At 38.1% G+C, this 72,089-nt stretch overlaps 3 protein-coding genes across 3 annotated transcripts; 2 read left to right on the top strand and 1 right to left on the bottom strand.

The window, feature by feature from the left end:
* Window positions 1–504: 504 nt before the first annotated feature.
* On the top strand, window positions 505–6,108 carry LOC114253399 (allantoicase). The gene is made up of 8 exons (XM_028188268.2): window positions 505–558; window positions 913–1,111; window positions 2,230–2,310; window positions 2,782–2,942; window positions 3,113–3,269; window positions 3,957–4,103; window positions 4,713–4,894; window positions 5,957–6,108. Exons 1-8 carry the CDS (start codon window positions 505–507, stop codon window positions 6,080–6,082), a joined length of 1,107 nt encoding a protein of 368 aa, XP_028044069.2. The 3' UTR covers window positions 6,083–6,108.
* Window positions 6,109–20,254: 14,146 nt separating this feature from the next.
* LOC114253304 (acid sphingomyelinase-like phosphodiesterase 3b) lies at window positions 20,255–61,854 on the bottom strand. Its single transcript, XM_028188134.2, has 10 exons — window positions 61,792–61,854; window positions 55,511–55,605; window positions 40,789–40,857; window positions 40,016–40,175; window positions 39,422–39,624; window positions 39,174–39,331; window positions 23,697–23,868; window positions 23,132–23,244; window positions 22,388–22,575; window positions 20,255–22,026 (listed from the first exon to the last, which is right to left on the bottom strand). Exons 2-10 carry the CDS (start codon window positions 55,578–55,580, stop codon window positions 21,798–21,800), a joined length of 1,362 nt encoding a protein of 453 aa, XP_028043935.2. The 5' UTR covers window positions 55,581–55,605; window positions 61,792–61,854; the 3' UTR covers window positions 20,255–21,797.
* A 6,287-nt stretch (window positions 61,855–68,141) lies between these two features.
* Window positions 68,142–70,384, top strand: LOC114253164 (centrosomal protein 20). Its single transcript, XM_028187925.2, has 2 exons — window positions 68,142–68,237; window positions 70,064–70,384. Exons 1-2 carry the CDS (start codon window positions 68,142–68,144, stop codon window positions 70,382–70,384), a joined length of 417 nt encoding a protein of 138 aa, XP_028043726.2.
* Window positions 70,385–72,089: the final 1,705 nt, after the last annotated feature.

Genomic DNA, 72,089 nt, shown 5'->3' with positions numbered 1-72,089 from the left:
CAGGAAGCTGTCAAGCGTCACATCTGCATTCGTAACTTGAATTATTAATTCGGATAAACTAGAGATAGAAAGGTTACTTCCACTTTAACGTTTATAAAATCCGCACGAGTAGAGACCGCCATCCTGCCAAATTTCAGCAGTGAAGCAGTAACGCGCTCCGAATTTATAGCTAGAGATTACTGACAGTTGAAACTTCGACTTCATCAAATCTCTAGGTGCGTGGTGGAATTCACGTTGTGGTATTTCTGGGCTCCGGTTGTCACTTAAGACCAGGTGGGCCGTGAGTTCGTCCAGCTACATTCCGCAAAAAAAATGTTGCACTCTGATGCGAACACACGGGACCTATCTGTTTATGGTATTGACATTTTTAACAGGCATTAATTGAAAGTTGGCCCAGAAGAGGAAAATTTTCATGCGCTGTGTTACATATAAATATCGTAACTACAAAATTGTTCATTTCAGTCGAATAGAGCGTCTTGAGTCGTGTGTTTATCTGTAGGTACGATGACTGAAAATTTACCGACGCTTATAAATTTAACTGAAGTCGCCACAAGTAACGTAAGTATTTAAATATGCAAAAACAATATCTGTGTGGTGGTTTTCAGGCGCTTTGATTATTTCTGAAAACTATGTACAATGGGTAGGCATAGCATGTAGTCTAGGAGAGTTTCAATCTTTTTCTAGTCTTTTTAGCTGTATATGGAAAGACGAGCGCATAGACTACTTGGTGTTAGGCGCTTGACGGAGACATCCAAACCTTTATATGTGATCGAAGTATCACTTGTATTGTGTAACGCTTGTTCCCACCTTCAAATCGAAACGCGTGTCTGCTACGTATATAGATTCTTGCTTACGGACAGGCTTAGAATATTCAAACCATTTGTAACTCCAACACAAACAATACGCTTATAGACTGGTGGACAAATACTGTTCGCTACAGATGATTTCTTCGCCGTTGCCGAGAATTTAATCTCCGACACGGATCCGATATACATAGCTGATAAATACACGGACTACGGTAAATGGATGGACGGGTGGGAGACCAGACGGAAGAGGATCCCGGGACACGACTGGTGCATCATCAAGCTTGCTGTGGCTTGTGTTATCAAAGGTATGTTTCAGTCCAAATTAACTTATGGAATTAATTTCCATTTCATACAGGATGAGGTATTCTTCATCATCATCAATAGTAGTGTGTTGTCCATTGCTATTAGGGCCTATAGAACAAGTTAATATGGAATCAAGATACGTCCAGAATTAGAACGGTGGCGATTACCTTGGACAGATATAAGGTTGAATTCTGAAGTGTATTAGAATCATTGTTCTACCTTTCAAATAAATCTTTTCACGATTGCGTGAGTGGTCAATAGCTGGTAAAATCCAGGGTCACGTCTCGATGTAATTTATCATCTGCTGGAGCCTTACAACTATATCGTGCATAAATGGAGTATGAAAAGAATAGTTCAGTTTTACCGCCTACTCCATAGCATACTGAATACGGAAATAAATTTAAAATATTATTGGATAAACTAATGGCCGGTACAGATATGATATTGTGATCCTATGGTGGGTATTTTTTGTTGGCAGACGAGCATACGGCCCACCTGATGGTGAGTGGTTACTATCGCTTATGCACGTCTCCAATGCCAGGAGTAGAGTCAAGCTGCTGCCTACTGTTAAGTACTCTCCACAAGGCTCGTTTGATGAAGGACATGTCATAGCGCTCGGGAAACGTCGTGGAGGGGAGCTCATTCCATAGCCGGATGGTATGTGGCAAAAAATATCTCTGAAAACGCACTGTGGTTCAACGCAGTGGCTCCAGGTAGTATGGATGAACTCTGCTCGGATGGCGGACGGTGCGATAGTAAAAACGAGATGATGGGATCATTTCAAACAATTCCTCAGCGCACTCCCCATGGAACATTCGGTACAAAATACAGAGAGAGCTTAAGTCCCTCCGCAGACCCAGTGTCTCAAAATGGTTACAAATGATGATGTCTTGGACTCAAATACCACTTAATACCGGCTGGATTGTGAGTTAGTTTAACCAAGTGGTCTCTCATACGACAATTTTATGTACGTCGTTCGAGAAATTGTCCCGGCATATATATGTAATATCAATACTTAAGCCATTCTAAATTAAATATACATACATATTACTATGGAAAATTTAACAATAAATGTTTTTGTGTACTGTAAAAACAATAACAAGCATTTTTTATTTAACAGGCTTATTGTTAGACACGGCTCACTTCACAGGCAACAATGTATTGAAGTTTTCCATTCAAGCGACTATATTGTCTACTGAAGGTGAATTATGTAAATAAATTACCATTTTAAAACAAAAGCGATAAGGTTGTTTTTAGGACGTCGACCTTAAAATGAAACTAAGGCTATGAATAAAAATATATAAAGAACAGATCGGTAGTAAATATTCAATGTAATATTTTTTTAAAAGACTGTTACAAATATCGCAACGAGAGTCAGCCACAAAAATGGTTTCAACTTTTCAAACAAAAATATATAATACGTAGCTAATATAGATTTTATTTTCAATCATTTTTGTGATATTTTTTTCCATGTAATTAATGAGAAACTGTGGTCTTGAAATCGAGACAGCAACGATTACGATTTTGATTTTGAAAATTGTGAAACAGAAAAGGTATGGTGGTTTGGTTGTCTTAAACGCCATTGGCCCAGAATATGTTATTGTGCATATACGTCAAGTTATTGACCCTATTGAGTTAATCGATTCTAACAAAAGAAAAACTTACCTTTCAGAAGAATTGCTAATCCCACCCAGAAACACGACAGTAGGATCTGGTGCTAGTGCAGAAGATTTAGATGGAGTTGAAGGGATTTTTTCTGAAAAATGGAAAGAGATTGTACCTGTCACTTCTCTTAGACCGGGGTTCGAAGTAACCCGGTATAATTACGTGAAGGTAATTAATTACCTGAATTATAATTCTTATATCTTGAGATTATTTACTCTCGAATAGGCATCTATTTATTAGATAAGACCTCTTCCAAGAAATTAAAAGCATTCTAGAAATTATTTGAAGTTGAAATCAAATCGTGAATTCAAATTACTGAAGTTACACTTTTTTCTCAGGTTTTTAGTGATAAGCCCTGGACACATATCCGCTTAAATATTTATCCTGATGGTGGAATCGCCAGATTGAGAGTGTACGGTGAAGCGAGTCCAGAAAAACCACCCGCAAATAAACTAACTGACTTGGTGTCAATGTTGAACGGTGGAGTTAATCAAGGTAATCAAAGTAACTAAGAAACTTAAACAAGAAAATTCAAGGACAGTTGGGAGGGATGCTCATCAGTTCTTTAAGATAACGCTACTGCAGTGAGTGGACTATTTGCATTTTGAAGTCGTCGTGGCCTAAAGGATAAGACGTCCGGTGCATTCGTGTTGAGCGATGCACCGGTGTTCGAATCTCGCAGGCGGGCACCAATTTTTCTAATGAAATATGTACTAAACAAATTTTCACGATTGACTTCCACGGTGAAGAAATAACATCGTGTAATAAAAATCAAACCCACAATTATAATTTGCGTAATTACTGGTGGTAGGACCTCTTTGTAAGTCCGCGCGGGTAGGTACCACCGCCCTGCTTATTTCTGCCGTGAAGCAGTAATGCGTTTCGGTTTGAAGGGTGGGGCAGCCGTTGTAACTATACTTGAGACCTTAGAACTTATATCTCAAGGTGGGTAGCGCATTTACGTTGTAGATGTCTATGGGCTCCAGTAACCACTTAACACCAGGTGGACTGTGGGCTCGTCCAGCCATCTATGCAATAAATAAAAAATTGAGGGTTTTCGTGTGCTCATAAATTTAATTAATTTCAATAGTGATGGTGTACTGCTTCACGTTAAGTGGCTAGAGGGCTCGTACCTATCTCTGTTAAAAAATGTATCATCTAACTATAAATTACATACCACAGGCTATTCCAATGCACACTATAGCCACCCTAGAAATATTTTGAAGCCATTCAAAGGTGTCTCAATGTCTGATGGATGGGAGACAGCCAGGAATCAAAACAGACCAGCAATTATTGAACTGAACGAAGACGGGACGTTAAATTGTAATGGTAAATTAATTGGTAATTTTCTTTATTTTAAGTGCTAACTTTAATTATGAACTAAATGGTCTGCTTCTGAAACGTTGCTCCCATATAATTATTGCGTTTTATGGGTGAGTTAGTTGCTGGTTCAATATAATTGTTATTGAATATTTTTCTTCTTCTTTTTTTTATTGCCCTTGTAGGGAACCATCAACCAACCAACCAATGTCGTCATTCGGCCCAACTGATGGTGAGTGGTTATCGTGGCTTATGGACGTCAGCAATGCCAGCAGTGTCACAAGCCTCGTTTGAAGAAAGATATTATGTCATAGCGTTCTGGAAACACCGTAGAGGGGAGTTTATTCCAAATTTTCTAATTCTTCCTAGCGTTTTTAGTCTAGTACCAGGGTTCGCTTTCCTACTTAAAATCCTCCGCTTTGCTACTGCTCTACTCTGATTGAATCTCAAGTGTATATTCTTATTTTTATCTTATATAAATTCTTATATTTTTTATTTAATTATTACAAATATTTTATTTTAACTAAACCAAGAAATGTAACGATGCATGAGCGTGAAGGATTTTAGATGTACGGTTTCAGAAGGGATAGAAATACTTCTTTACGTTTTAACTTTTAGTCAGTGAATGGGCAATATTCAAGCTTGGTTTTCCTGGATCATTAAGACGGATTTGCGTAGACACATCGCATTTCAAGGGAAACTATCCAGGTGATGTGAAAATCGAAGGAGCATATTTGGGAAAAGAAAATTGGTTTCCAGGAGACAAAGTGGGTTGGACTACCGTTTTAAAACAGAATCCGGTAAGATATTTGTCTTCTAAATGACAAATGAGTATATAACCAACAGGTGCAGCCTATCTATCCCCTATGATTATGGTGTTGTTTTCAAGCATTCTGGGCCTAGAAATAAAGACCTTTAACTTCATTCAACGGTTATGTTTTTAAATGTCATTGGAACAAAATTAACTTACGTTCTACGCTGAACCATAGTACGCAAATAAGCTGATAACCTTCTGAAAGCTCGTTCGAAGAATGCATCAATGTGCTTATGGCATCAAAATGGTAAAAAATAGCGAGAAGTTGAGCCTACTATAAAAGAATGCTGGCAACGTACAAAAAACACAGTTACTTGTGGACAATTTATCGTCGACGCTGTCTTAAAGTCGGAGGATCTTAATGAAAATAAATTACTACTGGTACTAATCCCTGAACCTGTCCGGAGTGTCACCTGCTGTCTGATTATCTCCCTTTTTTATTGCATTAAATGGACAGACCATGTCACGTTACACTCGGAGCTAAGTGGTTTCTCGGAGCCCATAAACGTCTTATAGGAAAAACTACTCAAAAATCATCTCTCTCTCTTCCTGAGCTATTCGAGAGAAAAAGCGCATATATGTGTATCATATACGAAAGAATTAAATTTGTGTATATTTGATAGACGTAATGGAAATAAACATAACTAAACTGCTCGTTCGAATTTAGAAGCTTACTCTCCCTTAAACAGAATCCTTTGAAACTACAATAATGTCCACGGTAGCGCAGTCTCCGTCAATGTTCATTCGGAGTTGTCCGATTGCGCTGAACTAATTTTAAGTGAAATAGATGTTTTTTCTAATTGTCTCACAACTTACAGGAAAAATCTGTTGCGTATCATTTCCCAATTAAATATAAATTAATCTTAAGCAATCAATCAAATGTAATCAAGTCTTAGTTATATTATTTTTATTTTTGTTGTTAATGCACTGTCGATTGTACCTATAATTGAGGTGACATCTGCCATGAACTTTTGTCAATTGTTCAATGTTTTGTATCGATGATCACTTTGTTAGTGCAACTTAATAAATAAATAAACTGCTATTTCAGCTCGAGGGAGACAAAGAGCATTGGTTTGATTGTGAATCTGATGTCATTACTCACATCAAAGTAACAATATATCCGGACGGCGGGATCAGCAGACTACGGACATTTGGTTACATTTCGCCATTCTAAACGTAATTAAATACAATTTATTAATGTATGATGTTTATTATTGTTGTCAAACATGCTTTTTTATTTCAGTAATAAGCTACGTGATAATATTCTGTCCAATCATTCAATTCTTTACATGATAATATGTTATTTTCCTGGTTAGTTAGGGTAGGAATTATTCCTAGGTAACTACCTAGTTCTATCGTACTAACGTATTGCCAATTTATGCTGTTAGACACAAAGATGGCATTTAATAAGCGCTTGACGTACCGTGCTTTTGTCTGTACTTGGAAGATGTTTTGAATTCTGCGCAAACCTGCCTATTTCTGCCGTGAAGCAGTAATGCGTTTCGGTTTGAAGGGTGCGGCAGCCGTTGTAACTATACTGAGACCTTAGAACTTATCTCAAGGTGGGTGGTGCATTTACGTTGTAGATGTCTATGGGTTCCAGTAACAACTTAACACCAGGTGGGCTGTGAGCGCGTCCGCCCATCGAAGCAATAAAAAAAACACTTTAAAGATATCTAAATCAGAAAAATGAATTGTTATTATACGGCTAATCATCGCTTTTTTGCCATCATATAATATTATATTGGATGTATTTATGGCGATGTCATAATATAAGGCTATAATAAGAGCATGTGCCTATAGCAATGTTCATTGAGGCCAACGGACAGCTTGTGTTGCACCCTCGTCAACCAGAACGTTATATTTTCACTAAATTATTCCTATTGACCTGGAATTTAAATGTTAAAGTTAGTTCCTAGAAATTGGATGCATGTGTACCATTTACAATTATTTGTTTAGAGTGTGTAAATAATTACATACCTCCTATAATAATATAGGAATTGATAAATTATGCTAAGTTTGAATGATTAACTAAAATATTTATCTGATTAAAACACACCTCATAATATTATTGTACCCTAATGGTTAGTTCGGGAGAATCTTTTTTTTTTATGATTGAAGTATTACTGGTGGCGTTGATGACTTTCCAGTTTCACCAGAATGGGTGGGCGAGCAAAGGATCAGCCAGGAGGGGTAGGATTTGCTAACAGCTACCCGAGCACCTCCAAGATCCAGCGAGTAACTCAGCGGGCTGATGCATGGGTTAGGTTGCACGACGAACCACTTACCGAGTTAGATGAGTATGGTTACCGGGGTCCCTAAGCCGGCCCCTAGTGCTAGAACTGAAGGCGTCTAATGCTAGGGTTATTAGATCTAATGGATCCCTAAGGACGTGCTTAGGGCGTTGACGGTGACTGGCTCGTGCGTGATCAGGATTCGGGGAGTAGTCAGCAGCTACAAGGGAGAAACTCTTTTATTGTAGTTTGTATGATGGATATGAAAGTAGGAAATTAGGCCATTAGAAAGTCCCAAATATTATTGGCATACTTGACAATAAAGATAGAGGGTATTTTTTGAACTAACTGTATTCTCTACCATAAGTATGTATTATTGCTCCATCTACAGAGGATCGTGATTTTTATGCTACAAAATCTTAATATTGAGGCAATAGTATTTGGTGTCTGCTCTAATCTTGATTCTCGCATGGTCCTACAAGTAAGATACCCGTATTCACACTAAGCGATTTGACTACGCCGGTGCTCCAATCTCGCAGACATGTGTCAAGTATCATAAGGAACCAAACCCGGAAGAACCAAACCAAACCAGTAGAAGCTTAGTGTCAGTATCGTCGTTGTCATGAAAAACTTCTATAATGAAAGAATAGCCCCATGTAATTATCGTATTAGATTTTTTTCACTCAAATATACTTACTTATTCATATATCAACACATGTTTGTAACATGTGTATTTAGATTTGTAAATAGCCACAATCGCGGCCCGACATCTATGACGTCACTACGAATAATTAGTACGAATACATTCTCGCCGTAATAATACGTGGCTTAAAATGTAGTATAAACACAGTGTGTATTGCAATCGCGGCAACGATGCCAAACAGAGTACCAGGGAGTCATAAAACGGTAGAGATTTCCGTGATTTCCGCATGGAGGCTATCTTGCAGAGCTTTGATATTGGGCTAACCGGCGCTCCATTGGGCGCCGTGCCAGACCGTGCCTGCATCGAAGGGGGCTTACTCACACCGTTATATTTGTTCATACTATTATTTTGTAAGCTTACTCTGATATTACGAAAATAGTTTCAACGAATTCCTCCCCATTTCACTTTTGTGGTTTCTTAGTATAGGTAGACACCGTATTTGATAGGCAGCGGCTTAGTTCTGCCCCTGGCATTGCTGAAGTCCATGGGCGACGGTAACCGCTCACTATCAGGTGGGCCGTATACTTGTCTGCCTACAACGGCAATAAAAAAAGGCAGACGTGTTAAGTATCCTTCTTGTTCGTTGACTCTTGACAGAGCGATCGTGATCATCATGTGGTATTGTTGACGGCAGACATAACGACCTCACGACTTCTAGTCGTATCGTAACATACCGTTGTCGTTATATAGATAGAAATAGTAACTATTCTAACCATGTTTTTTTTTTTCAATAGACACATAAGCGCGCTGTACTCTAAGTGACATTTGCCTATCATATAATCGCCACTGGATTGGACCCTGGAAATATCAGAAGCTCGACCCACGTAAAATACCCCAGGTTCTGATTTCCGAAACTAGGTTACACTACGGTCTGAAATTATCACGAAAATTTATCTTTTACTGCGTCAGTTAATGTAATTCAAACGTTTTGATGATAAAGAGACTTTCATTGAGGAATGTTAGTAAAGCTGTGAAACTATTGTATTGCTTTACCTTAGTAGACAATATTTAGAATGCAATTGTCATCGGTGCTATTTACATTGTCATCAATTGCGTCATTATATTAATAGTTATTACGAATTCCACCCCGTCCCACTAGGACACCGTCGAATCCATAGACATCCAGACTAACCACTTTTCCACCGCGATAGGCAATGCATTCCAACAAGTAAATGATTTTAATATTAAAAGAACATTAATAAACAATTAAAACAACTGGGGTTTTTTCACTGCATCAAATTATTCTCCGAGCTTAAGAATCTCTTAAGAGTTAGAGACGCGGCAATCCGAGCTTACGATCATTAACTCACCGAGTCAAAGTGCCCCGGCTCCGACGGAACTAGCAATCGTGTATTAAATTTTACCCACCCAACTGATATATATGTTTTATTTTAAGTTAACTATAACGAACTGCATCTTCCCCGCGATGCGGAAAGAAGCGGAGTTTATCCGCATGTGCAAGCCTAGGAAACCCAAAAGCGAATTACTAGGCACCGATCGATAAGCCATAGGCTCTTCCTAAGCATATGCAAATTTTATGAGCATTTCCTCCGACAGTAACTCTGGGAGATCCGTTACGTAAGTATCTGAAGACAGCGTCAGAATGCTTCTGCGAGAAAGCGGCGCGGGATAAAGACCCTCTTATGGGGTCCGCCTCGAACTATATTCCCGACCCAAGCGGTGGGGCGAGCAAAGCTGCCGTTACCCTAAGGCGCCCAACCGGATCCTCCCGATCCACTCCCAGTGCTTTTAGGCACTCCAAGTACCTAGTCATTGTTCTCGTCAAACTCGTCCTCGAGTTCGACGTACAATCTAGGCCATCGACACAACCCAGTAATTTACTCCTCGGATCTTTTCAGTGGATCGTGATTCTGATCCAGTGGTAGATTCCATGAAGGAAGCCCCGTGAGTTTACCTTCCAAACCGTGCGTAACTGGCATAACCCATTAAGTTACGAGCGTTTAGGTAGAAAAAAAAGATAACTACTCATCATCCGGTGGACCACATGATGTTATTTTATTGAAATCGATACCAGTTCGACGTTCATATAATTGGCAAAGTTTATTGAATCTTCTACGGTGACAAAATTTCGTCCAATTTGAATCTCTAATAACTACGAGACTTATATTGTGTAAGCAATGGTAAAGCCTATAAAGGATACTGATGATGTTTGTACAAACTTATTTGTAGCAGTCTTTGTTTTCTCTATGGCAGCTTTATACTCGTAGATTTAGTGTGATCATATATGCGTCATAATAATGGAATGAACTTTGTTTAAAGCCTTTGATTATTAGTGCAGTTTGGAAACGCGTTTTGTTCAGATATTGATTCAGATTTCACAGCAAAGTTTGATCAGTGTGCACTATTAGAATTTAAAGTAATATAAATAAAATTGAAGACGAATCTTCGTGACTCGTAAAATATTCTCGAACTTGAATAAAAGGCAATTGACGTGTTGGTCGTCATTAATTCAGTGAGCTTCAAAATAATCGAGCGAAAGTTACGATCATTCTTTGTTTTAGTTTCTAATTCGACCCTGATTTCTATCCCTGTGATCAATAAACAAATATTCATTAATGAGAGGGAAAAGGGTCTTGCCTTGAATAAATCAGTCGGCTTGAGTGCTAAAGTTAATTTTCGGAATAGGGAAATGAAGGTACACTATGAAGAGAGATGGTGTAATTTATATCTTTATATGAATTTATCTGATTTCAACCTTAAATATGGAAAGGTATATTTATATTGATTTAAATAGTTGCCGGGACTCGTTGATTTGTATAGTGATAGCATTAAATTGATACACTAACCGTGAACTTGCATTAAAAGACTAAGGATAAGACTACTAGTGTACTAGGCAAGACGAATATGCTGAGTGCAAATTACGCAGATCAGCAAGGATTACTGTAAGAAAATGCGTACGTAAGCGTAAATACGTTTTCGTAATCGTGTGACCAAAATAAAAATGGATAACTTTTTAAATAGTGTCGACAGTAGGACGTAAGTGGCAATGTAACAAACATCACCTCACGCAGTTCCTACTCCTGTGAACGACTATGTTCATCACGCATATTTTGAAGTCGTCGTGGCCTAAAGGATAAGACGTCCGGTGCATTCGTGTTGAAGCGATGCACCGGTGTTCGAATCCCGCAGGCGGGTACCAATTTTTCTAATGAAATATGTACTCAACAAATGTTCACGATTGACTTCCACGGTGAAGGAATAACATCGTGTAATAAAAATCAAACCCGCAAAATTATAATTTGCGTAATTACTGGTGGTAGGACCTCTTGTGAGTCCGCGCGGATAGGTACCACCGCCCTGCTTATTTCTGCCGTGAAGCAGTAATGCGTTTCGGTTTGAAGGGTGGGGTAGCCGTTGTAACTATACTGAGACTTTAGAACTTGTATCTCAAGGTGGGTGGCGCGTCTACGTTGTAGATGTCTATGGGCTCCAGTAACCACTTAACATCAGGTGGGCTGTGAGCTCGTCCACACATCTAAGCAATAAAAAAAAAAAAAAAAAAAAAAGCATAGCAAATGAAAAAATCTAAATAAGAAAATAAATACTGGAAATAGATTTTAACCTAATTTTACATTAATTGATTGGAAAGTGCGCAAGCATGTGATTAATTACCATTTATATTATGGTATCACAGAGCTTGTGTACGATGAAGTCACGAGTCAGTGAGTGACGTTGCAGAGCTAAGCATCCGAATAGATTAAGTTAGATCTCAATTCAACTTCGAAAGAACAAAATATGCGATAAAATCACGAGTCCTAAGTCGGAAGGTTTTTTATTTGTTTTATAGATCAGATACGTGGACGAGTTTGTGCCTCACCTGGTGTTAAGTGGTTACCGGAACTCCAAGACGAAAATGTCGATACCCACCTGGAGTCATGAGTTCTAAGCTCAATTTTACAGTACAAACGTTGCCCCAGTAATTACGCAAATTATATTTTTTCCGGGTTTTATTTTTATTAGATGATGTTATTGCTTAATTCGTAAACATTTGTTAAGTACGTCTTCACGTCACACGACGATTTACGTTAAATAAAAAAAGCAATCTGTTTATAGCAATGTGGGTCAATTTTATTAAATAGAGTATTTTCGTCTGAACATCTGTAGCCGTCTGATGTAATGATGAAAATGCAAGACTAATGGAATGCTATGCGATGCTCTGGAATAATCGCAAGTAAATTCATTTTTGTTTTACTCGGTTTTATCACAGAACTTTAACTCGTTAACCTAGAGATGTGCTTGTTGGGCCGGCACGTGATCGGAAACTGTCAGGACAAACTTCAAACGAGATCCAATTAGCGCAGAGTTATTTATGCTTCGAGAAGATACGAGATAATAGCTAGCAAAACCCTGGATTTTTTTTAATTGTAATTAACGTTAACAAGCTCAGGAAAGTTCATAGCAGACTAAACAATTGTTATATTGTTAATGACAGATTAATGAATGCCACCTCGATCACTAGATAGCTATCAGTTATAATTGGCACCCACTTCTGGATTGAATTTTGAGATAAACGAATGATTAGAAGTACATTGGACTTCTTACCTATTAGACCATGGTTGCTTCAAGAAGACGACATACGAAATACTAATACGTAATATCATTGATGTATTTATATATCAATGCGTAATACGTAAGCGTTTTTTTTCAAACTTAGAGCTGATGCTCCAAAGACATTACTACTGATGCTATCAATTAACATAAGTTAGGTTCTGAGGTCATTCTCACTAAAACTTATTTGTTGATTTATTGACTAGTATACCACGCGGCTCGGGTTTGATTCCTAGTCGAAGTCGGGGACTTATTGAATGACATTTGATAGTCGTGTTGCAGGTCTTTTGAATGTATTTACGGACACACAGATGAAAATTTTAGCTTGACTTGTTTCCGGAATCGATACTGGATTTTTCCTAAAAATATTTGTTTTCAAATTCGTTAAATGCTTGCGTACATGTCGCTGGGGACCACGCGCGCAATTACCGACGTACTGTGACGCCGGAATGGCTGAGCGCGGACCTTCCGACCCTTTTTTTTCATCCCGCTGTTTATATTTCGATTAGTGACAGGTGCATGAAAGGGTTGCGTTGATGATCAAATAAAATTTCAAACGATTTTATTACATTAAATGAAAAAAAAATATTTCATGAATTTTTCAATGTAAATGTTTTCATTATTGGCCCTTTCATTGCTAGTTTTAGCAGATGAGCACACGGCCTGCTAAGAGGTGCGTACTTACCCATTGCTCGTGAATATTGGTAATAACAATACCACAGATAAGATGTTCCCTTTCTGTAGTTGTTTATTTTTGGTTAGGTAGACATTGGAGAGTACGAAGACCTAGAAGACTGATGGTCATAACGCCAGAGTTCGTTAGCCCACTTGTTTTCTTCATATTCTCGAAGGGGCAGCAAAGTGCACTAGTGTTTTCAATGGGTTCAAGTCCTATTCCCCCTCTAAGCCATAACACGTGGAATGCTAAACCAGAAATATAACCACCCGACCCGAAAAAAACTATTTCAATTATATTAGTGTAACAAGCCCGATATATGATTGTTTCACGGCAGATGTAGAGAGATTATTGGCACTCAGAGACTCAGACACGCCCCTACAACCACAAAACTACTTAATATAATTTTGTCGAACGTGTTTTTTCGATTGATTTCTTTATTGTTAAGGAATGTGGACGAGCTCACGGACCACCTCGTGTTAAGTGGTTGCTGGAACACATATATGTCAATTACCACCACCCACCTCGAGTCGATTTGACTTGATTTGATTTGATTATGTGTCAGTTCTATAGTACATCAGTTTCCTCAATCTTCAAACCCAAACGAATTACTGCTTCACGGGAAACCGGCGGAGTGGTGGTATCTACCCATGCCGGCTCACAAAACCCGTGAGCCCCACCTACCTGCCAGCCCCTGCCATTCAACTAATATATTAATAACTACGCAAATTATTTAGAGGTAGGACCTCTTGTGAGTCCACGCGGGTAAGTACCACCACCCTGCCTATTTCTGCCGTGAAGCAGTAATGCGTTTGGGTTTGAAGGGTGCGGCAGCCGTTGTAACTATACTTGAGACCTTAGAACTTATATCTCTATGTGGGTGGCGCATTTACGTTGTAGATGTCCATGGGCTCCAGTAACCACTTAACACTAGGTGGGCTGTGAGCTCGTCCAACCATGTAAGCAATAAAAAAATAAAAATAAAAACATAGAATTGGTTTCAAATTAAATATGAAAATAAATTAATTTATTACGAAAAAGATGTATCAACAAAACCTTACTGCGCCGACCTTCAGTGGTTTTCACTGAATAATGAATGTCACAAATATACATATTATAGTAGGCTTCGTGATTTCATTCGTTCACGCGACAATCGGCTTTTGATATTATCGGATATTATTAAGTCACTAAACAACACACAAAAAGTATAACTCCAAATCGGTCCGGGCCACACGACCCTTTCTCAATAGCGTAGGACATTTCTACTCTCTGGTCCGACTCAATAGGTCTAAATATTACATTTATACTGTAACTTGTAAATTTTTATAATAAACAAAATGCAAGGTAGTTTAATAACCTAAAAGTACATATTATTATTCGCAACACGCTTCGTCAGATTATAGAAACAGAGTTATCAGCAACATGCTTCGTCAAAAAGGACAATACTTACTTTCAGCCACAAGCGTCGTCGTAGGTCTAAATTAAATGTCACAGTTGTCATTTTATGAAAATGGACTCGTATCATGTTTTAACATCTTACAGTTTTTTCACCTACTGTTAACGTTCATTAAATTTCATGGTCTAATTCATTAAAGGTGATCACTGGTGGTAGGACCTCTTGGGAGTCCGCACGGGTAGGTACCACCACCCCGCCTATTTCCGCCGTGAAGCAGTAATGCGTTTCGGTTCGAAAGGTGGTGTAGCCGTTGTAACTATACTGAGACCATAGAACTTATATCTCGAGGTGGGTGGCGCATTTACGTTGTAGATGTCTATGGGCTCCAGTAACCACTTAACACCAGGTGGGCTGTGAGCTCGCCCAACCATCTAAATTCTAAGCAATAAAAAAAAAAGGTACGAGAGTAAAAATGTTCGCATAAAAAAATTGATTACTGTATGAAATGTATGGTAAATTACCACAATACCAACATAAATGCGGTAGGCAGCGGCTTGCCGACGTCCATGAGCGACGGTTAGCACTCACCCTCAGGAGGGCCGTGTGTGCGTCTGCCTGAACGGGCAATAAAAAAAAAATGTATTAATCAATCGAAAAAAATAAAATGAATCTATATTTATAATACTATTGATGGATGAATGAGTTCTCTGGGTTGGGATGGGCTTCCTCACATTGAGTTATTGTCAGAGCTCAATGCCACGTGAATCCCTTGTGAATCCTATACTGGTGGTAGGACCTTTTGTGAGTCCGCACGGGTAGGTGCCACCACCTATTTTTGCCGTGAACTTAGAACTTATATCTCAAGTTGGGTGGCACATTTACGTTGTAGATGTCTATGGGCTCCAGCAATCACTTAACACCAGGTGGGCTGTGAGCTCTTCCACCCATCAAAGAAATAAAAAAAGATCCTGTCAGCACTTTGAGAGATGAGAAAGACTTGTAAAAGTAAAAGCAGTTAGTAGACTGATTCTCGCTGATTTTCAATGGGTTTATAAAGTACAACCTCCAGAGACTCCTTCCGAGAACCGCTTTAAGGAAGCACGACGACTCAACTGCTGCTGTAGTACTCACGTCGGCTCGTGACCAGCCTCCGCACAACTAAGATGGAATATATTTAAAAATAAAAAAACAGAGTTCGTCATGAAACGTAAATTGAATTATTTTGGGCTTGAATTTGATTTGAATTTCAAGTAATATTTTATTCCAAAGTAGACCAGTTGTCGGCGTTCGTGTCTCGCTTATCTACTTTAATAAAAATGTCAGGTGTATTCAATGTCAGGTATCATATTCACGAGTGCTCTCCGTGTTCACTAAAAGTGTAAGATCTAATATCGTGATAGCAGCCTGGAATGATCAAGCTCGAAGTAAATAAAGTCTGTTTGCATTGAATATCTATTCACGAAGTCTTACTACAATATGACAGAGGTTCAATAATAAAGTTGTTTGCGCGGTCGGTAAGCTCTTGTGTAATATACAATAACAACGGTTGTAAACAGCAAACAGCCATTTAACTGCCATTTTGTACCCGTATCATTTAATTAAGAACAGTACCCAACTCTCGGGGAACAAAGATTTAAACTTTCGCAACTTGTGCTGAGGTGTGAGATGGCGCTTAAATTTAGCCTCGAACAACGTGGGATTGCTGATTAGGTTTCGAATGAATTAGTAAATAAATAGGACGCTCGCAACCCGTCTGGACCGACACCGCCGTCTTAGCTATTTTTGCAGTAATTAATCCCAGTTTAGATCTAGCCGCGAAGTCGGTACACCTAGGCAGTTTCATTCATATGTCTTATTAAGTTAATAAATGTGTTATTTTATTGACGTCTAAAAAATAATATAGGAAATAAACAAGATTCAGTTAGTGTGAGTGGAATTTGTAGCAATTAGTTCAACTTATGGCAAGTATTTTACAATTTCAGAAAGTTAATTTATTAAATTTGGTTATGCTACAACAACTTCGAATGCTATTTCTTCCCGTGCATATCCTAAAATGGTAACTAATGTATTCATCGGAGATTGGACAGCAGTGTTCTCTAAAACGACAAAGAATAAAATTTGAACAATTTCCTTGTTAACACCACACAGGATATTTAATAAACCACTTACTTAATTTCAACTTAATTTTTAAACTACGTACATTTAAATCTAAATAGGTTCGGACTCATTTGAGAAATCGAACAGTGCAGTCGAGACTATAAGCTTAGAGTAATTAAATAGACTATTTAAACCGACGAAGACCGTAAAAACTACCCAACGTTTTTTATGACTGCGATCGTGCAACACTACGTGATTTTAGCATTGTAGCTAATGGCTTCGTATCGACTTTCCTGTTTTGCATAAATTTGCATGAAAAGCTCGAAGTTACTTTCAAAAGCAGACGAACACTCGCTCTGTATTTCAAACTTCCAAGATGCATTGTCGGATAAATGAAAAGGTGTTTAGATTAAAGCTAATCTGATGTTTTCTTGCTAATTGTTATGCACTAAAAAGCAATTTAATAATTGATATTCACCGGCTTGATTTAAAGGTAACAACTGTACCAACGAAAATTTCAAGAATTGTAAGTATTGCAACAAATTCCCGTCGGGACCACATAGAATAAAGATCTTCGACAATACTAGATAAGCATCTTATTTTGGTGGAATATGGAAACACATTTAGTCTAATCGTTAAGCTAATCACTGGCAATTTATTTATTTAATTGATAACAATAAACATAACAATAAAAGAAAATTAAATGCTTAACAACTAAAAAGCACTCTACATAGAGAACACTCGTTAAGAAAATTCCGAACAATAATAAGGCCCGGGGGCTTTAAAAGTATTCAGTGGACATTCAAGAGTCCCGATACAAAACTTCTAGCCTCATTAACAATTTCATATTTAATTTGATTGTGTACGGATGACAAAAACAGTTTATAAAATTGTTTGTTTGATCAACAGCAAGTAATTTTTTTTTCTGATCCTTTCTAAATGTGTATTGTAAAGAAAGGTTGTCCAGAACAGGGTCCTGGCTCATATTACAACAGATTGGAGAACGTTATATAGACGCTCGACATTTTTTTATTGCTTATATGGATGGACGAGCTCATAGCCCACCTGGTGTTAAGTAGTTACTGGAGCTCATAGACGTCTACAACGTAAATGCGCCACCCACCTTGAGATATAAGTTCTAAGGTCTCAGTATAGTTACAACGGCTGCCCCATCCTTCAAACTAAAACGCATTACTGCTTCGCGGCAGAAATAGGCGGGGTGGTGGTACCCACCCGCGCGGACTCACAAGAGGTCCTACCACCACACACACACACCTACTGGTATGTAGACTTTTGCTTCCAAGAATTGACGTTATTTCTTGTTTATTTCTGGATATAGTCAACGAGTCATGAGTCAGAGAAACAATGATAACATTTTAGATACCATATTTCTAATAACATAACAACTAAATAAAGTGATTAGAAACTTCGAGAATATATAACTTCATAACAGTTTCAACAGTTTCAATGCTCTAGCTGACTTCCCTGAACTGGACATTTTTAACACTTCTACTAAGAGTATTATAGGAGAACATTAGTCAGTCTATGGTTGAATGCAAATATTTAATTAATTATTTACTATTTACTACGTTTTTCTGGTTTTTTTCTCAAATTGTTTTATTTTTGTTTTTGTTTTACGTTTTACTTTAATTATTTAATTCTAGGCGATGCGACGCCCCGATCGTTTGTAGTTATTTTATTAAGTTATAAATGCAGAGACATTTAAATGGTGTTTAGTTGTATGGTAAGAGTTTATATAGTTTAAGTTCACTGATTGTCTTCCTAATAAAATAAATAAAATAATTTAATGCGAATCTTATTAAGAAAACTGATCAGTAAGTTCGTTTGTATGTACATATTTCCACAAATAAAAGGCCCTCGGAATTAGAGAGTCTGTTATTGTCATGATATTATTCTCATTGTCCATCATAACCGTATTTGTAAGGGCTCGGCCTATTATACCCTTTTCCCGTACAATTCAACATTAAAATTTCGTTTCAAAAGCTGCCTATTCAAGTATTTTTCTGGAAAAATATATCGTTTCAAAATTAGAATTGGGTTGAGTATTGTTGTTCAATGGAAATAGGGTTGTATGAATTTTTAGTTTTCCATAACAAAATTCAGAATTATTTATTGTCAACTTTATTTTTTATTTAATATATTTTGTACACACAGCTGTTAGAAGAAACACGACAATAAGGATACAGAGTACAAGGGCACTACTTATTTCATGTTGAAATCTCTTATTGAATACTCTTATCTTATTGAACTATTAGTATGCATATTGAAGGTTGGTAGCGACTTGGTTGTGCCCCTCACATTCCTGATATCTACGAGCGATGGTGTCTGCTTACCGTTAGGTAGTTTTCTAATGATAATAAAAAAAAATCTGTGGAGGACGGGCGAAACTAAATGATCGAGAAGGTTTTTTTTAAACAAATACTAATAATAATATCTGTTGAATCTCCAACGGTAACAATTTTTTTAGTATACTAATATATATAATATTTACAGTTCAAAACCTGAATGAGCATCTTATTCCCACGAAGTGCGCAGTTTGATTGTTATAACATTGTATTGATAATCTTTATGTATACAAAGGTACGTAAACAATTTAAGCGTCCGCGGACTAATTGATAAGACACCCGATTGAATTCAAATCGAGTGCTGTCACGGTTCCAGGATGAAGAAATAATATCGTGTGATTAAAATTGTAATTTTGTGTAATCACTGCTGGTACAACCAACCGCCTTGCACATAAAGCAGCCGTCCGCTCTGCAACCCTGCGCGACGCCTAATTTTATTGATACTGTATCATTTTATTTCTTAGAATAAATAATTATGTCATATTAATGGCCATGGAAGGGTTCCAGGAGCGTGGGGCGTCCTCCAACCAGGTGGACCGATGACTTAGTGGGCACGGCGGGAAATCGTTGTATTTGGAAGGCGGAGGACCGCATTCTGTGGAAGGCATTGGGGAAGGCCTATGTCCAACAGTGGGCAAATAAAGGCTGATGATGATGATGATTATTATTATTATTGTTGGAAGGAAATGTATAAATATATTTCGTGTTTCAGTATTCCTTTCATTTATCTCTCTATTTTTGGAGTACCAAAGAAAGGTACAAAGTCGACTAGAAGATACTATTTCATTCGAAGTTCGTTTGCGACAGTGATTCCCTTACATCCGCTAGATTTTAGAATTTGAACAGCCCAACATCTCCTAAGCTAAAAGTCTACAGTAAACTAAAAAAAAAAACAATTTACTGGCAGTAAAGCGTCGTGTAAGCCCGCTCGGGTTGGTACCTACCTACTACTCTATTTGCTAACAGTAGCTCGTTCCAGTTCGAGGGGTGTGACATTTTGTATTCTACTTGGTGATCTCTATGGGTTGCGGAAACCACTTAACAATAGATGAACCGCGGACTCGTACACCAGTCGATCGTAATAAAAATATTGTTAAGGCGTGTCGTAGATACAGGTTGTTTTTATTTCCTGTTACAAAATGTCTAATAGGTAAATGCAATTCAGGTATAAAAAGCCCTCAGTCACAGGAGGATATTTCGAAACAGTATAGTATTTACAGCCGCCGACATTTCCTTAATTTGAGAGGTGCAGCGAAGTCTTCGGCGCGTCTTCAAAAACAAGATTTTATAAATAAAACACGAAAGGTAAATTCAGTTTTTATTTTTAAACTTTTCGCACATTCAATCAACTCAATACGTTCTTTGTAAGCGTTAGACACATCGACGATTTCCAACTGATCATTACTGAAACCAATAGTTTCAGTTGTAAGCTGCGTGAACCCGAAGTGGCTTTTCAAATTTTACCAATCTAAGTAAAGATTACTGGGAAATTTTTTTAGCACTTTTAGGCTTAAATTCCAATTGGTTAATAGTTTAATAACAAACATGTTGTTGTACTGCTCAACCTGGAGCTCCAAGAAGACCATCGGCGTACAGGTATCACTCGTCTTGCTTATTTACAGACGATAAAATGCCACTGTAGAAGAAGTTGCAAGGGAGGAGAATAAGCCCGAAATCGCCTATATCTCCATCTCCATCTAATATCCAACAGCGAAGTAAGAGGTACCGTTAGCGCATCTTGTGAGCCCACACGGGTAGGTGACAGCATTCTGCCTATTTTTGCTGTGAAGCAGTAATGCGTTCCAGTTTAAACAGTGGGGCAGCCATTATATTACAGACCTGCGAGCTCATGACTCAAGGAGTGTTGCGGCATTTAGTTTGTTGATGTCTATGGGCTCCGGGAGTCATTTAACACAAGTTAGGCCGTGAGCTTCTTTACTCAGTTAAACAATAAAAAAATTGCGGTGTTGATTTGAAAATAGTTCGCTGACAAAGTGAATTAATTTGCCGATCATTTTATAACAATTTTACTGTACAATATTAAGGTTTTTTGCGCAATCTTAAGTAGCTCTGCCAAATATGAACTTTAATGAACATATTAGTGCATATTTCTAAATACGCACTGAAGTAAAGTGAATATACATTGGTCCCAGGGTTGAACCAGCGACCTTATAGTAGAAAGGTGTGTTCAAAATTATCTAATTACATCCAACGAGATTTTCCAAGAACTTTCCATCTTTGCAGCTATTTTGAAAACGGACACGACATAGAGATAACGAAATATTGCGGACAGAAGTTCATGTAGAGCTTTGATTGGGAAAATTACTTACAAAAACGCGGTAACTTCGACGTAAGTACTTTCAGAAAACACAAATGAGTTACTATCTGATGGTCCAACTATGTGCAATATTTTATTTATTTTGCACTACGCAAATAACAAACATTTTGTTTATTTTGCAATGTGTTCATAACAAACATTTTGAGCCGTTTGGTTTTGAAACCCTTTGAAGTAATGAGTTAAATGTGGCGGTCAATTAAAAAGCCATTACTCAAAAATTTAACTAAAAGCATTTTATATACAAAATTTTCTAAAACAAAAATTACATTAAAATGCTCAGTAATTTTAATTATACATTACATTAATATAATATTATGTACACGATCGTAAATTACATAACTATAAACATTAGATCATGAGCTACTAATCAGTCACCGTTTTGTTACACTATTTTTTCCAATATTAAAACTAACATTTACACGAAAATAAACTAATAACATTTAAATAATTTATTTTAGTTTTTTTTTTTATTTACATGATCGACGTCCGTACTTTGTGTGGATTACGATTTTAAAACGAGACTCCAGCGGCGAGAATGGTCAGTGCAATGGCGGCTTTGAGCGGGAAAGTTTCGATGGCGGCAGAATCTGCCGCAGTAGCCAGGGCACTGCTGGCAGAGTCTAGGCACTGCTGGTAGGCGGGCAGGTCGAGGCAGGTGATCGAGCAGTAATGCTGGTGAGCACACGCGCTGTCGCAGTTTTCTGACTCCTCAAATTTTACTTTGTACGCCCTCAGATACCTACGACCCAGAATTGTGGTTTTATAATTGTGTTTCAATAATTTTTACTAAATTTTTATATTAAAGTTTTATTTATTTTTTTACTGATTACTTTCGTATAACTTGTTTGATTACTTTCATTACAAGAAATGTGTTTTATTTTATAATTTTTATTTCAGAGAATAAGCCGAAAATAATTTTGTTAGTAAGTATTACTTGTAGTCTATGTTAGTAACTTACAAACCCAACACATAACTATTTGACTATTTATTGCAATTTTTTTTCCCAAGTGCCTGCTGCAAAGGCTATTATTAAATTAGCAGTCCTTTGATCTTATTGTTATGTATTATAATTATTGCATTTCTTTCAATATCTAACTCACCTCTTAAGAATAGAATTATCGTGAGTGGTTCCCGTTCGTATCCTATCGGCAAGGTTATGTAGAGAAGCGGCTGTGATATCGTGGAGTCCGTAATACAGAGTCACGTTGTACTCTACCGTCCACTGAGCAGACTCTATGTTGCGGTTCGCTGTTTTCAGATCTAAGTAGTACTGGGTGTAATCTAATACCTGTTTGGATGATTAATAAGTAACTTAAATTTTAATTATACAATTTCATATGTGTATATAATAACTACGAAATATTTTATTATGCATTTAAATTGTTTGTAAAATAATAAAGAGGGCTTATAGATGTTTTAAATTATATTTATGTTTGGTCAATTATTACAATGCGAGCCAAATCATGGTTAGTAACTATATTGTTGGTAGATGTATAATGAAATATTAAAAATAGATATGACTTCCAGTGGTGGTAGGACCTCTTGTGAGTCCGCGTGGGTAGGTACCACCACCCTGCCTATTTCTGCCATAAAGCAGTAATGCGTTTCGGTTTGAAGGGTAGGGCAGCCGTTGTAACTATACTTGAGCCCTTAGAACTTATATCTCAAGATGGGTAGCGCATTTACATTGTAGATGTCTATGGGCTCCAGTAACCACTTAATACCAGGTGGGCTGTGAGCTAGTCCACCCATCTAGGCAATAAAAAAAAATAGTGGCGATGTCTCAATTTGGATACAAACGTCCCCACCGATGGACCTGCTGTCTCCAATAAATTATTACAAACCTTTCCATTGTGGGTGTCAAATTTATACAGCCTCAGGCCAGGGTTTGAGGCATCATTAGGGTACCGATGAGGTGTTACTGACGGCGCCAGCAGTGCCCAAGATACTGGACGCTCTACACAGAAAATATTCAATTGTAACTTATGAACTATCAACACATGGGATACTTTGTCTGTCATCTTACGGTGGTTTTGCAATACTACGAGATTGTTCATATTATATTATAAACAGAGAAGTTCTGTTTCTAAATGTCCTGAAGAAGCATTCATTCATTCGTATTGGTATTGGACCCCGTACGGGTAGGTACTACCGTCCTGTGTGTTTGTGGAGTGAACATTTCATGGGTTTCACAATTTATTATTTAATATCTGTGTAATTTCTCATCAGAGATAAAACTACTTGATGATACTACTATTGAAAACGATGATTTTATTAAACTGAAATAAAAGAAAATATTTTTCAATAATTAGTTACTAGATCCGATGTAGATACCAGAGGAGTATGATCTTGTACGATAGTCTTCCAATATCTCGAGCTCTACTAAAAAATGACTATAACAGAGCCTACCATTGTCATAGAAGATCCTGAAGGTGTCAGTGTGGAGGTGCCCGAAGAACTGTCCGGCAATCCGGCGAGCGTGTTGACGGATCATCCTGATGTATTTCTCCACGGCGCCGACCGCCATTTCGTGCCCATGGCGATATTCTGTCCCGGGCGCGGTGTGGCCTATGATGTATATCTGAACGGACAAGGAAAAAACAAAATAGACAGCGGATTTGGATCCCGTATTGTCGACTTCTGCCCTGGAGTTTTATTGGTCAGGCGATAAGTCAACGTAATATGCTATGTTTTTGCTTCCAGTGACTTATTAAATGGGAAAAAAGACAAATGGTTAGTCTGTTTACATGTTATCGACTTTTGTATTAATTTTCTGCTGCATTACAAACGACGTAAGTATTTATATCTCGAACGACGTTGGAATATTATTAGAATCAGAACAGGATAACATTATTATGTACTTATGTATAAACATTAAAGTAAAACAGTTAACCTGAAGTGATTGATAACGGCCTCAAAGATAGTTTTGGAGGACATTTTTATATTTAAATTATGATTTTGTAATAACGTTCATAACGAAAATAGTGTGAAACATTTTATAACACATCATCATCATCAACAGCCCACAGTCGTCCACTCCTGGACATAGGCCTCTCCCAATCCACACCACATTTTTTTTTTATTGCTTAGATGGGTGGACGAGCTCACAGCCCACCTGGTGTTAAGTGGTTACTGGAGCCCATAGATATCCACAACGTAAATGCGCCACCCACCTTGAGATACAAGTTCTAAGGTCTCAAGTATAGTAACGACGGCTGCCCCACCCTTCAAACCGAAACGCATTACTGCTTCACGGCAGAAATAGGCAGGGTGGTGGTACCCACCCGCGCGGACTCATAAGAGGTCCTACCACCACCTTAATACCACAGCACAAGTGTATTTTTTCCGATATGTAATTGTTAAGTTATTGAAATAATATCTCAAACAATTTATTTACTATCGAGATGCAAATCGAAAATTTTGAAATTAACGTTTATTTTTCCATTGCGACTACACAACCTTAACATAAGTAAGAGTTCCTTGACCTTTGGATTGGAACCTTTGGAAGATTCTTTGACCATTCAAGTACGTATCCCTAAACAAGTGAATCCATTATTCATTTCTACAAAACGTATTGTATTTCCTCGATATACATTATGAAGCTCAAGAAATTCAATAAGATGTTGTAGTAAATAACTGAACATACAAATTGTTTTCAAATCCGACGGCTTTGGTTCCGTAACGAGTGGAAATAAATTGAATTTCTCGTGTTTGTATATTTTCGCTAAGGCAGACGCGTAGTTCCTCCACTAGACCGATGGAATTGTTGTTACGCCTTTTATGAATAATACACTCCTGTTACAGCTGCCACACGAGGATTACGCTCTCAGTCTTCATTCTGAATCTTATGATGTTGACACAGTTAACAGCGTTTTGTCGAATATAATAAAAGAAGGAGGTCAGTCCACAGCGAGTCGTGTTATTACTAATTGCATTGGCTCAGACTGTTGTTGAGAATAGCTGAGGACCATAGACAATCCAATTTTAATGACGTCACTCAGCATGACGCATTAACTCGTCTTCTTTCAAAATCAAACAACGGATCCCGTGTTCTCTTAAGACCAAATCATGACAATGCCATAATTCCGGACAAACTTATAACATCTTTTAACACTAAGATGTAGTTCAGTATAAAAATAGACCCAATAAATATTCTTAATAATATTCTTCTTAAATAAAAAAGAAGATCCTTTAATAAACAAAATAAACTTAAAACCAAGGACGACTGATTTAGCAGAAGACCGCGAAAACTGCATCGCGCACTCATCCGAACAATAGCCGGGTTTTTGATTGCTTCATTATTTGGTCAGAGACCCTAAGTACTGCACGAATCCGGGATCCATGTTCTATTTTCAGACACATACAGTATCTTTATTTAATATAACAGTCGCGGTATAGTGTATGTAGTGCAAGGTAGAGGGGGAAGGGATCGACCGAAGAAGACATGGATGGAGTGTATGAAGGACGATATGAGAGAGAGAGGAGTGAGTGTTGAGCTAACGACTGATAGAAGAGAATGGAAGAGAAAACTTAGCTGTGCCGAGCCCCCCTAGTGGGATTAGGTGAAGAAAAAGAAGAAGCAGTCAAGATGTAGCCGTATCTGATCCAGTCTCGTGTGTATGTGTGTGTGTTCACGATACACTTTACACAGTTGTTGTATTGTTCATTAAGCCGATGTATGTAATAAGCCGGCATTTTGCTATGGGGCAATGCGGCCGATGTAGAAACGATATTTATTCTGCAAAAAAGAGCTATACGCGCTATTTATAACATGCACTCAAGGGAATCCCTGAGGGAGAAATTTAAAGAAATTAAAGTTCTCACTAAGCCATCCCAGTACATTTTTGAAAATTTGATGTATGTTCGTAAACATATTGAAGAGTTTCCTAAAAAGTCGGACATACATAATAGAAATACTAGGAACAAACACAAGCTTATTGTGCCGATGAGTAGGTTACATAAGATACGAAATTCATTCGGTTGTTTGTCTGTGCGCCTGTACAGCAAAATCCCACAAGATGTTCAGAACCTACATATACATAGGTTTAAGAAAACTGTTAAAGAACATCTGTGCAATAAAGCTTACTATAAAGTCAATGATTATCTAGAATATTGCACAAAGTGGGAATGAGTTGCTCGCTCCGGGCATTTCAATATTGTAGTAATTGTTACGTTATAATACTCATTGTAAAAAACTCATATTTAAAAAAAATAATGTAATATTAAAAAATTAATAAATAATAATTTATTAAAAAAAAAAAAAACATGCCCGCTGAGTTTCTTGCCAATTCTTCTCAGGACGGAGGCTAGTTCTTGTGAATTGGTGGTAGTTCTTTTGACGTTCAACAAGTATGTACTTTCATTTATGTTGAATAAAAATTTTTTGATTTGATTTGATTTGAATCATCTTTATCGTCTTATTAACTTGAATACATTATTTTCGTCAGTTCCGCAAGTCGTTAACATAATTGAGTCTATTTTCATGGCCTTAAAAGGTTTTAGTATTTTCATTTTCTCATTTCAGACGTTTCTAATACTGTACAGTTTTCGTGGTCACGGACTACTCGCCGAGTAGGAGATGAGATTATAAGCGCGGTATTAAACCGTTATAGTGCTTTAAGCACTGTGCACTATCCAGCGGCGAAATTTTCAAGCGTACTACGTACAAAAAAAGATTATTATTGTTGTACAAAAAGATTATTATTGTTACGCGCTGGGGCTCAGGATAATTAAAATTCTACTGGAGTACAACTTAAAACTGTATTCAAGACTTAGAACACTTAAAACACTTTAAAATTCTCAATTCGCTTCTTCCGCTTCGCTTCAAGTGATCCTTCGCTGTTTCGCTTCGAGTAGTTCCGATTACTGACTGACTGCGTGCCATTTCTGCAACGCCTTTATAGCCGATACCACATCCCTAGAATTATCGAGAATATTCCACACATTTCTAGTATTGTGTTTTCGCTATATGACAATAGATGGCGTTGTACTTCTCGAGCATTCTAGGTGCTACTAGATCTTTCGATATTCGTTCGACTAATCGGAGATAGATGGCGTTACTCTTACCGGTGTAACATTAATTACATAGTATATATATCCCTTTGGTAGAGTTAACGTGTTAAAATATATTTAATTTGATTTAGGATTATATCTAAAGAATATACTTGTTTACATTTTGTAACATTTTGAACCTTTATTTTTTTTATGATTGAAAGTTTACTGGTGGCCCGAAGGCCTTTCCAGTTTCACCAGGACAGGTGGGCGAGCTAAGGCTCAGCCAAGAGGGGTGGGATTTGCTAACAACTGCCCGAGCGCCTCCGAAGGAGACCTAACAACTCAAGAGCAATTGTTTCGCGAATGAATCTACTACCGGATCGGAATCGCGACCCGCTGAGAAGATCCGGCGAGAAACTCAGTGGGCTGATGCATGGGTTAGGTTGCACGTCGACCTCTTTGTCGAGTTCGACGAGTACGGTTACCGGGGTCCCTAAGCCTGCCCCTAGTATTAGAGCTGAAGGCATCTAATGCAAAGGTTATTGGATCTGATGGATCCGTAAGGACGTGTCTAGGGCGTCGACGGTGACTGGCTCCTGCATGATCAGGATTCGGAGAGTAGTCAGCGGCGGCAACGATAAGGCGATTATCATGACGCATAGCCTTATCGAAGTATCGTTCCGACGCTGACTTCATGTATTTCCGAATTGATTCGAGGCCCAGGTCGTCGTGTAGGTCAACGTTCCTCACGAACCACGGAGCGCCGACAGCTAACCTGCAAAAGCGGGATTGTAGGGATTGGAGGGTGTCTATGTGTGTGCGGGCCGCGTGAGCGAACACCACACTCGCGTAAGTCATGACGGGCCTTATGCAAGTTTTGTAAAGTGTCACCTTGTTCCGAAGGGACATTTTACTCCGCTTACAGATCATGGGGTAGAGTCTACCGAGAATAAACGCGGCACGGTCACGGACTGATTTTATATGCGGGCGGAATGTCATCGATGCATCCAGGGTAACGCCCAGGTACTTGACCTTCCTGACCCAGGGTATGGGTTGTCTAAAGAGAGTAATCGGGGGTGTGAGATTCCTCCTCCTAATCCGGGAGGAAATCCGTGTGGAGCTTCCCCTCTGAAATAGCACCGCAGTACTTTTCGCTGGGTTGATGTCTATGCGCCATTTTCGGAACCACTGTCCTAGGGCTAGGGCTGCGCTCTGAAGCTTCTTCGCGATTAGGGACTTATTTCTACTAGAATAGTAAACAGTCGTGTCGTCGGCGAATAAAGCTAAATGGGTCGGCGGCGACCGGGGAATATCGTTGACGAATAAGCTAAATAGGAGGGGTGAGAGGACAGAGCCTTGCGGGACTCCAGCTGTGAGAGGTCGTGGGGAGGAGCGGGTTCCCTCGACTCGATATCGAAAAGAGCGGTTCGACAAGAAGTCCCGTATGATGAGCACGAGACTATCCGGCACGCCCATGTTGAATAGTTTGAAAATCAAACCATTGTGCCAGACTTTGTCGAACGCTTTTGCGACGTCGAAGAAGAGAGCTCCCGTGTATAACGGTTTTGGTCGATTAAGCCCCACAAGAATGTGCTCCGTGAGGCGGTGCACCTGTTGAACGCATGAATGATTTGTACGGAATCCGAATTGTTCATCGATGAGAATGCCCTTGGATGAGACGAAATCTCTGAGGCGCTTGTAGAGCAGACGCTCATACAGTTTGCCTAGAGACATGAGGAGGCTAATCGGGCGGTAGCTCGTCGGATGATTTTTTGGTTTACCGGGTTTATGTATGCCGATGACGTCCGCTTCTTTCCACACCGCGGGAAAGATACAGTTCGCCATAGCGGCATTAAAAATAGATGCCAACATCACGATGAGTTGGACGGGTAGAAGTTTAATAACGCGGTTAGATATACCGTCGGAACCGGGAGCCTTGCGAGGACGTAGGTCTTTGATCAAGTCTTTAACTTCCATCGGGGTGACGGGTGGTAACGCATCCGAGGGTGGCAAGGAGGCTCTGCGTTCTACCTCACTGTCTACTAATTCTACATGAACAGGGTCCACGGATTGAGTGCTGGGCGTGCACTGGGTTTGCAATGTATCGGCCAGCAGCTCTGCTTTTTCGTCATCATCAAAGGCCGCGAGTCGGCCTGAGGGGCCTACGAGGGGGGGCATAGTTACTACCGTATCCGATTTGAGAGTACGAGCTAAGCGGTAGTAAGACCTTTGGGAGGGCGCGAGTCCTTCTAAGAAATCAGACCATCTGGCATCTCGGACTTCGGCGATGCGAGACTTTACGTCGCGTTGTAGGGCACGCATTCGAATACGATTTTCCGCGGTAGGATACCTGTCGTAGGCGCGTATCGAGGCGTTCTTAGCTCTAAGGAGTTCCCTAATATCGTCGGACAATTTGAAGCGGTGAAGGAAGTCCTCCGCTACAACTTGTTTCGATGACCTATCTAATGTCGAGGTGATGTGTGATGTTAAGATGTCTATGGCTTCAGCGGTATCCTGAGGAGACGGGGTAGAGTCCGGGTTAAACGGGAGCGATGGTGGATCAGATTCAGCCAGGCTGATGCCCAGCGTGTGCCAATCCACCACAGTCCTCGTGACGGGAACGGAATCGGGAGCGCGACCGAGCTTCATGACGACGGGACGGTGGTCTGAATCTAACTCTGAAACGACTTCGATCGAGTGTAAGCGCAGAGTTACGTTTTTTAATAACGCTATGTCGAGTATATCCGGGCGATGCGCGATATTTAGCGGGTAGTGAGTCGGGGTTAACGGAGCGACGATATCGAAGGCGAGATCATCGACTAACGCGTCAAGCCGCCTGCCATTCGGGGTTGTGGTGTGTGAGTTCCACCTGATGTGTTTACAATTTAGGTCGCCCGCCAGAATGACAGAGCTCCCCATACCGAGCAGCGCCTCAATATCACTGCTTAGAATGATCTTATCCGGTGGAAGATAAACGGACGCGATAACGATCGGCGCGTGTCCCGTCAGTGAGATTCGGCACACTGATGCTTCGATATTAGCGAGCGCGGGAGGATCGAGCGGGACGCAATGCAGGGCTCTTCTATAGTAAATAACGGTACCACCACCACGGGCAGAGAGCCTGTCGTTCCTGACCATGTTATAGTTCGCGATTTTAGGGTCACGGCGCGCGGGCTTAAGTAGGGTCTCCTGCACTAAGAAAATGTCGATTTGATGGTCACGCAAAAAATCACAAACCTGATCACGTTGATTTGCGAGACCGTAAGCGTTAAAAAATCCTATTGTTACGGATAAGGGTTTTATTCTACTAATGTACGCCATTGATTACCGGCGGAGTGAGGGGAGGACGTACGTATTTAACGACGCGTATACGTCAGCGTATTCTTGCACAACGGCGATGAAATGTTGTGCAGTGGAGGCGGCGCGAATGGCGTCACCCAAAGCGTTAACACGCTCAAAGTTGATCGACTGAAAAAAGTCAATCGCTAGAGCGAGATTTTCGGACGCGGTCGGAGGGCAGGTCGCGGGGGAGGGACGTATCGCGGGGGTGGGACGAGTCGCGGGGGAGAGAGTTGTAGCCGTGTTCGTGTACGGCAACGGTTTAGCCCAAGCCGAGACGCTGGGCACCGACGCCGGCACGAAAGCAGGCTTAGCCTTCGGCACAGAGGGTACCGTGGCTTTGATGTCTGGGCCGGAAGCTCGGAGGCGGTTTTGACGGGCGACGCGGCGATTTATTTTTGGAGCTCGGGGGCATCCACGGTAGTTCGCGGGGTGACCTTGTGTTCGGCACAGGACACAGCTAGGCGGTTCCGTCGCGGTTTTTTGGTCGCGAGCGCAGAGGGCCGTGGCGTGATCGCCCAAACACTTAACACATCGGGGGCGCGCGTGACAGTTACGGGAAGAGTGCCCGTACAGTTGGCAGTTATGGCACTGACTAGGAGTGCCTTTTTTATGGGGGACTTCGACGGCAATACCGGAGAGCCTACAGACGGTCCGAATGTTAAAAATTTGCTTACCCTCGGGGGTAGGCTGGAGGGCGACTAAAACCATATTGTATGGCTCCCTACCGCGGCCGGTGTGCATGCGGTGCACGGAATTTACTGGTAGGCCTTGTTCTATCAGATCTGCCTTGACGAGATCGGCATCTAGCTCCTTCGGGATTCCACGTATGACAACGCGGAGTTCGCGCTCCTCCTGGAGCGTATAAGTGTGGAAACTTATACGCTCCTTTCGGAGGTAACTTGAGAGGGCCCTATGGTCGTCGGGTGTCGTTACTTTTATTTGAATCCCGTTGGCGAGATTACGGGCGCTGGCAAAATTAATATTTTTGGCCTTAAGGGCCAGGGAAACTCGGTCCCAAGCTGCCTTCTCTTGAAGGATAACCGGGGGAGGGGTCTGAGTTTTAGATTGCGCCACCGGTCGCGGCGACGGAGTGGCACGGGCTGGAGGCGCAACGGGAGTCTGAGGGCGGGGGCGCGACGCGTTCGCGGCTTTGCTAATTTTAGCGGCCGCGAGAGCTCGAGACTCCGCGGCACGCTTCTTACCCTTTTGTACCAGGGTGAATCCATCCGTCGATGAGGCGGGGGCGAGGTCGACCTCCATCTCCGAGTCAGAGTCGGAGGACGAGGAGGCGGGCGCAGGTGACCTACAAGCAGGAGTTTTGGAGGGCGCGACGGAGGCCGCGGATGATCGCGCTGCTGGAACGGTGGCCACGGCGGACGACGCAGTAGTTTTACTCGCCAGTATAGGCGACGCAGGAACGGCAGGCACGACGGAGGCTGCGGTGCTCGATGTAGACGCTTTGCACGAAGGCGACGCAGGAGCAGCGAGCACGGCGGAGTCTTCGAGAGAGCTCGCAGTGTGATTGGCCTTGAAAGCCAGAAACTCTGAGGCGAGCTGTGGGTGACGAAGTCGGAGGAATTCCACGAATACAGCGTCCATGATCGCTGAGTACCCAGGTGGGGCGGCCCCGGGTCTTGAAAACACTCGCCTTGCGGCGAGGCCCCAACTTCTCGGACCTGAGCGGTTCTATTGAACACAGGTGGCAATGCGGCGCGATTACTACAGGACAAAGAAAAAGCACAACAAAACAGAAATTACAAAAAGAAGCAAAACAAATAAATACTTGCAGGAAAACACTTTGTCGGCAAATGTTCCACGAACACAAAAATAACTAAAACAAAACAAATAAAAGCTTCCAGGAAACACACTTGGTCGGCAGATGTATCACGAACACAGGCCGCGCGAACAATGGCCGGGCTAACAAAAGCCGGGCGAACAAAGACCGGGCGATCGAGTGGACGATGAGCACGTCCGCACGTGACGGGTGCCTCTATCGGAATGACATTTTGAACCAACCACGTACTACTTACACGGCGCACTTCCATCAACTACGGCCCACACCAAAATAAACATAATAATTTACGTAATGTTGTATGTTGTTATAAAATAAATGTTTTTACGGCCGTGGTTCACGCGAAAGCTCCCAAAGCTCACGGTTTGACGTTGATTAATTTTAACGAGATAGATCGCTTTTACGGATGCTACAAAGCTACGAGATGTTTTCTGAAAGTATCGTGTTTTGTGTAACTTTATATAATATTATGTAGGTACTGTGCGTACTGTATGTTTCGGCTATGTATTCACCTTCTTTCCTACCTCCCAAATTACTTTTTTGCACATTGTGGGTGGACAACTGGATTTACTGGTGGTAGGACCTCTTGAGAGTCTGCACGGGTAGGTACCACCACCCCGCCTATTTCTGCCGTGAAGCAATAATGCGTTTCGGCTTGAGGGGTGGGGCAGCCGTTGTAGCTATACTGAGATCTTAGAACTTACATCTCAAGGTGGGTGGCGCATTGACGTCGTAAATGTCTGTGGGCTCCAGTAACCATTTAACACCAGGAGGGTTGTGAGCTCGTCCACAAATCCACGCTATAAAAAAAACCTCACGTCTCATCCCATTTTAAGTGGTACTAGAAACCATTTATATCTATATATTAATACGTGAAGCAAAAACTTTGTACCCCTTTTTACGAAAATTGCGCGGACGGAGCGGTACGAAATTTTCCACACTTATAGAAAATATAGAGAAGAAGTGCACAATGTTAATATTTTTTTAAAATAAGGCATAAAAGGTACATTAAATCAATAAAGACAACATTACAAACATTACATACCATGTATTTGACGCACACACGCATGCATACTATTCATTGTCAAACTTTTGTTCTTGACGTCTGTTATCAAATTGAGAATAGATTAAATATTGTTTGTCTTCTGTAGTCTTGGCGAAATTTGTGATTATACAAGTATAAAATACAATCATAATACTGTACAAACTTAAGATTCCTATTAATATAGTCGAATTTCGACTACCGCGGGACCACTAGTTATATTTTTTTTTTATTGCCCTTGTAGGCAGACGAGCATACGGCCCACCTGATGGTGAGTGGTTACCGTCGCTCATGGACTTCAGCAATGCCAGGGGCAGAGCCAAGCCGCTGCCTACCGCTTAATACTCTCCATAAGCCTCGTTTGAAGAAGGACATGTCAGAGCGCTCGGGAAACAACGTGGAGGGGAGCTCATTCCATAGCCGGAAGGTGCGTGGCAAAAAAGATCTCTGGAAGCGCACTGTGGATGACCGCAGTGGCTCCAGGTAGTATGGATGAACTCTACTCCGGTGGCGGGCGGTGCGGTGGTAAAAACGAGATGCCGGTATCATCTAGAATAATTCCTCAGAGCACTATCCATGGAACATACGGTACAAAATACAGAGGGAACCGAAGTCCCTCCGCAGACCCAGAGGTTCCAAACGATCCGAGATAAACGTAAATGAGTGACATTCAGGTGTGATGTCAGTGGCACCTTGAGATATGACGTCGAAGATTCAACCGTTTCGTATTACAATTGTCCCAGCCTTCAAACCGCAACGCACGATTATCCGAGCGGGCCAACAATAGCATCAATAGTTACGCAAATGTATAAATGTTGTATTATTACATATTTCCCGAGGCTATTCTACGATATGAGCTAATGCTAAGTACGTATTTCGTTGGATTCGCGTGTCGACATGGCCAAAACATCGATACGAGTGCAACCGGCGTCTTATCCTTTACGCCACGACAATTTCAAGTCAACAAATTCCAATAACGTCTCGATTCAACAATAAAATAGACTGTACACCCAAAAATACATCAAAATAAAAGCAATCCAATCGTGAAAGCAGCAAATTACTTCGCGTTCACGACCACAGTCGAATGATTAGATTAATGAGTTTCTAATCTTTAATTTATTACCGACGCAGTGGGCCGGAAGTCCGCCGCCGTGCCGGCCCTGTAGTTATGAGTCGGTCGAACCAAATGTATGCTTGTTGTCAGTCGTTTAGCAGGGGTTAGTGAGTGCCGAGACTTTATTAAATGCACTTGATTTGTCTGTAGATAGAGTGAGTGTTTTAGTTTAGTAATAATTTAAAAAAAATGACGCATAAGTCCAAATCTATACTAATATATAAATCTACAGTGGTTTTTATGGATGTTCCGTTATAACTACTGAACTATGTATCCGATTGACTTGAAACTTGGTGTCCATGTAGGAAATACATGTACTTAATGGATAGGCTATTTATATGAGTTTTGGACTTCCAACACCACTTGCGGGGGCGTTAAAGATGAGAATCTTTGTGGGGGTGAGAAATAATAATGTTAATTTTAAATGCCCAGCGAAGCGGACGGGTACAACTAGTATTTAATAAAAATAAAAATTCGCGTCGCAAATCCTTGGAACCTATAGCACACAGTATTTATAAAATAAGTTTGGATGTGATTTTTTTTTTGTCAAAAGCTAGGAGGCTAAACTGTTAAGGAACAATTCCTTAATGGAATGATAAACATCATCTGTCTACTATCCCATTTGATACTTTCGGTCCCTTAGGGATATTATAATAATCAAAATAACTACAAATTAACGTTTGAAAATATAGGAGAGTCCGAGATTTTCTGATTGATGTTCTATTTTGAGAACAAGACTTAAGCTAAGCTTTCCGGTTTGAAGGGTGGAAAAGCTCTTGTAGACTATATACAGTATGTCAAGCCGAAAACTCTAGATAGTATTCTGTTAGAATAATTAATTAGACAAAAAAATGTTCCCAAGAAAATAGATTCGATATAAAGAGGAATTAAACATAACGACCATACTATTATTTGCCAATCCTTGAATTAGGTTTTACTTAAGGTACTGTAATATGATTAGTCGTAAAAAATAAGGCTGACCAATAATCGAATGATGCGATATATGTATGTCTTTTTTACTACGTTTATTTATTGCTTAGAAGGGTGGACGAGCTTACGGTTCATCTGGTGTTAAGCCAATTTAAAGTTCAATCAATTCAATTTTGAGGTCGAGAATAGGATTCAATTTGTGATTGTGTTTGTACAAGTAACATAATGAGACTTCCACACATCCTGTTAGGGTAAGCTCGTCGCGTTAATAAAACATTAAGTCCCTCCTGATTTTCAGTGTTTACCGAGCTCATAGACAACAGCAGCGTAAATTTCCAGTCATAGTTTTTACACTAATATGGCTGCGCCACCGGCTGCTGCTTCACGGCAGAAATATGCAGACTAGTAGTACCTACCCTTACGGACACATAAGACGCCCCAGCATCAATCAGTACACCAGGAAGTAAGCATATGAAATACTAGTTGGGCGAATTGAATGCGCACCCTGAATACGTTTTCTCCTCCAAATGGGCACCATCCCTGGGTTATCGCGTTCATTAAGCCCTTTTTGGCATGTGATCAAGAACCTTTATATTCCAGGTCGAGGTTACGTAAGTAATAGCTGCAATCGCTTTTTATTTCACCAAGATGTATTTCCGCAAACCAAGTGTAATGTACGAAAGGGTATAATTGTAAAACGTAATTAATTTAAAAATTGTGAAAATTGTAAGAACCTCAACAACGTCGGTTTGCTTTTGGAAGTCTGAAGAAAGGCAGCAAACGCGGCGGCTTAACCGACTTCAAAGAACTAAAACAGTCACGTGATGTTAGCTGATTGAAATACACAAACATACAAGCACACCGGCGGTGCTGCTGGTCGCTCAGACGGTGGTGGAACATCAAACGACTTGTTCCGTCTTTGCAATAAAGGTGAAATCTATACATATAAATAAAATTGGGGTGTCTGTTTGAAATATTGAAATAGCCTTTTTTTACTACATGCATAATAATATGAATATACCTAGTCAGGTCATAAATTCTGTCACATGTTTAATGTAAAATAATTGAAACAAGTTTATTCATTATGTAACCATTCATATACCAAAATGAACTTAACAAAACATAGATTCTTATGACACCAAAGTTTATTCAAAATGATCTCCGTGATTTTGAATACAGGCCTACAATCTGCGCGGCCAGTCGTCTATCGCAGCACGAACGAGGTCCATGTCAATATCGGCGGCTGCCTTAATCAAGGATGTCTTGAGTGACTCCAAATTGGGATGAGGCTTTGAGCACGCCTTTTCCTCCAAGTGTTGCCATATCTTGTAATCTAACGGATTCAAATCTGGACTGGAGGAGGGCCAGTCTTCGTGCCGGATGAAGTCGATTTCACGTGCCGCCAGCCAGTCTTGTGTGCTTTTCGCTCTATGAGCTGGCACCGAATCTTGTTGGAATACCCAGTGCCTGTTATTGAACATGGTATGGGAAACAGGTTCCACAAGGTTCGTCAGGACTGTATTTTGATACACAACTGCATTCGTTTTTACACATTTCTCACAAAAATGTACCTCTGTTAAGCCCCAATAAGAAACTTCCAACCATACCATGAGCGAGGATGGAAAATGACCTCGTTGGACACGCGGAATACGGTTGCTCGCTTCTTCACTACTGTGTGCGTACACCTTATCATTTTGTTTGTTGTAGCTCTCTTCTACGGTAAAAATTTTTTCATCCGAAAAAAGAATTTCCCGATATTTTTTTCCCGCGTACCGTTTCAACAAAGCGCGGCATCTCTTCAGCCTCAGGTCTATTAGACGAGCATTCAAACGATGTCCTGTTTTTCTTCGATATGCCCGAAGCCCTAAGTCTTCATTTAACACCCTTTTCACCGTGGTTCTGCTTAACCCCATCTGAAGGGCCAACAGTTTCTGCTTACGTTTGGGATTTCTTTGAATTTGCGCCTTCACAGCTTTTATTACTGCTGGAGTTCTAACAGACCGATGGCGACCACTTCTTGACCTGTCATCTACACTAGAGTCTTCATTGTATCGTTTGATGGTACGATAAACGAATCTTTTGGTTATATTCAAATTTTTCAGTATGTTAAAAATTTGAATTGGCGCGTAACCGCAACGATGCAACGCAATAACTGCAACACGGTCTTCTTTAAGCGTCCACTCCATATTTGTGTAATGAGTAAAATTCTAAAAGTATACATTTTTATTTTCATAAACAATTCTAAATTCCAATTCAATAAACTTTTTTGTGGCCAGCATTCTAAAAGAAAAGTTTTTACTGTGTGACAATACTAATGACCTGACTAGTTATATACGGTACATACACCAAAATAACATTGTTTATAATTTTTGTTTGTCTGTCTGTTTGTTCTGGCTAATCTCTGGGACGGCTGGGCCGATTTTGACAGGACTTTCACTGATAATTAGCTGATGATATAACTTAGGCTACTTTTTTTAGACCAGCTTGGCCCCGCGGCTCCTGCCGCGGTACGACAATAACCGCGGGTAACATCGCGGGACTCAGCTATGAATAATAAAATTTAATGTTTCCGAAGCGAAGCGAGGGCGGGTCGCTATTTTAGTAAAATTATCCGTAATAAGCTTGAAATTCATTTTGAGTTTTTGAGTCTTAGGCATATTACATCTGCATTGGTATCAGTTAGTTTTACAACAACACTTTCCGGAAGTCAGCTTCATCATATGTACCCTTCTTTTCGAGTAGGTATGTTCATTTCTGAAGATCTTGCTTAGTTTGCAGACTGATCTCTGACCATTCGTCGCAAATTTTTTCTCTATCTTCGGGAGTCTTTAATGCTTCAGGTATAGGCTGGTGTGTGATGCTATTATTTTTTACCAAAGAGTAGATTAATTGACCACGTGATCTTTACCCGTAACCTACTGCCATATAAGTAATTACTGTATCAAATAATTCATATCAGTTGCTAATCTACGCAGAGCCTTATCCAGAGAGATATATTATATATCCGTGCGTGTCTGTGTTGGTCTTTATAATATGTCGGAGACGGTCATTAGTTTGGTAGTTAAACGAAATGCAGCACGATTCCCGAGAGATGGCAGCACGATTGCGGTATCGTCGGAACTCTGCTAACTTCGTGCTACGACAGAGCCTAGCCGATGGAGGTGCGTAGACGCCAACACACTTACCAAGCAACCTTCTTGAAGAGCGGCGCCTCCGTCCTAAGAACTGTCATTCGTTTTCGTTTGCTAACGCCAAGAGAAGATTTGTAAATTGTTCTAAGACGACAAACGTGATTGGTGTACTTATAATATTTCTCTTAGCTCGGTCAACTTATTTGCCCCTACGATGTCTGACGATGGTGTTAATAATTGTGGTCTCTCCGACATATATATTTAGTATGTATACCTGTATGTATATAGTGAATTTTTCTTATCACGCGACTATTGTACTATCACTTAATTGGACTAAAATTATAAAATCATGTTTTAGCCTCGTTTACTTTTACTATTGTAATCTACTTGCTTAAGTTTTGAAACGGTGTGTTGTCTTAGGTTAGATTATAAGATCTCATAAATAATTATTAAATTAAATTGAAATCAAATACTGTGGATTCTATGAAATTGGGATTCGGGAAAAGAGGTTTTACCTATACCAGCATTGTTCTCTATTTACCATTTCGTTAGCCTTATCCGCCTTGTTGAACACGGAGCTGAGCCATTCCCATTGCAGACTTGACTCTGGGGTATTGTGCTCACGAATTCCAAACAAGTTCGTGTTCAGGATCACAAGCCTCAGTTTGTTCTGTTTCTGCTCAATCGTGTAGTATCCACCTGGAGACAAACATATTAACCTACTAAAATTTTTCAACATCAAGTTCTATTTAACATGGCACCATGAAAGTAAAGTGAAAGCTACTTTACCATTAGCGAAGGTCTCTAAAGCTTCCAAAGGTAGCCATTGCATCCATAGAGTAGTGACAGTTTCGGATGGCTTGGGGTCCAAGTCCCCGAGAACAGGAAACACGAAGTGAGAACTGAAAGTCCTACTCAATAGGAACGTCATATTACGGATAGCGTTCAGACGGTCGTCTTCGCTTAGCGTGTAGTGGGAAGTGACTATGTCCCTGCAACAATGATTAGAAAAAACACACTTTTAACACACATTACATAGTACCTACATTATATATTGTAGAAAGACCACATAGACTACAAAACATCATGAACAATTCAGGGAATTTGCAAAATCAGTAATTGCCTTTTCAGAGAAAGATCTGGATTCTTTGGTATTTATTCAGGCGTGTTTTCTCAAGGTTTCCTCCCATACAGGTATTTGTACAATATTTGTATAATAAATTTTGCACAAAAGTATTAAATACAACGTTCCCAATTTGATATATTCTCGAAAAAAAAAAACAATCCCTAATTCTGTAGCAAGGGCTTCGAGTATTACCTTCGCTACTATTGCCACTCTTGAGAAGCGCTTTAAAAAGTCTAGTATGTCACATATGTACGTACCCTGTCCACAATACGAATTCTACGTTATCCGAGTGCCGGGTTCTCATGTACTTTGCAGCGGATTCGATGAGCTCCAAAGAACTGTCACAGGCGTAGTCCCCATATTTCCCCAGAGCCCTGAGATATCTTGAACTACCACGATCGGCTAATCTCCGACAATCTGTATAAGTTTAATCATTTATTTATTTCCTAGATGAGTGTGCGAACTCATAAACCATTGGGATTTACGTAGCGATTTACCACAGGGATGCCGTCACCCAGCCAGAGATATGTCTCACCCTTCAAACCAGATCGCATTACTGCTTCGCATCATAAATAGTAGGTAAACCTTGTATCTATATATCTATCTGGGGTCACAAGATACCCTACCACCAGTTGCAGGATATTAATAATACGGTCAAATAATAATATTTTTTACTACAGAAAATAATGCAAGATTTTGTCGAAGAATTGATAACACACACTCCATTGGTTCTTATCGCCTTCCGAAGGTTACAAATATATTACGCGAGATTCCATCTATAATTCAGAATTTAGGCAAAACGTATTATTCAAATGAATTGTTCTGTTTACTTATTTCATATTGTCCTTGTGACACAGAGCAGGAGAGTGTCATATCAGCCATTTGCACTATAAAGTACAGATCAGTAGAAAAATCTTTTAGGGTCAGCATTGGCGATTTTCGTTACAAGAGTTCACGTTGAGGAAGAGGTATTAACCCCGCGTGTGGTTAAGAGCTACGTATTGAGCATGATGTATAAATAACAAGTTACTTTTTCTAATGTCTCCTTGTGAACTGTATAGGGGGTTATAGTGGAAGTCCGTGATGTGCCAGAAGTATCCTGAAACAATGAAACCAAGTTAAATAACTTTATTGCTATATAAATCTTAAATTACATGGGATGCGGAAAGACTTTGGGTTCTTAATGGCCTTTTTCACTGGAAGTGCTATGATGAAGATGATGCTAATGTCTCTATTATATCATCACACCACTTCAAGCCAATATAGAGTTGAATAAATTAATTTAGAAACGTTTACTTAGGTTATTTTAGTGAGTGCAAGGAAAAATGTAATAACATAATAATAGGAAAAAGAAGACCATTCTTTACTGCCTTTTTAATTATCTTTATTCACTACTAGCTGACCCGCCGGACTTTATAGTGCCTCAATCGATAAATAAAAGTCCTAAGCTATTGTATTATAATACATAAACTTAAAACAAACAAAAGGAATTCGTCTGACGAGGGACACCTCAAAAGAAAAGCAAAATTGCTATTTTGTATTTAATTCCGAGTATTTTTATATTTATCTACCTTTTAAATCTTCTCTGGACTTCCACAAATAATTCAAGACCAAAATTAGCCAAAGCGGTCCAGCCGTTCTCAAGTTTTAGTGAGACTAACAAACAGCAATTCATTTTTATTAAGAGAGATTTCATATCACGAAATATCTGATTAAAAGTGCAGAATCGTTGGTGGTTCCAAAGTCATTTAAACTGATATCACTTCTATAAGCTTGCATGATTATTTTTTGGTAGTGAACCGATTTTTTTTTCCTGAGTCCACACATGTCTAACGATGTGGAATAGCGATAAGCACTAGTGCTCCGTTTGAGCTTTAGGAAGTTTTATCGGGAAGTTCAGTTTTCATCTATAAAATATCACTCACTATAGATTTTAGTTACCGCACGATACCAGGGGGTCCATATTCTATATACTCTATACTCGTTTATGTCACATAGAAAGTAAGAAAGATACATTTAAAATTGAATTTTCATATTATATAAAAATCAAAGGAAAGCTTTGTAACTTGATCAAGGAAAGACCCAGCGTAACAAATTAATTGAAGTTTAGGTAGTCTTTGTATCAAAAGCGAAGTCTCAAAACTTTGTCATTAAACTTTATATAAGTATTGTCTTCGATCTTTGAAAGCTCAATAAACAATTATCGGCCCTTGACCTCATTCCGATGAACGACCCGGAAGGAAATTGTTATGAAAAAAATTTTAGAGGAGCAACTTGGCTATCAACTTCGGTTTTCGAAGACGTCTTGAGTAATGTAACCTAAATCTAATTTTTTTATGTCGTACTGTTAACATTTATTATAAATTTAACCTATTTTTTCGCTGTTCGTAAAATTGCTGTAACATGTCGTAGTGTGTTATAAGAGATTGCTGTACATGCCTGTAACTGGCTTACATACCAGTACTTAATTTTATACATGTTCATTTTAAGCTTGAACATTTTGTTTGTATTGCTGTTGGTGTGTCTAAATAAATAAATAAATAAATCCGCAGTTACCGTTGTCTGAATTATTAAGCTTTTTTTATAAAAAGGCTTCCTTAATCTAACAACCAGGACGCCAGAAACACTTGCGAGATATGTTATGTAGAGGTTTAAATTCCACAGATCGGTTCTAAAATAAAATATTAACAGAAGTATGTATGTACGTATTACGTGCTCATGATTGACTTCCACGATGCCTGTATACTCACGTAAAGCAAAACTTAAAAAACTAAAAACACAAAAAAGATACTAATTTTATAAAATTTGTGGATTCAGATTGCAATGTATCTGAACTCCGTAACTATATCATCTACAGTTTATCTTGATCAAAGTACATTTGTAAGGTCGAGAATAGGGTTCGATTTGTGATTCGTGCGTTTTGTTTGCAAAGCCCTTTCGTTTGTATCTTTAATTAATATTTGGAACAATATCGTAACATAACGAGACTTCCTCCTCATGTCCTGTTAGTAGATATATACAAAACAACTTCCTCTTCAATTTCTCTTATTGCTTTTTTTGTTATTGCTTAGATGGGTGGACGAGCTCATAGCCCACCTGGTGTTATGTGGTTACTGGAGCCCATAGACCAGCGCGGACTCACAAGAGGTCCTACCACCAGTAATTACGCAAATTATAATTTTGCGGGTTTCATTTTTATTACATATTGATATTCTTTAACCGTGGAAGTCAATCGTGAACATTTGTTGAGTACGAATTTCATTCGAAAAATTGGTACCCGCCTGCGAGATTCGAACACCGGTGCATCGCTCAGCACGAATGCACCGGACGTCTTATCCGTTAGGCCACAACGACATCCAAACTGCTTAGAATGAGAGGGATGGGCTCACAATCCACTTGGTGTTAAGTGGTTACCGGATCCCATATACACCAACAACGTATTGCTTAGAGAGAGAGGAATGAACTCACAACCCACTTGGTGGTAACGTAAACCACCACCACCCATCAAACAATAAAAAAGAAAAAATTATAAATTCGCCAAATAGTTAAGCGGTGCGGTATCTATAATAATAACTATGTTATTTAACTTGAATAACCCCTGAATTGCCTCAATAAGAACACGTTGAAAGATAAATTTCTGGAGCTCAGGAATAAGCTTCGTATGGCAAAAAGTTTCATCAGTCAGATAAAGCGGCGAAAGTTTTTGTAAGCTAACTGCTTTTAGGTTCTTCACTTACTTCTTATTCTGTACGGCTTATTCAGTGCTTAAGACGTTTGCATCAAAACAGGAATTTTTAATGACTTTTTTATTTTTTTATTTTTTAGATAAGTGGACGAGCTCACAGCCCGCAAGTGGTTACTGGAGCCATAGACATCTACAACGTAAATGCGCCACCCACCATGAGATATAAGTTCTAAGGTCTCACTCAGTATAGTTACAAATGCTGCCCAACCCCTCCAAACGTGCGGACTCACAAGAAGTCCTACCACCAGTAATTACGCAAAATATTATTAATATTAATATTTTGCGGTTTTCGCAATGAACCTTCGAAGACCTTTCGAAGACCTTAGACCCTTCGAAGTCATCGCTCTCAAATTAGGCAAAATATAATTTATTTCTCTTTAACAGGTAAGTATACTATTTTTCACTACCATAATCTGTCGGTAATTAATTAACGTATAAAGGTTTCATTAAATTAATATTGGCTTTTCTTAGGATTCTTTTTACATATTTTATTCAAAATTTACCATCGCATACCAGTAATACCCACCGATAACGATCTTTTTATTTGAGACAAAATGTGTAGTAACATAAATTTTTTTTACACTTTTCCTATTATAGAGCTTTAACTTTAATTAATTCGCAAATAAACTGTCAGTCGCCTAAGTGATACTGTGCCTGGTGTAAACGTATTGATGTGACTATGTCGATATTCTAATCACACAGACGGATACCAATTTTGAACAAAATACTATTTAACGCGTATTTAAAAACTATTCAGACAATAATTAAATGTGGTCGTCTTCTATAAATTATATATTTTTTTATAGCTTAGATGCTTAGGGTAGACGAGCTCAGAGCCCATCTGGTGTTAAGTGGATACTGGAGCCCATATACATCTACAACGTAAATGCGCCACCCACCTTGAGATATAAGTTCTAAGGTCTTAAGTATGGTTACAACGGCTGCCCCACCCTTCAAACCGAAACGGATTACTACTTCACGGCAGAAATAGGCAGGGTGGTGGCACCTACCCGCGTGGACTCACAAGAGGTCCTACCACTAGTAATTACGCAAATTATAATTTTGCGGGTTTCATTTTTTTACACGATGTTATTCCTTCACCTCGGATAGTTTGAATGTGAATACATTAATATAAAATGAATATCTATACATTAAATAAGTGTATTTTAGGTTGGTTAGGTAAGTAGCACGTCGGGGCGTAGTCTGCACGGGAGGCTCAACTATGCTGTCCATTTCTGCGGGAAACAGTCATGAACACCGATAGAAGGACGGAGCAGCCGTCACAGACACAAAACCAGTCAAGTTTATTATAGTGAAAAACCGAAATCGTGTGGAGCATTCTCGCAAACCCAATATCTGTGCCCGTGAGGACTTCAGTAGAATTTCGTTTATGTTTTCCTGTAGATTGTGATTGAGGCTTAGTATTCCCAGCTGTTTACAAATTTTATTATGGCGTATATTCGGAGATGAGAATATCGATGACTCGTCATCTATTTTTACATTTTCTATGTTTTAATTGAATTATTTTAAGCAATAAAAAAAAAGTGCGTGCGTATAAAGTACACATGCTAGAAGTGAAACTTTTTTGGCGAACTAATTTATGAGTCTTGCTTATATTTATACAAATCTAAAACTTTAGATTTCCGAGACTTAGAGGAAGGGAAAAAGGAAATAATAATAAATTACTAATATTTTGCCAATTGAATTGACTAATTTAATTTCATGCTATTTGATTAATGTTCCAAATTCTTTTCATTTCATTTCAATTCCTATTAACATATTTCACAAAAATATTATAAAATATTAGGCTGTATGGTATGATACATTTGCCTTTCCAGTTGGAAAAATACAACAACTACTATTACTGACATTTGACAAGTACTTAATTTCAACAGTAGTTTGCGTCACTTCCGTTGCATACCTGCGTGACGTTCTGTAAAAATTTTAACCTCATTTTACCTTTATGCGCATAAAGAAGTTTGAATTTAAAAAAAAAATTGAATTTATCAGATGAATATTGAGACCTTGACTTTGATACCTATATTTAAAAATCAGCTTTCAACCACTGATTTTATAATTTTTTAAGAACTTTTCAAACAATTTCACTGCTCATCTCGTGTAAGGTGGAGATCAGGGGTCCATAAACTTCACAACTCATACTCATAACTTCACTTCTTAGCACAATAAACCCATCATGACGTGAATAAAGCCAACCCCCAGCGACCAGACCTCAGAGTCTCAAATTTCATTGTATGAGCTGTGTATCTTAAATCCTGCTTTTTTTTATCTGAATATATTACTGTTTCACGGATGAAATAAATGGATACCTATCAGTGCGTGTTCATAATAAGCGTCGTCGCCAGTAATTAACAATTTTTTAACAAAATGAACGATAGAACTCAACTAACTGTCGAGTATCTTACCCATTTACCTATGGACGCTGAATAGTTACAAAACCACTGCTCCCAAAATATAAATTCAATGAATATATGTAAGTATATACTTTAAACAATTTCGTAGCCTGAAAATATCTTACAATTAGCAAAAACGCTTGTGAGAGAGCTCTTGGATCTGGCTGAGTCCCATTCGTGAAATAAATTCGAGTTGCGATTTGTTTTTGTTCAAGATTATCTTGTCATTATTTGTTAGGCGAAGCTTGTGGACACCAGGATGTCTTTGTTTAAAATTCAAAATGAAAATCATCTACTTTGTTACTACAGTGCGTTACAATGACAATTAACTGATAGTCAAATATAGAAGTGACAATAACGTATTGAAGTAGTCCTGATCGGGTAATATCTTAGCGATTAATGATTTTGTATAAGTCATTGAGCATGTATTCACGATCAGTGAATGCAGCCAGAGTGGTGAGCAACTAAATGTTGACGATAATTTTGTACATCTATGAACAAATTAAATAAAGCTATTTATTGAAACATCTTGCGGGCTACACGTCACGAATGTAATAATAATAATAATAATAATAATATAGCCTTTTATTCAGATCCATATTACAATTATATGACTAAAATTAAATATAATATATAAAACTTAAATTTTATTTAAACCTTAATCTAGTCTATTATTTGAATTTTTCTTATTTTCTGCAGATCTGTTTGCCAATCGACAAAGGCCTCCTCCAACCTTTTCCACTCATGTCTTTCTTGAGCCACTCTGTTCCATGTGACGCCTGCCACTTGTCGTATGTCGTCATCCCATCTTTTTTGCGGTCTACCTTTTTTCCTTTTACTTTCTCTAGGATACCATTGTGTCACAACTTTGCTCCATTTATCTTTACCTCTAACAATATGCCCTGCCCAACGCCATTTAAGCCTTCTAATTTTGCACCCTATATCTATTACCTTTGTTTTGCTTCTTATTATACGGTTACTCAGTCGGTCTGACTTTTTCACGTTCATCATGCTCCTCTCCATTGCGCGTTGGTATGATGCAAGCTTGCTAATCGTGTTTTGTGATAAAGCCCATGTTTGACTGCCGTACATGAGAACTGGTAGTATGCAAGTATTAAATAGTTTGCTTTTAATGTTCATATGAAGATTTTTGTCCTTCATAATTTCTTTCAAGCCCCAGTACCTTCTCCAGCCATTAGTTATTCTTCTTTCAACTTCTTTGAGCACCGGATTATCATCTGTTATTAGCTGTCCCAAGTAAATATATTCATCGGTGTAATCAATTTGGTTGTTTCCTAAGTTTATGGGAATTCTCTCTCCGTTTGTCATTATTTTTGTTTTTTCCAGGTTCAGTTTTAACCCTACCTTCTCGCTCTCCGTTGATAATTCGTTTATCATTCTTGTGATGTCTTCCGAGGATTTTGCAAATAACACAATATCATCTGCGAATCTCAAGTGAGTCAATGAGACACCGTCTACATTGATACCGAGATTTTCCCAATTTAGAGCTCTGAATATGGATTCTAGTACCGCCGAGAATATTTTTGGTGACAGGGGATCTCCTTGTCGTACGCCTTTGCCTACTCTGAAAGGTTCACCTTTCTTTTCTAATTGTATTCTCGCAGTATTCTGGCTGTAAACATTTTTTATTATCCGGATGTATTTGTGTTCAATTCCTTGTTCTTTTAATCACGTCACGAATGTAGGTACTATAAATTATTATTCAAGAGCTTTTGTTCAAATACTTTTAATTTGGAATGTAGTCCACCATTTAGAAGAATCATAAAGCTCTCACCGAGCCGGCGCGGCGGCGATCTCTTCTCAGTACCACGACGCTCCCAATGTTGTTCGGAGCTCGTATTTTGTTAAATAGAAAATTATCTTAAAATAGTTTATCTTAAAATGTTGTGCGACGAAAGAAATCATTAAAGAGGAGTGCATGCGGCAGAGATGCGAATGTTGAGATGGATGTGTGAAGTGACAAGAATGGACAAGATAAGGAATAAGTATATCAGAGGAAGTGTGAAAGTAGCCCCGGTAATTAAGAAATTAAAGAGCGGACGGTTAGCGTGGTATGGACATGTCATGTATAGAGAGAAGATGTCATGTATAGATGGAGATGGTAGTGCAAGGTAGAGGGGGAAGAGGTCGACCAAAGAAGACATGGGTAGAGTGTGTGAATGACGATCATGAGAAAGAGTAGTGAGTGTTGAGATAACGGCTGATAGAAGAGAATGGAAGAGAAAACATAGCTGTGCCGACCCCACCTAGTGGAATAAGGTGGAGAAAAGAAGAAGGTGAAGTATAGTTGAAATCGCTTAGGGACTACGAAACAATTTTTATTTATTCCTCTAAGCGTACATATTTCTAGGTTTAATCACTTCAATAGTGAATTTCTTAAAACTGTAGTACTAGAGCAAATGTAACAGCCGTTTCAATGAAAAAAAATATCACAAAAATACAAACGAGTAAATAGATAAACCTTTTTTTAGGTTCGGCACATTTGTGTGAACATGCGTTTATGATATTTGAAATGACGTATTGCCGGCCAGCCTGGAGTTCCGGAACCTAACCGCTATATTAAAAAGAAAAGTATTATGTTAAAAAAAAAATGTGTGTGTGTGCAAGTCAGACACGGTAGAAGTGAAACTTAAAAAATATAAATATAATCGCAAGGTACAACCACTCCGCAGGAGCAGCCGCACCCCGGGAGAACCGCCTGCATGATCACGGTATCCCGACGCCAGGTAGGTATGATTTAGCAAGAGAAATACGAGAACGTCTATCAACTGTGTAACATCTTGTCATCGCGATTCAGGAATTGTTGAATTTACGTGCAGCGACATCTGTTGATAACAAACTAAATAGAAATAAAATAAACATGGCGCGTAACGGAAGAAATTAAGATGGCGCGTAACCTAAAAACGTTACATACGTTTTTTCTTCCCTACGTCGATAAAGAAGTTTCACTTCAATAATTCTACCTCAAAGCGTCCGTCCAGAAGCTAAGGTGACTAAAACTAGAACAAACAGATTTGCCTTATGGAATGCTGACCATTTAAAAAAATTCAGCGCTTTATAACTAATAATACACTCGTAGAACTGTTCGTATTTTGATGTCGTTAGATTGTAGTGGACTGTATTATTAGGATGGGCAAGGAACTTGTTAAATAAACTCGCGAGGATTGCACGTATAAAATTTGTATATTTTAGAAATTTTATAAATCGCGTACAATAGCACGGAAAAAAGAGAGTTGACAAAACTAAGACATTCCAAAATTCAAATTCAAAATGTAATGTCAAAAACCACAACGACAACAATAAAAAAGGTTTTATACCATTTTGTTGGGTTTCCAACATGCTGCGGCCTCAGACATGATATATTTTCAAGAATGTTATACAATACTAAATTAATGTAATAACTTACACTCACCATTTCTTTATGGGATAAAGACAATCTTTATAATCATCTATGATAAAATTTAACATTTAAGAATTAACTTTAGACACAAAATGAGAAATGCAAAGATAGATTCTAATCAGTACATCATATTAAAAATAGGTACATTGAGGAATCTTTATACGTAGACATATAGCTACATTCGTATGTTCTGTGACCTTATAAATAAAATATAAAATACATTAAAAGCATTTTTTAAGATCAAGTTCTTTTTTTTTTTTTAACTCAAATAAGAAAATATAACAAATATTTAATTATATTTTAAACAATAACACATATTTCAGAAGGTTAATACTCTATATAAATTTACTTTCAACATTTAAATTGTAAAGCCTTTGTGTGAAACAATGTATTAAATGGAATTAATTAAGAGAACTTAGACATTTTTATCTATAAATTAAAATAATAACACACTAATTATTGTCAAAAGGTAACAAACTTACACCTGACAGTGACCTTCTAAAAACTTTACCATTAGGGGCAGTAACGTCAAAGGCTCGTACTTTACCATCCCCACCTGGGAAAACCTTAGAAATTCTAGCTAACGGCCAATAAAGAGGAGGTGAATTTGGTTCCTTCAATAATACCATCTTACCTATGGTAAGATTATTAATGACATTTAATGACAAAACAATCTTTCTTTGCGTCAATAGTCATTCCTAGCGCCTTGATACTGCTGTTTTCTTTTTAAACTTCAATTTCATCTAACTGTCTCTCATTGAAAGGAATATCAGCTAAGATCTCATCGCAGTTAGATGACCATTTATGCATTTGGAAGCCACCCAAGCTTAACAAACGTTTTAGCTGCTGTTTCGCCTCATGTAAAGCCGTTAAATCGTTATTCGGATATAAAACATCATCAACATAAACACAATTCTTTATAATGAAGGAAGCTAACGGTAAGTCAGCTTGATGCATGTTTGCAAGCTCGAGCAGAAATCTGGCTGCAAGGTAACTTGAGCATTTTAAGCCGTACGTGACAGTATCTAAGCGAATGCACCGAATTGGCTCATCAAGCCTATCGCGCCACAAAATATTTTGCAGCGTAGTGTATTCTGGATTGACCATAACATTCCTAAACATTTTTTTTATATCGCTATTGAACGTGTAGTCGCCAACCCTATATAAAGTAATAATTTCGAAAAGATCTCTTTGCACTATGGGACCATTGAGTAAAATGTCATTGAGTGAAACTATTTTTTGTCTTCAAAATATCTATATATAATCTATCTATTCGTTACCTTATGTTGAGGTGGCGGACCACCCGCAATAATGTGACCAAATTTAGTGTTGACAAGCTGTGGCGTTCCTTGACTCTGGCTGACCTTGACTCGGGTTGACTAGTCGTCGCCGGTAACAGTGCAGAAGTCACATCCTCGCTTCTCCTTAGCGGTCACTGCGTTGACTACTTTGGTGGTAAATAGCTTCGCTGCGGATTGTCCAGTATTCTCCATAGTAAAAAATAAAGTCACTAGGTTACTCGCGACTCGCCGGTAGGTAGCGACACTGCAGCGCGTCGTCCAAAAAATGTCTTCGTTGGAATGGAACGTTGGAATGGTAAATGTGAACCACACGCGGGATAAAGAAAAGACGATCGACTTCGGATGCGAGTGGTATCGCCCTCTTGTCTTCTCTTTATAATCCTTGATTTAGCTTGCTCCTCTTCGCTGCAGTTTACATTGCTTCCTGGCTTGTCGATATAATTTTTTATTTATTAGGTTTTCGCTCTTTCAATATTGATCGCCGGCTTCGCCTCTGCGTGTTTATTATCTTTACAGAATTCCTTTTCTTCGGCCGTAAAGGACCAATTTATGTAGTGGACTGTATTATTAGGATGGGCAAGGAACTTGTTAAATAAACTCGCGAGGATTGCACGTATAAAATTTGTATATTTTAGAAATTTTATAAATCGCGTACAATAGCACGGAAAAAAGAGAGTTGACAAAACTAAGACATTCCAAAATTCAAATTCAAAATGTAATGTCAAAAACCACAACGACAACAATAAAAAAGGTTTTATACCATTTTGTTGGGTTTCCAACAAGATAACATGTCTCGACAGCGTGATCCGAGACAGCTTGACGCCCCTGATCTTAAGAAACAACGATTCTCCATTTATACATTTGTAAAAAGGTATTATCTATGGAATACATTACCTACATTCCATTATACGATTTACTTTTTTAAGTAGAAAAAGAATATTCTCGTCTTTTTCTATAAATAAAAAAAACCAACTACTGAAATATTATATTCAATTTTGTGTTGATTTGTTAAAGTTTCGTATCAAGTCACTTGTCCATTGAAATAATAGTAAAGTGACATCAATGAAAATAATATTGCAATTGGAACTCTACTTGATTTTATTTTGGCTAGATACACTTTTTCATTAATCGTGTTAAGTAGACGCCAGCATGACAACGCTCCCCGTTTCTCAATGTCACAGGACAACAAAGAATACACAGCGCAAACCTTCTTCATAAATATCACAATAGTTAGAGCCGGGCGTATTTTATATCACAGAGACGGTCGAGCGTGTACTGATAGCGAGTCAATAAGAGCTACCTTTTTTTAACTTGCTAACATATACACAATGTTTTATTTTTATTGCTTAGATGGATGGACGAGCTCACAGCCTACCTGGTGTTAAGTGGTTACTGGAGCCCATAGATATCTACAACGTAAATGCGTCACCCACCTTGAGATATAAGTTCTAAGGTCTCAAGTATAGTTACAACGGCTGCCCTGCTGTCGTGCTGCTTCACGACAGAAATAGGCAGGGTGGTTGTACCTACCCGTTCGGAATCACAAGAGGTCCTACCACCAGTATACTAAGCTTAACTATATAATACAAGTACTGTATAAAACGCTAAATTCTCGCTCATGTACTTTTATAATCGTCTCATCGCTGCTACTATATTTTTTCTTGATAATTGTATTTTATAAAATTGTTTTCTTTTGAACTGTATTTTTTATAAAATAGTGCCGTATTCACAATGTAAATGAAACAGAACCAATTATTTCATCTGCTTTCACGAACAATATGCTTATTCGGAGAATATTCCTATTGTTTGATTTGCAATCATTTGAATTGGAAGAGCGATTCCTTTTCAGCTTTTGTGCGTGAAGCGAAAGACTATATTCCGCGGAAGTCCTTCCGGTTTAAGGGATATGAAAAGAAAAATAGTCCTTCGCTGTTTTTGAAGGTTCCGTGCTAGCTACATTCATTTGCGTGTATGCTTAAATTCTTTGACTATTTTTTTTTTATGGCTTAGATGGGTGGACGAGCTCACAGCCCACTTGGTGTTAAGTGGTTACTGGAGACCATAGACATCTACAACTTAAATGCGCCACCCACCTTGAGATATAAGTTCTAAGGTCTCAGTATAGTTACAACGGCTGCCCCACCCTTCAAACCGAAACGCATTACTGCTTCACGGCAGAAATAGGCGGGGTGAGGGTACCTACCCGTGCGAACTCACAAGAGGTCCTACCACCAGTGTGGTTAGTGGCTTACCACCACATAAGTTAATATTGAAAGTTAATTGCATCGTTGAATTCGTTCGTTGCTGACCAGAAACTTAAATACAAAGGAGGCATATCTTTATGCATCAAATGCAATTGATTGCGAAGTTTTAAGGAGGCAGTAAGAAAATTTTGATTCCACATATAAATTTAACATACTTTGGAACTATTTTACCATTTAACTTCCAAAGAACTCAATTCCCTATAAAACCTGCTTTCGCGATGATAATAAATAAGTCTCACGGACTAACATTCGAAAAAATTGGAATTTTATTGAATCGGCCAGCTTTTGGGCACTTGGGACACACGGGCAGTTCAATCGTTCGACAACATATTGTCATGTTAAAGATAAAGAAATGTTTAACTATGAAACGGCGGATGATGATGATTTCCCATACTTTGACGAGCAGGACCTTTATTTCCCGGTAAATTTATACATACATATGTATGTAGTTATTTAATGTATTTTTTTTTGTTAATGAATCTAAATAAATTTTAAACATAAGAGTTCAATCGAAGCTTAACAAAACAAATCCCTACAAACCATTTTTTTTTATAATTTCTCTACATATTAGTTTCGTCTATAGTAATATTTGTATAACATTGTATAACAATGTACTGCGCATAAATGCTCAAACTGATAACGTGATAACTTAATTCTTTTCCTAGATAGCTTTAATTGCAAAACGTATGGTTTAATATATAATCGGCGAATAGTCTCCAAACATCACAATCCGCTCTAGATATTTTTATTATAAATGTTGAATCTTGGTATGAAAATTTTAAATAAAAACAGCAGAGCAGCATCACTTTTTCGTTCTAAGCTCTCTACACAATAAAGCTGCTTTTGTAATCTTGTTTTTAAATCAAATATTTATTATTAAAGATAGTAGGCATTATTGAGAAATACACTTGATTAGAAGCTCATTGTTGTCTTTTATCGTAGTTATGAATGTAATGTAGATGAGGCCTCAAACACGTGTCTGAAAGTAGTCAACAGTAGTCAGTCTTTTAAGCATCTACAAGACTGTAATCTAGTGATCCCTAAGCATCAAGTGAGTTGGTCTGAACAACTAAATTATTAATAAAAGAAAACAACGCGAAGACGAAAGAAACGAACGCACCAAGATGAGATATGTTTAGAATCAGAAGGGAATACATAAATATTCTAACACACAACCGCCGATGTGTGAAATGAAACCACGAGACAAGAACATCATATTTTTTCTTGTGACTACCAGACAGTAATAACTTAGAACTTAGAAATCGGACTTGCTCAGAGCCCATCCTGCCTGTTTATGCTACTAAGTAGTCGAGCATGCTGGTTTGAACGATAGTGTTGAATATGGCGGTTGACTGAGCGTGGCTACTGAATTTCAAACTGAGTTTTCATGGGCCACCAGACGGGCTCGGCTGGATCGTATAGCAGCGGACTGATAGTCTGAGTAATAAATGCACTGATTTCTTCTGAACAGTTGTATTTCGTCTGAATTAGTACAATTTACATTTAATTATACTGAAGACGCGACCGTTCGCGTGAGAGGCGCTTGAGCAGAGAGCCTACAGAGTAAAGAATGACAAAAAACTGAGCATTAATATAGATTATTACGGCTTCGTACTGATTTTATACAGATAAACAATTTCGTTATTTACAGAGTAATAATTACGTGTGAATTTGCGTGAACAGATAGGCTAGCTGTTAATAGCTCTTTATTTTCTTATGAAGTTGCCGTTATACAATAATGTCTCTTCGAAACGTAATTTATCTATGGCTGGCAACAAATTATAAATTTAAATGAATTCTATTTTAAAAATAGAGAATTATTTATGTGTTTTCGACAGGATAAAAATATGAGATGCTACAGAAAAGGCTTGCAACATAAATTACTCATGGTATGTTATTTTTTTTTTTAATTTTTTTTTATTGCTTAGATCGGTGGACGAGCTCACAGCCCACCTGGTGTTAAGTGGTTACTGGAGCCCATAGACATCTACAACGTAAATGCGCCACCCACCTTGAGATATAAGTTCTAAGGTCTCAGTATAGTTACAACGGCTACCCCACCCTTCAAACCGAAACGCATTACTGCTTCACGGCAAAAATAGGCAGGGCGGTGGTACCTACCCGTGCGGACTCACAATAGGTCCTACCACCAGTGGTTACGCAAATTATAATTTTGCGGGTTTGATTTTTATTACACGATGTTATTCCTTCACCGTGGAAGTCAATCGTGAACATTTGTTAAGTACGTATTTCATTCGAAAAATTGGTACCCGCCCGCGGGATTCGAACACCGGTGCATCGCAACAACGAATGCACCGGACGTCTTATCCTTAAGGCCACGACGACTTCGAAATGTTAAAACGCATCCAAATGTAAATTTTTATGTAAAAAATAAATTCCGTAGTCACCTGGAAACTAAAGTCAATAACGACTTATTAAAGGCGATAGTGGAAGATAATCAATCTACCGCTGAGTTAGCAAAAGCTTTCAACGTTAGCATCAAAATAATATTAGTCGACTTGTGTCAAACTGCCAAGAGAGATATAATATATATACCAACTTATACATCATTACCCTACAATTAATGGAAATTATTAATTTTATCCTTACCTATTTTGGCGTTCGTACAACTGAAGGCGATAATACTGGCCAGCAACAATATTATAATTACAGTCTTCATTTTGTCTGTGATACTTCTCGAATGTCTGGAAAGAAACAAGAACATTATAAAAGTAACGCAAAACCAAGAGTATCCCCCTGACATCGACAAGCAAACTGTCTAACATTTACCGTTGTGTTGTACGTGACTCTAATAACATTAAAGTTAGCTAAATTATTTTGACCTAGACGAGCTCGTGACACACGGCACACGCAGCTATCAAGACCCACAATTATTACAAACACTGGTATTTTCTGGTGATAAGATCTCTTGTGAGTCCGCGCGGGTAGCTACCACTACCCTGCCTATTTCTGCTGTGAAGCAGTAATGCGTTTCGGTTTGAAGGGTGGAGCAGCCGTTGTAACTATACTTAGATTCCTTTCATTTAGACTGATTTAAACGAGCATCTTACCTACCTCACCGAGGGCGCTTAGTTTTAAACTTAGCTAACTAAGATGAAAAGGAGGTCAGAATATCATACGAATAGCCGGTACAACATATGAATATAGCACACACATATACGACGAGTACTACGACTTACTAGTTGATTGAGGAGATCAATTATTTATATGAAATCGCTGTTTTCAAAGCGACGCAGAAAGACCCATATTCGACCCAACCTAATGCTTACGAAATAAAGAAATATAATTTTATTTTCTCACTTTAAACACTTCACAAGTTTGACCTACATAATAATATACACATAGGGTTAAACATATGGGCCGATGAAAGTCGAGCAAAAATTTTAGCTCGGAGCCAAACATACGAGCTTACGTTATACACATACAGCTTAGGTTTTTCTGATTTAATATCTCCGTAATTACAAATTATGACTTTGTATTATTGTTATTTTTATTATCATTTTCTACCTATTCTAATAACCTCGAAGAGTTATTCTAGATTTACCGAACTATTAGGTGAGTTCACGGGGCTCAAACCGGGAGAGTGTTGCTAACATTGGCCCTAGCAAGAGCAGTGCTTCGCAGAATCTACCACCGGATCGGAAACGCGACCCACTGAGAAGATCCGGCGAGAAACTCAGTGGGCTGTGTCTAGGGGTTAATTTACTCATCGAGCCATTCATCGCAAGCGACGGGTTCGGCGAGGACGGTGACCGGTGCTTGAGGTACCTAAAAGCACCGTTAATGGATCGGGAGGATCCGAGATGACGTGTTTGTATTATTAATGATTTAACCGCCAATTGCGTTGTTTGCTCGCTGCGATACCATATTAAATAAATTCAATTCGTTTTTATGTACTACATATTTACAAGGTTCGAAATATTCGATGTTTGTACAGAAAGCTTTTGTTATAAGCATTCACGTGGATGAAATAGAAGCTGGTTGGTCGGAACACCTATTGTGGTCTTTGAAAAGGATCTAAATATGAATGAGCAAATTCAAACAATTCAAACAATCGCGCTTTAGGTTTGAAGGATAAAATAGCGGTTTCTATTAGAGATGGGTGATTGTTACAACATAAAACAATATGAATTAATAGGAAAATACTGGCACGAATTGTTTCAAGCATTCACGGTTATCTACATTATATGTATGTTATTATTTATATCCACGGTTATATCCATGATTTTTAATGTTAGTGAGCTTTTGATACATATATCGGCGATACACATATGTGGAGCTCGATATAACTGTTGTACTGGTGAGTAGATTTATCCGTGCCTACAAAAATTTGTCTCAAGGAGTAGTAATGATAGTTTTGTGGTAGAGTATTTCAATAGCTTGTCATCGGTAAACAATTGACCATGTGATGCAAAGCATTCTGAGTCGAATTCAACTGAATAACTATAATATTTATGTATTGTGCATTCATTCCACGAAACATAACTATTTTACTATTAACTGAACTGTTGATTCCGATATGGAAGCATACACAAACCAAGCTAATTTATCGATCGTAGTGTTAATTTGCGGAAGTATCTGGTAAACGGAATGAACGAAACGGACTTATAATCGATTTGGTTCTTATTAAAAATATATATTTTTTATTATATATTTTTATTGCTTTGATGGGTGGATGAGCTCACAGCCCACCTGGTGTTAAGTGGTTACTGGAGCCCATAGACATCTACGGCGTAAATGCACCACCCACCTCGAGATATAAGTTCTAAGGTCTCAGTATAGTTACAACGGCTACCCCACCCCTCGAACCCAAACGCATTACTGCTTCACGGCGGAAATATGCGTGTGGTGGTGGTACCTACCCGTGCGGACTCCCAAGAAGTCCTACCACCAGTGAATATATATATCGAAGACGGTCTTTAGTTTGGTAGCTAAACGAAACGCAGCACGATTCCCGAGAGATGGCAGCAGGATTGCGGTATCGTCGGAACTCGGCTAACTTCGTGCTACGACAGAGCCTAGCCGATGGAGGCGCATAGACGCCATCACACTTACCAACCAGCCTTCTTGAAGAGCTGTGCCTCCGTCCTAAGAATTGTGATTCGTTTTCGTTTGCTAAGCTCGATCACCCTGTTCACCCCTTTGATGTCTGACGATGTTGTTTATAAGTGTGGCTTTTCAGAAATACATATTTAAAAACGACAATAGCAAAGCACTCATCGTCCTAATAAAAGAGAAATATGTTAAGTGACACAAATAGATGTACCGGATTTATCATTGTCGACTATGATGAGTCCCCGACCCAAGATGCCGACTCTGCAAATATATGATATTATGCTATAATCATATATACTAGAGCACAGTTCCGATCGCACTGCAGTATTGTAATCATAGAGTTTTTTGTAACATCTGATTATCATTATAACGGCGATATTGACACAGGGTCCCGACCCCTATCTGACCCTCATTCGGGTCTAGGTTACATATTTTTGAGGTGGGTTGACGAGGGTTGAAGTGTATATTGGTAGATACAGTTAGGAGAAAAATTCAAAAGACAGTAAAATGTTAGGCCGAGTACAAAACATGTAGAAAGCATCTATATGCGTATTATAAAGCATTAGAATCCGGCGTCCCTACAGATATACTTTGAAGAAAAGTAATAAAAATAGAAGGGCTTAAAAACAGACTACATATCAGTGGTAGAACATAAAACCAGCGATTTTTATAATTCCGTCCAGTCTGTTTATCTAAGCTAATAAAATATATCAAAAAGCATACCTTAACCATTAAGCATAACCTTATACCATTTTGGATGAACTATTCATATCCCTAGACGAGTATTACGAGGGAATTAATAATTATAATATCTCTGAGCAATCATGGATTGAACTGTGATCCTGTGCAGATGGGCAACAGCATGCTGCTATGTTCACATGGTGATGACATTGAGTTTCGATTCTACTTACAGTACAGTACAGTTGTGAAAGTCTTTAATATCTACACCGACGAGACACATTTTTAGTCTTTTGTATTTTTTTCTTATATAAAGTAAAAAAACATCTCCATTTTTTTAAATCACTATAAAGTTAAGAATACTTAGAATATTTTGAAATTATTTCCTTATCTGATAAGGAAATTTTGGAAGGATTGCTTTAATATCTTATGAGGAAAATTTTATATTTTTTGAGTATTTTAACAAATCAAAAGAAAACCGCCTGTTTTGTATTCTCCTTCGAACGTTCATTTACATACGCGGTTTTACGTAACAAGTTAATAAAAAACATAATCCGGGAGCAAAGGTAATTTAATTTTGCTTTTCAGAGTTATAAAATGAAATGGTTTTGTTCTGTTGTGCTATGTCTGTTTTTAATATTGGTTGTGAGGCTAATTTCCGTTTTATTTTATTCAATCTGCAACTTTGGAGCCTTTCAATACTTTAGAGTTTATAGACAGGGACACCAGAAAGTTTTTCTTCAAATTTGAATTTCGAATCGCTTGATGGTTCTGTTTGTAATCTCTAGTTGACTATTCATTTTGATGTCTATGCAACTGGACTGGGTTAACTCATATCAAATTAGGTTTAAAAAAGTCATTTACTTTAATTAACTAAAAGTCCGTGTTTTACTTCGAAACTTTCCGTAAGTCTGTATCGAACCCGTAAGCTATTTAATTCGATAATATCAGCTTGGGACCACGATCAACACATAATTAAAACATCAAACAGATACAAATTTAACTTCAAGTTTATTCCTAATATTACGTTTTTCTAGGGGTGAGGAACGTATTTTACAAATACTATACACACGTGCCCATACACGTGTGCCTGTACACGTACCTGTACACGTGTCGACAACTGCGAGACGTAACGCTCAAGTTCTCAGAAGACTCTTCAAACTAAAAAGCAGACTGCTTCGCTATACATGTAATTAGTCATGACGGTTAAATCAAACTATTAAGTAATCGTATAAATTTATTTATATTTCAAATGACTTTTCACAATCATTGTTGGATGCCCAAGATTTGAAAAACCAATTATTTTTATTACAAAATTTAGTTAGTTGTTTTTGTTAATTTTCAAAAGTAATGTAATGTCTGTTGTTGCTTCATAGGCGTCGTTTCCCATTACAACATGAAGGACTTCAATCGTTTACGATAAGAATACCAATATATTGTAATAAAGTACTGTTATTTGAATAAGAAATGAAAGTTTTCCTCTGTACGTTTCTTTCTGAGCAATAACAGATATGTAAATGCTCTCAAGTAAATCGATCAGAGTGTTTTTTTACTAAGTACGTCCTTGGAATAAGAACACAGTATAATATAAACAGTATAGAACTTTAGCAGTAGGCAACGGCTTGGCTGTGCTTCTGGTATTAGTGATGTTCATGAGGGACGATGACCACTAACCATCAGGTCTGTTATAGGTATATACAGGTATATTAGTCTGCTAACACGCCTATAACAAAAGTATTCGTTTTTAACTGGTCGAGTATTGATATTGAGTACTGTTGTCACGAGACTTAATTAGAATACTACAAACACCAGTAAACGACTTTACAACAGTCTGCAATACAATAATAATAATAAGTCCATTTTATTTAAAAAAAATCCGTTATCAAATAAAAATTACAAATATAAAACTTATGCTATTGGACCCCCACTCGAGCCACTTGGACCAATGGGTAAAAGACGAAGAGGCCCCCCAAGGAGCAGATGGATCGACGAAATAATAGCAACAACAGGAAAAGAATGGAGAAACAAAGCCAAGAATAGGAAAGGGTGGAGTAAGCGGGAAGAGGCCTATTCACAATACCATATATATTATAAATATAATAAATATTACACATTACACCTATAATGTGTAATATTTAACTACCTAGTTACCTACATACCTATCTAACTACCTACTTACAACGACCTAGTTGTTACATAGATTTCTAAAAATAGAATTTCGTTAATTAATGAAACTTATCGTTTTTCACTAAGTCATGATTCGAGAACTGGATTTGTCTAAAAAAACATCTAAATACTAGTTTATCTAAATACTTATCGCAAACACGCATATACAAAATTTATGATTACTGTCACGGCTATGACCCTAACAATATTATTATGTTTAATCAGTATTATTCATATTACATATTATTATCTGTAACAGCTGACGTACCGTAAAAGCAATATTTTTTCATAGGCAATCGGTTTTTTTATTATTTCATTCTAAAAGTAATAATTCTTCGTTTTAGAAAATACCGTATTTTTGTTGGTCAAAATTTATGTTAGTCTGTAGGTATGTTCGTAGCGGCGTAGACGTAGCAGCGTAGACGTTCGTAGCTCTCTTAATCCGTAGCATTATTCAATGTCCCGGTTGCATCTATTCAATGTCGTACACATACTATGTACACATTGAACTTATACTAAGTTTCGGTTTGTCTTTATTATTATTATTAAAAAAAGTAAATTATATTAATTATTTAATCTGGTTTAATCCGGATTAGGATCTTAAAAACATCAACAAATTGCAATACTCAACTCTTTGTCCGTGTAATATAATTAAGACTAAAATTACTATCGAAATCTCTCATTCATACAATCCCCTGATGAAAGAACATGATTTAAAGTTATAATTAAGTTGTGAATTTATTTAAAACTTGGCAAGCTGTTCAAAGTTTGAACTAACTATGTTTTCGGAATATTTCTTCGTGCAACTAAATATAATTCTCAAACTTATTTTTGGAAAACATTATTATTCCTAAAGAAATTTACGATATTAAACATAAAAAAAAATTAAAATCACTCTAAAATACACCGATCCAAAATGGTCATAGTAGACTCCAATATTAATTTTATAAGTCAAATTAAACAATACAAACCTCGATGTGAATATTCCTAGAAGTACACAAAACACAGAATCACAACACACGCGCACACTCTCCGCAGTTACTAGAGACGCGTCCGCACCTGACGACGGTCGACGTCCGACTGGGAAAATGCACAGTTACCCAACGAAACTGACACAACTGAAGACTAATCCCTGCTGAACTACAGAATTTATTTAATTGTTGAAATATTGTCGTAAAGATTTTCGAGAGGTCGAGATCTCGTAAGAGATTGTGAGATCCTGCTTAACGTTGTCTCAATGCAATTTGTGTTCTGGTTTGAAAGGTCGGACAGTCGCTATGCAACATAACTGAGAGCTCAACCTGCCGTTTCAAGGAGGCGGCTCAGGATTGGTAGCTGTACTTAGGATTAGTGACTTCCACGAGCAATGTGACGACTACTCAGCATGGAGTAGCTGATCTGTATACGTAGGTAATTAAAAATATATATATAATTGACCGCAATCACGTCGTGGTATTTATGGGGTCTGTTTAGCATCAGGTGGGTCATGAACTCGTGAACTAATTGATTTAAAATATATTCTCATTTCACACACACAACCTTTTGTATCGGGTAGCTAGAACACATCACAAAATTACACTAAACAACACAAAACTATTTGACAGTTGCCTGAATCTCGCTTACGAAATTTTCAACATAAGTTTGAACTTCTGTATAAGTTCTGAACAACCGGATCGTAGATCTTACCTATGTCGCCCACTCGGTGAAAGATCTTCGCTTACGTTAAATGATTCAAAAGTCTGACGAGTCCTGATTCAAAATTAATCTTAACAACGGTCACGCCTTCAAATAGGTTAGAATAAGTTTTATTTCATATAATGTTTGTAAGCTACAGCTTTTTAGGCTTCTGTCCAAGCTGTAAGGTCGTCGTTGGGGCCATTTTGAATAGTGGATAGATAGCAGTTTGACTAGTGTTATTGCTTGTCTCCACAATCTAATCACCATATAGTACCGAGTTGGTTACATGTTTTTCTGTATTTTTTTTATCTTAAACATCCAAGAGATTAAAAGAGACGCCAATTGCTTATAACATTAGATGCAGCAAGGTAGATATTATACAACCTTTCAAAACGAAACTAAACTAAACAGTTACAGTAGACTCATGCGGGCCTGTTGAGCATTTTGTCAGCAATACTAGTTAACAATTATGAATGAAGCAGTACTAAGTAAGTTTTATGGTAGATTTACTTTTTCCGTGACATTACTTAGCACCACTGGAGCACAGCTGGAGAGCACACACTCCGCGCTAAAGTCAATGACTCCGTGCATCAGCTGCGCTTTTCTTGTGTTTCATTATGCCTTTGAAAATAGTAAAAATATGTATGTATATTTATTTTTGTTAATTAAGCAAAGTACTGTGAGTACTGTAACTATACTGAGACCTTACAACTTATATCTCAAGGTGGGTGGCGCATTTACGTTGTAGATGTCTATGGGCTCCAGTAACCACTTAACACCAGGTGGGCTGTGAGCTCGTCCACACATCTAAGCAAAAAAAAAAAAAATGAGCAACGTATCTATGATTGTCTATGTGAACTAATCAGTCTTGAGTTAGTCCCTAGTTACGCTGTCAATGTATAGTGTTCATATAAATTACAAGATAAATAGTTTTTACCGGCTAAACTGTGTTTAATTATGCACGTCCTAAAAAAATTCGAATACCAAAATATTTTATGTTATCGTATTGTTTCTAACCATAATACCAAGATATTCAAGTAAGGCGTGTTCAGTATCACTAGTCACTACTGTGGTATTGATCTCGCGTCTGTGTACCGACTTCAATGTACCTCCAGTAACCAGTTCCATTTGTCACCGGTTACAATATGTCTACAGAGGCAATACCAAGTAACAAATAGCGTTATTTACGTTAACACTGAGAACGTGTACATGTTAGCTTCACGCATATACGATTACTTTAGCTTGAGCAGATTTATTAAAACAAATGCTTAAAGTTAAAACGAAACGTTTCACACCCAACGACTTATCTTCTTCTTCTTACTTATCTTCTTATCACACTCGATTAATTCCAAAAGATCTTACAGTTGTTCAATTTATGAAATTGATTAGCAGAATATGTATTACATAGGTTCATTCATCTACAGTATTCTTGCCTTAAACTCTATCATGATTAACAGTGGTAGAGACTATTGAAACGTTGTACATATTGATACCAGATTCAACCACTCCAATCGGAGAGTTTCTCAGTCTGATAGATATTGACGGGAGTCGAACACTGACCCTATACACGCATCAGGATCACTGATCTAAGCTAACGGACGTATTATGTAATAGGAGAGAAAACCGAAATTCGCACCGTTTCCAATGCTAATGCTAAAATCAAAAGGTTCAAACCCTATTCTCTCACCCGACTTTCACACGAAACTAAAGGCAGTTCATTCAAATTAGGAGCGAGAACAATTGGTAATATACTTTTTTCGAAATACCAGAGCTAACCTAAAAGTCAAAATTCAAAATTAAAAATTAAAAAAAGTTATAAGAAGAAAAATCATCTCCAATTTTGATAATTAATACTAATAATATTGTCAAAAGACCGGGCATTATCTGTGTCCTTGCCTAGTTACTGTGCTGTTGCTTGTATGAAGTAAATTTTAAACCAAACCATCTCGATAACAAATGTACATTGCGAACATAATCCCCACTTTGGGTACTCGTGCGCGGTTATCATGTGACTTATGTAAACTAAAAATGTAGAGTCCATTAACGTTTTTCACTCGATTTTATTTATGTGATCACATTGTTTCGACTGCTTTTTTTATTTTTTTTATTGCTTAGATGGATGGACGAGTTCACAGCCACCTGATGTTAAGTGGTTACTGGAGCCCATAGACATCTACAACGTAAATGCGCCACCCACCTCGAGATATAAGTTCTAAGGTCTCAGTATAGTTACGACGGCTACCCCACCCTTCGAACCGAAACGCATTACTGCTTCACGGCGGAAATAGGCGGGGTGGTGGTACCTACCCGTGCGGACTCCCAAGAGGTCCTACCACCAGTGATTACGCAAATTATAATTTTGCGGGTTTTGATTTTTATTACACGATGTTATTCCTTCACCGTGGAAGTCAATCGTGAACATTTGTTGAGTATGTATTTCATTAGAAAAATTGGTACCCGCCTGCGGGATTCGAACACCGGTGCATCGCTACATACGAATGCACCGGACGTCTTATCCTTTAGGCCACGACGACTACATATCTGCTGCTGCTGTATATGTGAGGTCAATCTCGTATGGACAGTTCATATATCTCTATAATCATACTACAAAATTTGTTGGGCTGTGTGGAAGAGGATATGCGAGTGAAATGTGCGAATGCAGAGATTACGTAATAAAGAACTAAATGGAAAACGAATAAAACCCTGCAGAGGATAAGGTTAAAATGAAGCAAATGTCTTGATATTAAGAACCGCTCTGAGCAAGGCATCCTCCAGTGATTTAGAATTGTCCCCCCGCATTTCATTATTGCTATTCTGAGGTCGGATACAGTCGCAAACAACAGAACGTCTGATCTACTAGGTAGAACGAGTACATAAGAGTGCTTCAAAGGCCAGTTGTTGTATTAATTTCTAAAATTTAAAATCGATATATTTAAATGAATTGCTGTTCGTTAGTCTCGCAAAAACTCGAGAACGGCTGGACCGATTTGGCTAATTTTGGTCTTGAAATATTTATTTGTGGAAGTCTAGAGAAGGTTTAAAGGTAAATAAACATGAAAATGCTCGGAATTAAATAAAAATAACAATTTTGTTTTTCCTTTGATGTGTCCTCTGTCGGATGGATTCCCTTTGTTTGTTTGAAGTTTATATTATTCGAAAGTTTAGGTCTTTTATTTATCGATTAGGCACAACGAAGTCTGCCGGGTCAGCTAGTATAAAATATAGTCTAACTTTATCATTATTGATATTTCTGCCATAGAAACATTCGACCACATATTTCAAAGTAAACAAACCTTAGTAACACGGTATAATTACGTTTTAAATAGGTAAGAGCTTCCAAAATTATTGAGTTATGTCTCTGGCTGCCAGACTATCCGCCCGAAGCACGCCTCGCGAGCTTCAGTTTGTTATGAACGATTCTACTCAGGAAACTAAATTTCAATTCTTCATCAATATGAGGTCAATCGATGTCTACCTTAAAATAATATCTATATATATAAAAATGAAACCCGTTTTCCGTTGTCACGACATAACATGAAAACGGCTTGACCGATTTGGCTTAATTTTTTTTTTGTAGTTTTCTAATACTCTGCACAAGGTTCTTACGGAAACAAATATTAAGAAAATCTCTCAGAAAGATTGAAAAATATACATTTAATTTTGCATATTTTAAAAAACTCGCGTATCGAATGTCAACGTCATTCAATTTAAAACAAAATAATCTGTGGTAATCTGTGACACCACATCGATAACCGCGCTAACAAATGTCAACGTCATTCAATTTAAAACAAAATAATCTGTGGTAATCTGTGACACCACATCGATAACCGCGCTAACAAATGTCAACGTCATTCAATTTAAAACAAAATAATCTGTGGTAATCTGTGACAACACATCCATAACCGCGTTAATAATAATTTTATTATGTATTTAATAAAGTTCGTTTTGTTTTAAAGACTAAGAAGTTTTTTGTTTGCTAATAAGTGTTTGTTAGTCACGGTAAGTTCACTTCACTTCATATCGATTTTTGGTAACTTTTGGTGACTACACAATATTACAATTTTATATGGTTATATAGAAAATATATTATGAGATCTTTTTAATTTCAGTTGGATTTTTGTTTTTAACAATGCCACCAACCAGACGTACAAACTTAGGCCGCAGAACTCGAAATACGGCAAGTCAAAGAAATATAAGAGCAAATCAAACTGATGAGCAACGCGAAGCGCGAAATGAACTTCAAAGGAATCGAAATCAACATAGAAATGTTGTTTTTAATCCCCACAGAGCTGCATTCAGTTATAATGTGGCAATTGATTACAGTTCAGAGCAAATTGTTGCTATTGGACTAATGAATATTGTGTGTCCTTTCACATGGCCAATTATATGTCGCCTGTTCCCGTGTCGGAAAACCATCAACATTATTTATTTACGCGCCAGAACATAAAACTAAAAATATAGTTTATCAAAAAGCATTAGAATAGAGAGAAGCAGGTGAAGGGTATAGAGGCTATTAGTTGCTCTCTAGAGCGCGCGTGGGTTGAGCTCATTTTTTACTTCAAAATGTAAAGTTGTTCAATAGCGATTTGTAAAAATATGAGTGAAATTGAACCCTATGGAATAAACACTATTATGAAAATATATATGTTGTTTTTTTATTTAATAAAAATTAGTAAAGTCCTCAGGTATGGCGAGACCAGGGAAATAAGGATTCATTTTTATATGGAGGATATTATAGATTCCAGTTCAAATTGAATAGGTACTCGTACATAAGATAGGTCAGCTATACAAAATAAAGTAGTGTATCAAAGTTAGGTTAAGGCGGTACGAAGTTCGCCGGGTCAACTATCTGAAATAATTTGACATGATAGACGTTTACGTAAACTTTACAGGAAAAATAAAACGATGTCTCTAGGTAGCAGCACTCTTGACAATTATATGTACTTGATTGACGAAATTTTGTTCAGAACTCTCCAACTCTCTCTTGGTCGGTTTTGTGACTATTGACGATGATTTGACATTCGACTTCTAGGCGAAACAAAGTTCGCCGGGTCCGCTAGTGTTTTATATTTTATAAATATTTTGAAGGAAAGAAATTAAAATAAATAATAAAAAATTAAGATTAGAGTTAGTAAAACACCAAAGATAAAACTAGCACTCCTCCTAAAATATGGTTAGCTATTATATAACGAGAACTAGAAACAGTAGTATGAGATAATAAAAAGGTCGCCCAAATCCGGAACATGGAGTATGTTTAATAATGGCGCTGACATTGATTGGGAATAGAGCCCAGAATCCGTGGCATGAGCACGCTCGCTCACTTCTACTCAAGCATTGCCGATGCCCACTAACCAACACCAGGGGACTTGTTAGGAAGGCAGTGCGCAAATCAAATGGATTGACTAACTATTAAGTAACTAAGTTTTCTACCTATCGATAGCAAAAACATCAGCTGTGTCAACGTGTTTTTTAAATTTATTAATATTAATAGCAAAACTACAAAAAGGTCTCTAGGAATTTATACTTGTACCTCATATCTTGCTTGGCGATTGTCAAAATCATAGACTAGATGGCAATGTCATTAGCATTTGACATTATATAAATTTTGGTCCAAGTAAATTGTACTGAAACATATTATTTCAAAATGAATGAGAATAAATCGTTTTCTGAGAAGGAGATGTTGATTGTGATAAAAGAACTATTGAAAAGGGATGGATACTTGAATAAACTGTCAGCCGAGGTTCATTTATTATTCATTATATTATAATATGTAGTAAGACAGAGTCGCGACATCATATGTTTAAGTTTAAGAAATAAGGAAATTGTTTTTAAGATGTGAACAGTAAGGTTGTTTTTAGTACATCGACTGCCTTAATAACCACATGTTAATGCATCCTTGGCCGAACCAATATCATAAGTGGCTCTTATTGAAGAGCTTTCAAGACTGGGTATGAACCTTAAACGTGAAACATGAAAGTTTTATTTTAAGCTGTTAATTAATTATCATTATTTTTTATTGCTAGATGGGTGGACGAGCTCACAGCCCACCTAGTGTTAAGTGGTTACTGGAGCCCATAGACATCGACGACGTAAATGCGCCACCCACCTTGAAATATAATTTCTAAGGTCTCAAGTATAGTTACAACGGCTGCCCTACCCTTTAAACCGAAACGCACCACTGCTTCACGGCGGTGGTACCTAGCCGCGCGGACTCACAAGAGGTCCTACCATCAGTAATTATGCAAATTATAATTTTACGGGTTTTGATTTTTATTACACGATGTTATTCCTTCACCGTGGAAGTCAATCGTGAACATTTGTTGAGTACGTATTTCATTATAAAAAATTGTACCCGCCTGGGATTCGAACACCGGTGTATCGCTCAACACGCGTGCACCGCACGACCCTTAGGCTACGACGACTTCAAAGTCAAGTTTTCAGAGTTTTATTCCAGTAAGAAACCTGATATGAAGTAAGTTCTCGCCACTGTCGCTATTCAATGGATATTTGATTAAGTTGATATCATTTAAGATTACGTTCCGTGAGTTTTAACATATTTTTGGACACGTGGTAGTGCACATTGTGTGCTCACATGGGCAGGTGCCACTGCCCTGTGTATTTATGCTGAAAAACAGTAAAACATTCGAATTCGCCTTAGAAATCACGTTCCAGGTAGGCTGCGGCATTGTGATGCATCCTGTAAACACATAACAAATAAATACAGATTTAAAATATTAAATAGGCTAATTTTAATACCTAAGCAGACTTCTCGAAACTTCTCCTCTTGCACTGATAGATGTTGATACCATAAGTGCCTCTTTACAATCATGCACACAGTCACGGCGACTTCTGCCGACCTCATGTCTCAAGCGAATGTGGTGGGCGCCACTTAACACCCCTTGTGTTTCTTTTCATCTATTTAAAGAGGCCAATAGTACTATACACAAATTTAAATGCATTTACGTTTTAACAAAAAGTATTTATTTTGTAAATGCCTGAGTGAGCAGAACGGTTGCCAGTAAAAGCTATTAAATAAACTGTTTGTCTCGAACATTTGGGTGGTAATAAGCTTTTAAGCTCTCAGTGAAATATCACAGCTAAATTTGGCAAGTGCTTGGTGATGCTGTAAGTTAATAGCATACCGACTCTGAAAAGAAAAAGATAGGAAGATAAGACTAATGATGGTCACACGCAGCTTGCAATATTGTCAAAGAACGTATTCTTGAATCGATACGACATTCATTAATTATGTTTTTTAGCTTACTTAGATATAAAGTTTGTTTTAGTATGATAATTATGTGCTCAAGATAGCTGTTATCATTATAAAGTAATATAATATATTTGTAGTAAATAAAAAATATTAATGAGAAATTTTAAATAATATATATCCATATACATATGGTATGTATATTATGTAAAATTAATTAGTAAAACAATAAATCCAAAAAGATCTTATAACACCAACTCATTTTTTGTGTAATAAATAGTTTTTACGTTAGAGACCATTAGGCCAACGATAAGACTAACTTTTTCGTCGAAATTGAATAGCCTCTCGATTTGACTCAGGTACGAGCAAAAGTCACTGAACTTCTACAAGAGAGACAAAACAGTACACAGAAAAATTCACCCCCCGTCCCAAATGAAGAGGTTTCATTGATCAACCATCTAGTCTTAGAGTATTTAGAGTGGAATGGGTATTTATATACTGCGGCTGTCATGGCTTCGGAAGCCAATACTGTAGAGAAGAGGACCAGAGCAGACCTGTGTGCAGAAGTCGGGGTCAAGGATGACGAGAAGTCCTCCACCTTGCCCCTGCTATCGAATGTCGTGACAGCATACACGGACAGGATTAAGAGGAAAATAAATAAATGCAAGAAGGGCTGTTAATTTCGATTTTAATTAAATCATTATTGTTTTGAATGAAAAGGATATTTTAATGTTAATACGTCCCTCTTTTGACTATACTTGAAACCTTAGAACTTATATCTCAAGGTGGGTGGCGCATTTACGTCGTAGATGTCTATGGTCTCCAGTAATCACTTAACGACAGGTGAGTTGTGAGCTCGTCCACCCATCTAAGCAATAAAAAAAATAAAAAAAACCGTGAAATGAGTATAACAAAATAGAGCATATAGTGACTATAACATAACGCAATGTTCTAGATTGATGAATCCAACGGAAAGTAGTGACTTGATCTTTATTCAGTAGAGGATCAATCGTCTCCTTAGATTCATGCAGACAAAATGGATTGCAATTGCCGATATCAAAAGCATTCCCTGAGTTGTGTTCTGAATTAAAGGCTGTGTTATAATTGGAGTGCTAGGTCGAGTAAGGTGTCGTAATGGGTGTGATTAAATTACCTTAAAGAGTAGGTTACCAGTAAGCTTAAGTTTAAATGTAAGATTAAGTTACCTCTAGTATGAGGTTAGCAGAGTAAGTAGGGTTCTGGACTGTCATTAGTTAAGTGTCAGATCATAAAGCCCTCGTCAATACGTATAGAGAGGCTGGTTAATTGCTATTCACGAACTTCCAATAGAAATGTAATAAAGCTACCAAGAAAGTGTAATTCACAGAGAACAGAGAATTTAGGGATGCACTCTTGTGTTTGAGAGGGCTTTTTAGGCAGCAACTACTATCAGAGATTTTTTTTAAGTTATACTTCTTTAGGCGCGTTATAAAAAATTGATGAGAGTGAAATTTTACGATGCGCGCGCACCGTGACACAAAATTTACAGAATGAAGTTGCCCACTAAATCGCTCATTACAATACGACCGACGTAACTTGGCGAGTCTGAATATAGCCGCAGGTGAACTTTCGCGCATGTACACTCGTAAAAAAAGTGTTATTAGCGTTAATTTTTTAGTAATATAAATGACAAAATTATTATTTCATATAATTCATACTAAATATTATTAAATTATTAACGTTAAATATTTATTATTAATTATATAATATTTGAAAAAAAGGAAATAAATTTAATAAAAATAAAGTATAACTTCTTACGCGCGTACATAAGTACACGCACCTTTTTTTTTTTACACACAGACAGACGATCTAATGTCACCCAGTTTACCATGTATACCATGTGCTCTCATCTCTCCCTCTGATTCTGATCCAGTAATAAAGCTTAATTCGTTTTATGCACTGTTATAACTCTGTATCAAACGAGGATACGCGACAATTTTCCCACAAAGCAAAAGGTACGTGCGGCTAAGTCGGGGAAAGACTCAAGTTCTGTGGATATTACATTTTTCTTTAGCGCTCACTCGGTGTTGTGCGGCTACCGAAGTGTATAGCCATCACAGCATGGCTGCAGGGCTGCCCCCACCCTGAGACATTACGGTGGGCCGCGGGTCGGCTGTGCCTCTGGCATTGCTGACGTCCATGAGTGACGGTAGCCGCTCGCTATAGCAACGTAGGAGATGTTGATAGAGTCTGATGGTCCAAACGGTTGAACCTTATTATTTCACAATTTCTTATCAGAAACATGTTTCAAAAATATAGTAAGTTGTTAAAATAAATAAATAAAATTTAAGCATTTGGAGATTTTCAACGACAAGAAGCTCTTATTTCTTTTTTGTTATTTTTTCA

The sequence above is a fragment of the Bombyx mandarina genome, chromosome 09, assembly GCF_030267445.1.
Source record: "Bombyx mandarina strain Sakado chromosome 09, ASM3026744v2".
Classification (NCBI taxonomy): Eukaryota; Metazoa; Arthropoda; class Insecta; order Lepidoptera; family Bombycidae; genus Bombyx; species Bombyx mandarina.
Note: the sequence above shows the minus strand (reverse complement) of the source record. Positions and strands in the feature narration are given on the sequence as shown.

Coding starts and splice junctions, on each gene's coding strand:
- LOC114253164 (XM_028187925.2), top strand. CDS start 68,142: ATGAATGAGAATAAATCGTTTTCTGAGAAGGAGATGTTGATTGTGATA. Junction 68,238..70,063: donor TGAATAAACTGTCAGCCGAG/GTTCATTTATTA, acceptor GATTTGACTCAG/GTACGAGCAAAAGTCACTGA.
- LOC114253399 (XM_028188268.2), top strand. CDS start 505: ATGACTGAAAATTTACCGACGCTTATAAATTTAACTGAAGTCGCCACA. Junction 1,112..2,229: donor TGTGGCTTGTGTTATCAAAG/GTATGTTTCAGT, acceptor TTTATTTAACAG/GCTTATTGTTAGACACGGCT. Junction 2,943..3,112: donor CCCGGTATAATTACGTGAAG/GTAATTAATTAC, acceptor CTTTTTTCTCAG/GTTTTTAGTGATAAGCCCTG.
- LOC114253304 (XM_028188134.2), bottom strand. CDS start 55,580: ATGAAGACTGTAATTATAATATTGTTGCTGGCCAGTATTATCGCCTTC. Junction 40,858..55,510: donor TTGTACGAACGCCAAAATAG/GTAAGGATAAAA, acceptor TCATTGTTTCAG/GATACTTCTGGCACATCACG. Junction 39,332..39,421: donor TTTAGAGACCTTCGCTAATG/GTAAAGTAGCTT, acceptor GTTTGTCTCCAG/GTGGATACTACACGATTGAG.